Source organism: Bufo gargarizans, unplaced genomic scaffold (genome assembly GCF_014858855.1).
Source record: "Bufo gargarizans isolate SCDJY-AF-19 unplaced genomic scaffold, ASM1485885v1 fragScaff_scaffold_320_pilon:::fragment_4:::debris, whole genome shotgun sequence".
NCBI classification, from domain to species: Eukaryota; Metazoa; Chordata; class Amphibia; order Anura; family Bufonidae; genus Bufo; species Bufo gargarizans.
Genome location: NW_025334092.1, coordinates 262,404 through 334,492, shown reverse-complemented (window position 1 = coordinate 334,492; position 72,089 = coordinate 262,404). Strand labels below are relative to the sequence as shown.

Below are 72,089 nucleotides of genomic sequence, written 5' to 3'. Positions count from 1 at the left end.
CGCAAATAGAAGTCCGCAATACACAGGCACCGTCTGTGTGCCTGCCATTTACGGATGCGATCCGCAAGATTCAGTTCTATTTTTTTTGCGGTGCGGAGGCACAGACTGAAATCCCACGGAAGCACTCTGTAGGGCTTTGATGGGTTTCCATACGGCTCTGTATCTTGCAGATTGCAAACCCATTCAAGTCAATGGATCCGCATCGATTATATGTAGCGCACAGGGCCGGTGCCCATATATTGCAGACCCGCTGTTTGCATGGCACGGGACACACACCATTGCGTGTTTTGCTGTCCACAAATTGCAAATCCACAAAACATGGATACCGGCCATGTGCATTCCATATTTTGCGTAACAGAAGGGTCGGCCCCTAATAGAACAGTCCTGTGCTTGTCCATAATGCGGACAATAATAGGACATGTTATATTTTGTTTGAGGAACGGCCATGCAGACATAGAATGAATGGGACCAAGGTCACTTGGCATTTGCCCCCCATAGGAATGGTGCTGTAGTTGCCCCCCCCCCCCCCCCCCCCCCCCGCTTTATTTCTCCATCTTTTCTCCTCAGGTTTCAGTTAGTCGTGACCGGACAAGTGCTTTTCCGTGGCTGGGCAGTGTGCTATTTTTAACCCCTTCTATGGATTGGTCAGCAGGCAGTTCTGGCGGGAATCAGTGAAAGTGCCACCCTCTCTGTCTTTAAGTGGCGGTCTTGTTAAATGTGGGGTTAGTCGCTTAGCTTTGCTGGGTGGAAGCTCAGTTTACAAAGAACTTTAATTTTAGTTAGGCCTCATGCACATGGCTGTTGCTCTGCCATTCCGTGCATTGGGGAACGTAATTTCAAGGTGTGTAGTGAGCACTTTGACGCATCAGACACTTCACAGAATTAGGAAACGCTTGGCTGTGAAAATAAAAAAATGACATTTTTTTTCCAGAAAAAATGTTGCTTTACATTTTCAACTTTCACAAGGGGTAACAGGAAGACATGCACCCCACATTTTGTTCCCCATATCCCACCAAATACGCCAACACCCCATATGTGCTCAAAAAATGATGTATGGCCGCATGGCAGGCTTCAGAGTGGAAGGAGCACCATATGGCGGTTAGGAGAGAGGATTTAGCTGGAATGGTAATTGGGAGCTATGTCGCATATGAAGGCACCCTGAGATGGCCCTAGAGTGGCAACCCCCAAAAAGTGACCCCATTCCGGAAACGACACCTCTCAAAGAATATTTCAAGGTGTGTAGTGAGCGCTTAGACCCATCAGGCGTTTCACAGAATTAGGAAACAAAAAGAGCCTAGGTGCTGATCAGTGAAGTACGGACTGATCAGCACTTGGCGTTCACAGATTAAACACAGAAAAAGTGCAGAGCAAGGGGGAAAAAATTATAAAAGTGACAAAAAAATTCAAAATGTCTTTGCCACCGGCAAAATCAGATAGGAGGGGTGGGGGAGGAGGGAGATGGGGAATAGGGACAGGGATTAGGGATCTGGAACTTCTGCTGCAGAAAAAAAAAAATCACTGCAGCAGATGTTCTTCTTCTTCTTCTATACAGGGGGAATAAAGGCAGTGAAAGCTGTGGTAGAACCACAAACCCCAGCAGATAGAGCACAGAACCTCTCATCATGCAGTCACCAGCTAGAATGGCTGCATGCAAGGAGGTTCTGCCCTTTCCTGTGCAGCTATAGCACTGCCATTGGATGGAGCGTTGTTACAGCCAATCACAGCGCTGGCAGGGGACTCCAAACACTGGTGTCCCCTGCCTCACCTCGGAGGAGACCTGTGCTGACCAGTTCAGCACCGGCCACCTCCCGGACTCATCGCAGCTTACTTGTGCTTCTGGCACTGCGATGTGCCGGTTTTCACCGATTGGCCAATCGCTGCGCACGGAGCTGCAGTGGGGCCAAAATAGCCGATGCTGCCCTTACTCGGCATGGCTGCCTGTCGGTAAGAGCAGCCATCGCACTCCGGTCCCCAGAGCCCGGCGGACCTCTTGCCGTACATGTACGGTGCTGGTCCTTAAGTCACGTCCTGTCCTCTACGGGTTAATTTGTGACTAATTCTAGTAGGGCAGAGCCGGGGCCTGAAGCGCATATCATGCAGGTGAGTTGAGCGCTCTGACGGGCCTGGCATGAAGTACAGTAACAGTTCCGGGCTCCTTACGTTTAAAGGACCGTACAATAAAGCACACGTCTGTTCAGGTCATCTGAGGGAAGTACTCGATCTGTGGGATTTGCCCTGTGAGATCTCGCTTTTTCCCGATGGCAGCCACCTATACCCAACAGCTGGTGCTAGGTGCCTCCCGAAGAGCAAATTCTGCTCCCCTCCGGTCCGATACCGCACTGATCAGATGTTTCATAGTACGGCCAGCACCAGAACTACACAGCTCCATCCATCGTGCATTGGACATAGCATGTAACTGCAGAGCTGCTCCCATTCACTTCAATGGGAGCAACGATGCCGTTACCAGTTCTGGAGCCATTCTGAAACAGATAATTGGTGGGAGTGGACCCCTGCCGATCTGATACTGGTGGCCTATTCTGACAATAGGCATTCAATATGAATATGCTGGAATACCCATTTAAGTGTTTTCAGATCCTTCTCATTGGATACAGGACACTATGTTGCTGTGAATCCAGCACTAGGGTATGGTATAATAAAGCTGGGTTCCCATATATCAGCCGGACACAACGGATGTCATTTCTGTGTACTGCTATAAATGCTGCATGTTTTTTTTTTTAGTTTGTGGCAGGGAGGCATCCTATGTCACAACTGATACACCAAATGCCAGAAAAGAGGCCATAGAAAACAATGGGATCAAGTCTGGCATATCACTACCACAATTCACAGAACTAGGACAGTGTGGTCATCAAAACTGGAGCGTACCTTTTATTCTTTGTGTTTCTAAATTAAAACATAGGAAAGTGTGATCATACCAGGCAAGTCTGAGTAGGTTCCTACCTTTATTTAACTGATGCGGCAAACTGTTCTAGCAGAGACCAGCCTGCCGGAGTTCACTGGATCTGGCGGGTTTTGGCCAGACAAAGCAGCAGATCCCATTATTCAATGGGTTCTGGTGGTGAACATCAATATATGGCTAGGCCGGATCCGGTGAACTCCAGCAGTTGAACGGAGTAAGAACCTACCCTAAGTGCTGTATCCTATACTTGTCAAATTGCCACAGGGTATTGCTGGGACACTATCTCTACAAATGGTCCTTATAAAATGACGTAATAAGTCAGGACTCTGGAAGGAGGTGGTGCTCACATCCCGGGTTGCACGCTTATACATCCAAGTAGAAGTGGACAGCACTCACTTTTTTGTGGTTTGTGGGAGATTGTGTCCAGAAAGCTCCATACTTATACATGATGTCAATTTTAACTCATGCCACACCAAATTCAACTGGATACAAACTTCCTCCGAATGTCTCCTCCCCACACAAAATATATCGCCAATAAATAGACGTCTTAGAATGCAACGTTTCTGAAACAGACAATTGGTATGTACAAATTCCTTCTTGTACCACGCCATGTAATAATTTACATACAGTGGCACAACATTCAAACCTATTGTGGTCCCTGTTAAAAGGTATCCCGGAAAATAAAATGATTTTTACAAAGTACCATAGTTAACAATTAAGAACAAAAAAATAAAGCCATTTCATCTGCATAGTATGTAGCTCTTATTCCCTTTTCATGTGTACATAAAGTGTAGCAGAACATACCCATCATCCACCACCACATCTTTACCAGAGTCTAGAAAATTGTCAAATGTTCAGTAGGAACGACGTTTGCTGTGTCAGGGGGGCAAGAATTTTCTCAAGAAAAATGGCTGGGGATGGAGAGGATGGATGCCACCGAGGACACTATATGTTAGGACTGCATCTTGGATATGTCTCTTTGACTATGTAATGTGTAGCATGGTGAACATAGTGACATGCTTGTTTGAAAAAGGCTGTCTAGCCAAAATGCATCACATCTGCCTTTATTGTTTTCACGGCAATAAAGTTGTTTGTTGTGCTTCTTCTACTCACATTTCATAAGGACCAAAAGATGTAGCACACTGGTAACGTCCAATGTGATGCTTCAGACCTGCCTGGGGTACAGTTAATGTCTCCCCAAAACACTGTGTAGTTTGAGGTTAGTGCATGTCTCACAGATTAGCCTACAATCCAGGAGAAGGTAGACTGCACCCCTTTCTCTTCAATGACCCTAATGCAGTCAGATGAAAGAGAGCCTTGGGCAAATCTAACATTCCCTTCTAGCCCTAATCTTGCCAATAGGATATGGAATACCCCCTATCCTTGTAAAGATTCATTAAGATATGTTTAATATGCAGAATAGCTGTCACGGACGGTGTACAGGAAACAAGACAAAGCAACATGCATATATGAATCACTGGATCCAAAGCTAAGGAACCAAAGGGAGACCCCTGCACAAGACCTGAGACTTTCCCTGGCTGCTCAGCCTATGCAAAGATCCCAGAGGTGGATGGTTGCATATCCACGTACCTCGACTATATAACCCCTGAACACCCTACAATAGTGAGGGGACACGACCACCGGCTCCCTACACCAGACACGGAGGGAGTCAGGGTCACCTGGGATCCAGCAAACAGAAAATAACAGAAAAATGTTCAGCACTTAACTTTGTAGCAGACTGGAAAACAAGATCAGCATGCACACACACTCCAGGAAGTAGTATAAGCCGCCCAGTAATGCATTATGGGGCGGAATTTAAAGGGATGCAATCAGTCTAACTACATGACAGCTGAGAGAGGCTAACGAGATGAGGAACTGAACATCACAACAAAGAAACTCAAGGAGGAGGTTCTGAAAGGCCTCTGTCAGAGCTTCTCAGCTGTCTGGTTGTGACAATAGCATGCACACATGTGGACCAGCAGTGGTTCATGGTATGTGAACCGTCCCAACACCTGTCTGAGAATGAGATTGGTTCTTCATTCAACTCAGTGGGAGTTATTGAACCAGACAGCCAAAATTCATCCTCTCACACTCCTGCCATCTTAAACTACATATCCAAGCATGCTCCATTCACCACTATGGAACAGCCAGTGTGTATGCTGGGAGTTGTAGTTTAATAAGACCTGGAGTGTCAGAGGTTGCTGACCCATACTGTTGATACTTGCATGTTTAGAGGGGGATAAACCCATCAAGTCTCTTCACTAAAAGAAATCCATGTACTTCCATAAGGAACCTTGGTAGCTAGAGATTGTACATACACATCCTTGAGGGACAGGAAGAATAGCATTCACCATAGGACAAGCTGTAGGACAGGGATCAGCAACCTTCGGCACTCCAGCTGCTGTGAAACTACAACTCCCAGTATGTACACTTACTCTGCTGTTCTTGTAACTCCCATATAAGTCAAAAGAGGATTCTGTGAGTTGTAGTCTCAAAACAGCTGGAGAGCAGGAGGTTGCTGATCCCTGCTGTAGGACATACAGTATGCTCTACACCATGGCCTGCTTCTATGAATGCCTCTTCAGAGTATAGTAATGCACCACCTAGTGGTTTCTCCCCAGAATGGTTTATATATTTATTTCACCAGATTTGAAGCTATGACTTTAGACAAAAAAACTCATATGGGACTAAAATTTCTGAGAAAGCAAATACGGACCTCACTAGAATCCTTGACTATTGCTTGCATGTTGCAGTAAGGCTTGTAGAAGGCCTTATTCAAGACCAGCCGAGGCTTATTGCTCCCCTTAGGCTACTTTCACACTAGCGTTCGGCTGTCCGCTCGTGAGCTCCGTTTGAAGGGGCTCACGAGCGGACCCGAACGCTTCCGTCCAGCCCTGATGCAGTCTGAATGGATGCGGATCCGCTCAGACTGCATCAGTCTGGCGGGCGTTTAGCCTCCGCTCCGCTCAGCAGGCGGACACCTGAACGCTGCTTGCAGCGTTCGGGTGTCCGCCTGGCCGTGCGGAGGCGTGCGGATCCGTCCAGACTTACAATGTAAGTCAATGGGGACGGATCCGTTTGAAGATGCCACAATATGGCTCAATCTTCAAGCGGATCCGTCCCCCATTGACTTTCAATGTAAAAGTCTGGACGGATCCGCTCAGGCTAATTTCACACTTAGCTTTTTTTTGCCAATTTAATGCAGACGGATCCGTTCTGAACGGAGCCTCCGTCTGCATTAATATGATCGGATCCGTTCAGAACGGATCCGATCGAACGCTAGTGTGAAAGTAGCCTTAACTGCATCCAGACCCATCTCTCCCTGCAGAAGTGATCACAGACTACTCCTACACAGCAGCCGGTACACAGTGGAGGTCATACTAGCAGGGAGCTGTAGGTATCTTCCTGTATCCGTCTCGATCTATGCAGGAAGCTACATACACACAACTTCAGCAGAGGGAGGAGGTTACTAGCTATTGTGAATGCATACAGGGTGGTAATGGGCTGAGTAGGCATAAAGGGGGTGATTTATTGCAAGGTTATTAGAAGTCGTTTGTTTAAGGAATCTGCGGTTGGCAGTGTCTTTTTTGCACCAAATTTAAAGGTGTTATCCAGGAATTTGATATTAAAGCAAACCTTTCACCTCATTTTCACTTTTTAAACTATCAACAGTACGTTATAGATTACCTTTAGTGTGTTGGTATCCATGTTAGGTGCGCTTTCCTGCGCTCTTTATTCATCCAGAAATCGGCTTATAAAGTTCAAATTTTGTGCTGTAACAGTCAAGCAACAAGTCAAGGGGGTAGCCCTTTCCTCTCCTCTGGCCGTACCGCCCCTGCCCTAACGCCGCCTCTATGCCTTTTAATTGACAGCAGGCTCACTCGCAGGGACGGCGCTTCTGAATCCTGCGCATGCGCCGTCCTCCTCATTCGCCGCTCGCTCCCGTCTTTCTTGCGGACACAAGCTCCGCTCCCGATGATCACTGGCTTGCAATCTGGTTACAAGTCTACAGTGATCACGTGGGGCACTTGGAGCATGAAGATAGTGGAGCGCGCGCACGGGAGGTATTCTCTTACATGGTCGCGCTTGTGTCCGCAAGAAAGACGGGAGCGAGCGGCGAATGAGGAGGACGGCGCATGCGCAGGATTCAGAAGCGCCGTCCCTGCGAGTGAGCCTGCTGTCAATTAAAAGGCATAGAGGCGGCGTTAGGGCAGGGGCGGTACGGCCAGAGGAGAGGAAAGGGCTACCCCCTTGACTTGTTGCTTGACTGTTACAGCACAAAATTTGAACTTTATAAGCCGATTTCTGGATGAATAAAGAGCGCAGGAAAGCGCACCTAACATGGATACCAACACACTAAAGGTAATCTATAACGTACTGTTGATAGTTTAAAAAGTGAAAATGAGGTGAAAGGTTCGCTTTAAAGGGATTCTGTCACCTCTCATAACACAAATTCAGATTTTAAACCAGTCATGCTCCACAGATTACCTTGAATCGGCTTTGCTGTTCTATACTGTAATCCGTCCAGTAGTTTTGCTGAAAAACGACTTTTATAATTATGCAAATTAACCCTGAAGGTGCCCAGAGGGGCGTTATGTTCCACTTTGTGTGCCCAGTAACGCCCCCCTGCAGTGCCCAAAACGTCTTCCTCCTGAATCCCTAACCACCCACAGCTTCTCATCCCTCTCCTTCCCCTCCCTGACAGCCGCAGACGCAGTACCCACTGAGGGCTGCGCCAGTGCGATTTGCTGGAGACTGAGGGCAGGAGCTTCATCGTCGTCACTGGGCATGTGCCGAGCCCAGTGACATCCGATGCTCGCTCTTCCCTCAGTCTCCAGCAAATCGCACTGGCGCAGCCCTCAGTGGGTACTGCGTCTGCGGGAGACTTCGCTCGGCCGTCAGGGAGGGGGAGGAGAGGGATGAGACGCTGTGGGCGGTTAGGGATTCAGGAGGAAGGCGTTTTGGGCACTGCAGGGGGGCGTTACTGGGCACACAAAGTGGAACATAACGCCCCTCTGGGCACCTTCAGGGTTAATTAGCATAATTATACAAGTCGTTTTTCAGCAAAACTACTGGACGGATTACAGTATAGAACAGCAAAGCCGATTCAAGGTAATCTGTGGAGCATGACTGGTTCAAAATCTGAATTTGTGTTATGAGAGGTGACAGAATCCCTTTAATGACCTGCCCTCCGGATAGGTTATCAATATCAGATTCAGCAAGAGTCCAACTCCCATCATTCCCACTGAGCATCTGTTTGAAGAAGACGCAGTGCTCCGTGAGTGCTTAGGCCTCTTCTTAGGTCAGTGATCTCACCGTACATCAAGCAGGTGGCCTAAGAGCAGCTCAGTCCCATTCAAGTAAATGGGGCTGAGCTCCCATACAGAACACAACAATGGGGAGCACTGTGCTAGGTAAGCAGTGAGGAGGCCGCAGCAGCCTCTTCAAGCAGCTGATCAGCAGGGGTGCTGGGAATCAGACCCCTACCAATCTGATATGGATGACAAAAAAAACTTATGTTTTTTTTAAATATATATTAATGGTGGTGTTGAAGTACAGGAGTGGACTTACAATATTTCAAAATATTGCACATGATAAAGTTTGCTTAATGTACCTCCTCCTGCAAAACATCTGAATAATCATTAGTAAAAGTGATGGGAACAGTGCAAAATACAATACAGCTAGAAAAAGGCTGCACTTTTCTGGCACAATTACCCCTATCCTGTTTAAAACACAAAGTATATTTATTCCCCCAAAAATATTTAGTGCAAAATATTTACTTCCCTATTACAAGAACAATGTTTTATTTCCCCATTTCAGCATAGGGCTGTCCAAGCTTCACAAGAAGAGTTGTAGTATCTCATCTGATCTGTGCTCCAGCCTGGTGTTTGACCTTACACAAGGTGTTTCATGGACCACAGTACTGTAGGAAGGACATCTGCTTGTATGGGATTTATCACTATGATTCTGTAGCAATAAGGCCATGCAGAGGCACATAGCATTATAAATCAGTATCATTTCCTGCAAGACGAGCAGTGTCAAGAACGGAGGATCACGCTCACACGCGTAGCGTAATTTCCAGACTGCACACACTCGGCTGAAACAACCCTATTAGATCTGTGGGGGCCCAGTACCCCCTGCGGGCCCCGGAGATGCTTGTGGCTGCTCCATTTATTTCAGGTGAGTGCTGTACTCGGCTATCTCCGGCTCTCTCATAGAAATGAATGGAGCGGCCATGTGCATGTGTGACCAGCCGCTCTGTCTGTTTCAGGAGGGCACGAGGCCCCAGCAGTAGGACCCCCACCAATCTAATAGTTAACCCCTATACTGTGAAAATGGGGTCACTTCTCACATTATTTCACCCTAACTCTCTACAGTTGACAGCATAAGCTGTGTAAAGAACCACATGCGGCCTTAAAATACACATGGTGCTCTTTTACTCCTGAGCCCTCTCATATGTTCAGGCAAAATAATAGGGCCACAAGTAGGGCATTTCTAAAACCAACAAGCACAGCATAAGAGGGCTGACTTCACATTGGCATACAAGCAGACATATCGGCCGCTGAAATGTCATATCTGTGGAAAAATTGCAATTTTCACTTTGCACCATCAGAATTAATTTTAGCAAAATACCTGTGTGGTTTAAAGTCACTACACCCCTTGGTAAATTCTGTAAGGGGTGTAGTTTCTAAAACTGAGTCACTAAATTTTATTTTTTATTTTTTACTTCACCTCAGAGCCTCTACAGTTGTCAGCCAGTGCTGTGTAAATTACCAAAACTAGGCCTCAAATACACACAATGCTCTTCTGTACCCTGCAGTGTGACCAAATAGCAGTTTATGACCACATAGGGAGTAATTTCGTACTTGGTAAAAATTATGTAAATTATGTGATGTTTTTTTTCACCTATTAACGCTAAATGAAAAATCTAGTGCTAAAGAAACATTTTATTGGAAGAAATGAAATTCGATTTTCCAAAAAGTTTCTAATTCTTTGAAATGCCTGTAGGGTCAAAGCACTCACTACACCTATTGATAAATTCTTTGAGGGTGTAGTTTATAAATTGGGGCCACTTTTTTTTTGGGGGGGGGGGGGATGCAGGGGTACCTCCTAAAATTTGACATTGCACCCAAAAACCATTCCTGCAAAATATGCCAAAATAGTGCTGCTTCCCTCCTGAACCCTGCCATGTACTCATACAGCAATCAATTTATGACCACATATGGGGTGTAAACTGCAGAATCATAGTAATGTTGGTGTAATTTGGTGTTGTAGGAAAAGTGGATTAAAATGGATAATCTGCAAAAAATTATAATTACTTACTGGTAATTAGATTTTCCGAAGTCCATGACAGCACCAGGAGAGAGGATCTGCCTCCCAGGACAGGAAACCTACAGGTATAAATTAAAAGGAGCCTCTCCCTCAGTAGTTTCCAGAGACGGGAGACCACCTTCGATCGATTCATTCTGTTTGGGCCAACCCAACCTTCTTTTCTTCCTTGGTTAGCGTTACATTTTCTTTCCCCCCTTTTTTTTTTTTTTTTTTAATGCACACCTTGTGAAAATAGAAACTGAGACCCATAACCAATACTTTAGGAAACAGGAAAAGGAATGCAATATGGGGGAATTAGAAGGGTGCTGTCATGAACGTTGGAAAATCTAATTACTGGTAAGTAATTATCATTTATCCCTACGTCCTATGACAGCACCAGGAGATATCCTGGAGAGTAAAAAATTAGGGGGGGGACCACAGCCTGAAGGACCGTACGCCCGAAAGAAAGATCAGACGCCGCTGAGAGATTCACTCTATAGTGCCTGTAGAACGTTGAAGCAGAAGACCAAGTTGCTGCTTTGCATATGTCCTGTATGGAGGCTTCTGCTTTTTCTGCACATGAGGTAGAAATTGCTCTGGTAGAATGGGCCGACCATCCGAATGAACAGGTTTCTGCATAGAAAGATAAGCTAGACAAATAGCCTGTTTAATCTATCTAGCTAAAGTTCCCTTACTAGCCGATTTCCCTTTGTTCTGACCGGAATACAAAACGAATAAGGAAGATGATTTTCTCCAGTCTTTAGTACCCTCCATATATTCTAAAACACATTTCCTAACATCTAGACAGTGAAACGCCGCCTCCCTCTGATTTTTGAGCTCTGCACAAAAAATTTTTTTTTAGGGTATCAAAAAGGATAATATAGTCTAAAACCTAAATAATTGTAAAAGAAAGTTGACTTATTAGGTATCGCCGCGTCTGTAAGAATCTCCTCTATAAAAATACCCCATGACCCAACCCCCCAGATTAACACAGTAAAAAAAAAAAAAAAAAAATAGGTGCAAAAAAATATTTTTTTTGTCACCTTACATAACAAAAAGTTTAATAGCAAGCGATCAAAAAGTCATATAGCCCCCAAAATAGTGCCAATAAAACCGTCCGCTCATCCCGCAAAAAATGAGCCCCCACATAAGATAATTGGCTAAAAGAAAATAAAAAAAATGACACTTAGACTTTAGAGATACCCAAAAAAAAATGTTGTATCAAAAAAGATAATATAGTCAAAAACCTAAATAATTGTAAAAAAAAAAGTAGACTTATTAGATATTGCCGCGTCCGTAAGAATCTCCTCTATAACAATATCCCATGACCTAACTACCCAGATTAACACGGTTAAAAAAAAAATAAAAAAAACGGCGCCAAAACCGCTATTTTTGGCACTTTTCCATTTCAGTCCGTTTTTTCCGGTAACAAAACAAGGGTTAACAACCAAACAAAAGTTAAAATTTATTACCCTGATACTGCAGTTTACAGAAACGCCACATTTGTGGTCGTAAACTGCTGTATCCGTAAAAGGGAGGCCGCAAAAGGAAAGGACCGACATGGTTTCTGGAAGGCCGATTTTGATGGCCTTTTTATTGACACCATATCCCTTTTGAAGCCCCCCTGATGCCCCCCTAGAGTAAAAACTCCCTAAAATTGACCCCATCTAAGAAACTACACCCCTTAAGGTATTCAAAAATGATTATACAAACTTTATTAACCCTTTAGGTGTTCCTCAACAGTTAATGGCAAATGGAGATGAAATATCAGAATTTCTATTTTTGGTAACCTTGCCTCACAAAAATGTAATATAGAGCAACCAAAAATTATATTTGCCCTAAAAATACTCCCCCAAAAAATGCCACCTTATCCCGTAGTTTCCAAAATGGGGTCACTTTTAGGGAGTTTCGACTCCAGGGGTGCATCAGGGGGGTTGAAACAGGACACGGTGTAAATAAACCGGTCCATAAAAATCAGCCCTCCAAAAACCAAACGGCGCACCTTTCACTCTACGCCCCGCTGTGTGGCCGTACAGTAGTGTACGGCCACATATTGGGTGTTTCTGTAAACGGCAGAGTCAGGGTAATAAAGATACAGTCTTGTTTGGCTGTTAACCCTTGCTTTGTTAGTAGAAAACATGGGTTAAAATGGAAAATAAGGCAAAAAAATGAAAATTTTCAAATTTCATCCCCATTTGCCAATAACTCTTGTGCAACACCTAAAGGGTTAACGACGTATGTAAAACCAGTTTTGAATACCTTGAGGGGTGTAGTTTCTTAGATGGGGTCACTTTTAGGGAGTTTCGACTCCAGGGGTGCATCAGGGGGGTTGAAACAGGACACGGTGTAAATAAACCGGTCCATAAAAATCAGCCCTCCAAAAACCAAACGGCACACCTTTCACTCTACGCCCCGCTGTGTGGCCGTACAGTAGTGTACGGCCACATATTGGGTGTTTCTGTAAACGGCAGAGTCAGGGTAATAAAGATACAGTCTTGTTTGGCTGTTAACCCTTGCTTTGTTAGTGGAAAACATGGGTTAAAATGGAAAATAAGGCAAAAAAATGGAATTTTCAAATTTCATCCCCATTTGCCAATAACTCTTGTGCAACATCTAAAGGGTTAACGACGTATGTAAAACCAGTTTTGAATACCTTGAGGGGTGTAGTTTCTTAGATGGGGTCACTTTTAGGGAGTTTCTACTCCAGGGGTGCATCAGGGGGCTTCAAATGGGACATGGTGTAAATAAACCAGTCCATAAAAATCAGCCCTCCAAAAACCACACGGCGCACCTTTCACTCTACGCCCCGCTGTGTGGCCGTACAGTAGTTTGCGGCCACATATTGGGTGTTTCTGTAAACGGCAGAGTCAGGGCAATAAAGATACAGTCTTGTTTGGCTGTTAACCCTTGATTTGTTAGTGGAAAACATGGGTTAAAATGGAAAATAAGGCAAAAAAAGAAATTTTCTAATTTCATCCCCATTTGCCAATAACTCTTGTGCAACACCTAAAGGGTTAACGACGTATGTAAAACCAGTTTTGAATACCTTGAGGGGTGTAGTTTCTTAGATGGGGTCACTTTTAGGGAGTTTCTACTCCAGGGGTGCATCAGGGGGCTTCAAATGGGACATGGTGTAAATAAACCAGTCCATAAAAATCAGCCCTCCAAAAACCATACGGCGCACCTTTCACTCTACGCCCCACTGTGTGGCCGTACAGTAGTTTGCGGCCACATATTGGGTGTTTCTGTAAACGGCAGAGTCAGGGCAATAAAGATACAGTCTTGTTTGGCTGTTAACCCTTGATTTGTTAGTGGAAAACATGGGTTAAAATGGAAAATAAGGCAAAAAAAGAAATTTTCTAATTTCATCCCCATTTGCCAATAACTCTTGTGCAACACCTAAAGGGTTAACGACGTATGTAAAACCAGTTTTGAATACCTTGAGGGGTGTAGTTTCTTAGATGGGGTCACTTTTAGGGAGTTTCTACTCCAGGGGTGCATCAGGGGGCTTCAAATGGGACATGGTGTAAATAAACCAGTCCATAAAAATCAACCTTCCAAAAACCATACGGCGCACCTTTCACTCTACGCCCCGCTGTGTGGCCGTACAGTAGTTTACGGCCACATATTGGGTGTTTCTGTAAACTGCAGAGTCAGGGCAATAAAGATACAGTCTTGTTTGGCTGTTAACCCTTGCTTTGTTAGTGGAAAAAATGGGTAAAAATGAAATATTAGACAGAAAAATGAAATTCTCAAATTTCATCCCCATTTGCCAATAACTCTTGTGCAACACCTAAAGGGTTAACAACATATGTAAAATCACTTTTGAATACCTTGAGGGGTGTAGTTTCTTAGATGGGGTCATTTTTGGGTGGTTTCTATTATGTAAGCCTCGCAAAGCGACTTCAGACCTGAAATGGTCCCTAAAAATTTAGTTTTTGTAAATTTCAGAAAAATTTCAAGATTTGCTCCTAAACTTCTAAGCCTTATAACATCCCCAAAAAATAAAATATCATTCCCAAAATAATTCACACATGAAGTAGACATATGGGGAATGTAAAGTCATCACAATTTTTGGGGGTATTACTATGTATTACAGAAGTAGAGAAACTGAAACTTTGAAATTTGCTAATTTTTCAAAATTTTTGATAAATTTGGTATTTTTTGGTGCAAAAAAAAATATTTTTTTGACTTAATTTTACTAGTGTCATGAAGTACAATATGTGACGAAAAAACAATGTCAGAACGGCCTGGATAAGTCAAAGCGTTTTAAAGTTATCAGCACTTAAAGTGACACTGGTCAGATTTGCAAAAAATGGCCTGGTCCTAAGGTGTAAAAAGGCTGTGTCCTTAAGGGGTTAAAGAGTCTGTTCAGTGGGTCCTGGAATATAAGGTCATATAGATCAAGTACAGTATGTTGGTTCACTTTTGTGAAATATTGTTATTCTTCAAAAAATGTGCAATATAGTTGAAAAAAGGAGAAAGTCCAGTATATTTCCAATCAAGAAAAAGCGTGGAAAAAATAGTGCTCAATTGAATAAAATAAAATATGTTGTGCACAACAAAAGTTAATATATCGATGTTGTTAAAAAATGGTGAACCTTATATCATGTGAATGGTATTCTTATATTAAAAACAATGCCCCGAGCTATGCCAACATCTTCATGGCCTATTACTCAACACTACACCATTAATAGTTTACACCAAAGCCCCCAATCTAGGACTAAAAATAGCTCCCACAATAAAACAAAAAAATAAAAAATGTGCAAAACAATCTGTGAAGGGCTTTTTTAGATGTGGGCGAAGTAACAATTGCAAAGCGACAAATTTCCCCCAAAAAACTTTGCAAGTCTGTTCTACACAGAATTCATTCAAATTACAAATAGAAGAATGTATAACATGCAATACAACAGACGTCATTTATTTAGTGGAATGCCCATGCCGCAAACAATACATTGGTAGAACAAAAAGACAACTGAAAAAAAGAATATCGGAACATATAGCAAACATTAAAAAAGGATATGAACACCAAACACTATCCAAACACTACAAAATATACCATAACAGTGACCCATCATCCCTCAAATTCACAGCTTTCAAACCAACAAATCATGGAGAGGAGGAAACCATATAAATAATATGTCACGAAATGAATCTAAGAGAATTTATTAATTCAACACCTTAATACCTGCAGGTCTAAATGCGGAGATAGAAATTTTTGGATTCCTGTGATTCTGGGGAGGTGCCTCTTTGGGAGAGAAAAATAGAGGTCTGGCTGTCTATCAGCACCCCTATCTACTCTCCTACCTAGGCCCCTCTCCCCCACACGTATCCAAACCCTCCCACTTTAATCAACAATCGGATGACAAATTATACAGAAACTGCAAAAGAAATCGCAAACAAACGTGCCCAATGTAATCAAAAAGAATTTCCAGAATTCATTGATACACAACTCAGGAATATACTCCATCCATAACCATTATAAGTAAGCAATCTGTGTTTAAAAATAAGCTATGAAACTAGGGAAAACACCAGTATAAAAATATCCCAATGATAAATATCAACAGAAAGCAAAACAATCATTTACAGAAAGTCACCTAGTTAGACTCAAGATAAGAAAGAAAAAGAAACCTTAATTCCAAAACAAATTTGGATATCATAAAAAACCTATATTTTGAAAAAACACACACAAACCGCACCACAAACGCAGGGACTGTATGAATACCAACAATGGAGCCGCACTCTTTTAAGACACAGATATATATATACAGTTGAAATAATTAGATCAACATAAAATAAATCAGGAAGAACACCAAACATCTACCTGGTCATACCTGGAGTGAAATATTATAAAAAAGAGAGACCACCATAAACACCACTCAGATGACGTCTAAATAATAAACTGACAGTAAAATATGATACACATAATTTGCATCACAATCGCACTCGAAAATATAAACCCAAAAAAAACAACCTCCTGGGAAGAAAAGGGAATAGAATATAACGCACTGAAACTGTGCAATAAAACCGCTAGTAATGTACAGCATGTCATAGCGAAAGAAAAACCAATATGAATCCAGGGATGAGATCTAAAATACACAAATATATTTTTCACATTCGCAATACAAAACATTCTTAATGAGAAATAGATCACAACACAGACAGTGTGAACATACACTTATTTATTTATCTAGCTATCTAGCCGCTGACTAAATCCAGTTCAGGATTTACAAACAACCCAAACAACAGCACTTAAACCCTCACTTGCTCCGGACATACCACAACTTGACCACTGAGGAAGGGACCAAAAGTGTCCCGAAACGCGTCTGGTCTGAGGAACTAGTGAGGACTAAAAGGAAAACCACTACTTGGAACTGAAAATTATCGGATGATAATATATCTGCCACGGCGATATTCTTTTAAATTTCCCACAGCTAAAAGGATTGGCCAATCAGAAACCAGACACCGTGTGACGTCAAACCGCATCACCATCACGTGCATCATCACATGGTAAGGCGAGCGATCACGTGGGACGCCACGCAGGTCCTTGCACAAAGGAAAGGAATCGCAACAGATGAAGAGGGGTAAAGTAAACTCTCCATTATTCCTCCACATTTTAGCATATATATTTTGCCAACAGTAACGGCTATACGAAAGAACAATACTGGGAAAACATATAACAGACTTTAAGTATACTTATAATTACTAGGAGAATCGCTCTCTCTTTAACCGCCTCACGCACGGATGCGTCCTGGAGGCGGTCGATTCATTCCTCCTGGACGCATCCGTGCGTCATCTCGCGAGAGGCGAGATTTCCTGTGAACGCGCGCACACAGGCGCGCGCGTTCACAGGAATGGAAGGTAAGCGAGTGGATCTCCAACCTGCCAGCGGCGATCGTTCGCTGGCAGGCTGGAGATGCGATTTTTTTAACCCCTAACAGGTATATTAGACGCTGTTTTGATAACAGCGTCTAATATACCTGTTACCTGGTCCTCTGGTGGTCCCTTTTGCTTGGATCGACCACCAGAGGACACAGGCAGCTCAGTAATAAGTAGCAAACACCACTACACTACACCCCCCCCCCCTGTCACTTATTAACCCCTGATTCCCCCTATATAGACTCCCTGATCACCCCCCCGTCATTGATCACCCCCCCCCGTCATTGATTACCCCCCTGTCATTGATCACCCCCCTGTAAAGCTCTATTCAGACGTCCGTATGATTTTTACGGATCCACGGATACATGGATCGGATCCGCAAAACACATACGGACGTCTGAATGGAGCCTTACAGGGGGGTGATCAATGACAGGGGGGTGATCACCCATATAGACTCCCTGATCCCCCCCCCTGTCAGGCTCCATTCAGACGTCCATATGATTTTTACGGATCCACGGATACATGGATCGGATCCGCAAAACACATACGGACGTCTGAATGGAGCCTTACAGGGGGGTGATCAATGACAGGGGGGTGATCACCCATATAGACTCCCTGATCACCCCCCTGTCAGGCTCCATTCAGACATGTGACCCCATTTCGGAAAGAAGACACCCTAAGGTATTCCGTGAGGGGCATATTGAGTCCATAAAAGATTGAAATTTTTGTCCCAAGTTAGCGGAAAGGGAGACTTTGTGAAAAAAAAAATAATAATAATTTCTGCTAACTTGTGCCCAAAAAAAAAAGTTCTATGAACTCGCCATGCCCCTCATTGAATACCTTGGGGTGTCTTCATTCCAAAATGGGGTCACATGTGGGGTATTTATACTGCCCTGGCATTTTAGGGGCCCGAAAGCGTGAGAAGGAGTCTGGGATCCAAATGTCTAAAAATGCCCCCCTAAAAGGAATTTGGGCCGCTTTGCGCATCTAGGCTGCAAAAAAGTGTCACACATGTGGTATCGCCGTACTCAGGAGAAGTTGAGGAATGTGTTTTGGGGTGTCATTTTACATATACCCATGCTGGGTGAGATAAATGTCTTGGTCAAATGCCAACTTTGTATAAAAAAATGGGAAAGTTGACTTTTGCTGAGATATTTCTCTCACCCAGCATGAGTATATGTAAAATGACACCCCAAAACACATTCCCCAACTTCTCCTGAGTACGGCGATACCACATGTGTGACACTTTTTTGCAGCCTAGGTGGGCAAAGGGGCCCACATTCCAATAAGCACCTTTCTGATTTCACAGGCCATTCTTTACAGATTATGATTTCAAACTACTTCTCACGCATCTGGGCCCCTAAAATGCCAGGGCAGTATAACTACCCCACAAGTGACCCCATTTTGGAAAGAAGACACCCCAAGGTATTCCGTGAGGGGCATGGCAAGTTCCTAGAATTTTTTGGGCAATGTGTTTTGGGGTGTCATTTTACATATACCCATGCTGGGTGAGATGAATATCTTGGTCAAATGCCAACTTTGTATAAAAAAATGGGAAAAGTTGTCTTTTGCCAAGATATTTCTCTCATCCAGCATGGGTATATGTAAAATGAAACCCCAAAACACATTCCCCAACTTCTCCTGAGTACGGCGATACCAGATGGCAAAGGGGCACACATTCCAAAGAGCACCTTTCGGATTTCACCGATCATTTTTTACAGATTTTGATTTCAAACTACTTTGCACGCATTTGGGCCCCTAAAATGCCAGGGCAGTATAACTACCCCACAAGTGACCCCATTTTGGAAAGAAGACACCCCAAGGTATTTCATGATGGGCATAGTGAGTTCATGGAAGTTTTTATTTTTTGTCACAAGTTAGTGGAATATGAGACTTTGTAAGAAAAAAAAAAAAGAAATCATCAGTTTCCGCTAACTTGTGACAAAAAATAAAAATTTCTATGAACTCACTATGCCCATCAGTGAATACCTTAGGGTGTCTACTTTCCGAAATGGGGTCATTTGTGGGGTGTTTGTACTGTCTGGGCATTGTAGAACCTCAGGAAACATTACAGGTGCTCAGAAATTCAGAGCTGCTTCAAAAAGCGGAAATTCACATTTTTGTACCATAGTTTGTAAACGCTATAACTTTTACCCAAACCATTTTTTTTACCCATTTAAAAATGTCAGCAGCAATGAAATACCACCAAATGAAAGCTCTATTAGTAAGAAGAAAAGGAAGTAAAATTAATTTGGGTGGTAAGTTGCATGACCGAGCAATGAACGGTGAAAGTAGTGTAGCGCAGAAGTGTAAAAAGTGGCCTGGTCATTAAGGGTGTTTCAGCTAGGGGGGTTGAAGTGGTTAAAGGACGGATGTTCTAATACCGGGAAACCCGGTGAATATAAGAATAACTACTGCAGTATTCACACCAGCAAGTATCTGGCATTGTTTTTAATATAAGAATACCATTCACATGATATAAGGTTCACCATTTTTTAACAACATCGATATATTAACTTTTGTTGTGTACAACATATTTTATTCAATTGAGCACTATTTTTTCACACTTTCTTGATTGGAAATATACTGGACTTTCTCCTTTTTTCAACTATATTGCACATTTTTTGAAGAATAACAATATTTCACAAAAGTAAACCAACATACTGTACTTGATCTATATGACCTTATATTCCAGGACCCACTGAACAGACTCTTTAAATACCCTGAACACCAGATATAGCTCCATTTTATTTTAATTTTTTATTTTTAATGCATTTATATACTTTTTTACATATATAATTATATATAACGCAAATCAAATATTTAACTAAAAATATTAAATACTTTTAATTAAACCAAATGTGAGTGTGCCATCGCAATTCTCTTTTCCAATATAACACACCCTCACGGTTTTTAGGTGTACCGGTGATTGAGCACCTCTATCCATATTGACCGACTGGTGAGCCTCAGGGACACTTCCATAGGCAGTATCTAGTTTTCTTTTACGGAGGCCACATTCTTTATGGCGCGTTTTAGCGGCCGCTTTTTTTTAGGTTTATCCTAGAAAAAAAACACAAGGCCAGGATAAAGTAACAATCCAAAAAGTCCATTACATTGAAAATAGAACTATACCCTCATTCATACCACAGGTGCATGGGTAACTGGGTCTCTTGGGGCTTCACCAGAGCTCTCCTCTTGCGGCCTTGGATCTGGAAGAACCCTGCAAAGATCATAAGGTAGGCTTGAACTAGGCTGAAGACATTTCTGAATCAAGCATGGGACGCCAGGATCACATTCGCGCCCCTCTTATAAACTGGGCGCTTTTGAGCTCGTCACTACCGCTATGCTGTTTGAAAAAGAGCGCTCCTTCAAGCTCCACACCTCTTACTTGCATGTCAGCTAGGGAGGCCAGATGCCGAACGCCACAAGGTGAAGCAGAGATCGCTCTACCGCATCTCTGTGCCTGCTGCGCCTCCAGTGAGTACTGCCGCATCCTCTACTTGCGTCCCCGATCAGCCATCCTACCTTGTATTTCTGCCCGCCAGCGCTTTCCTTCACATCTTGCTGCCCCCATCAGATGCAGTGTCCCGTCTTCACGGTGTGCGTAGCGGGGAACTCACCCGGTGCACAACTCTGCCCAGCCAACCTTAAATCCAGGGATAAACTACTCCCCATGTAGCTTCACAAAATAAAAAACCTGCAGTCTGTCCTTCCAGGACAGGAAACTACTGAATGAGGTAGAGGCTTCTTTTAATTTATACCTGTGGGTTTCCTATCCTGGGAGGCGGATCCTCTCTCCTGGTGCTGTCATAGGACGTAGGGCTAATTCTGACATTTCACCTTCATTTTGCTTTAATTCCAGTGGAGCACCTAAAGGATTAACAGTTTCTAAAGGCGACTTTCACATTAACGTTTTCAATTCCGCTATCGGGATCAGTCATAGGATCTCAATAGCGGAAGAAAACGCTACTGTTTTGTCGCCATGCATTGACAATAGGGACAAAACTGAACGAAACGGAATGTACCAAAGAGCGTTCGGTTGTATCCCCATCGCGGACAGAAAAACTCTGCAAGCAGCATTTTTCTGTCCGTGATGTGGTGCGGAGCAAGACGGATCAGTCATGGCTATAGAAGACATAATACAACTGGATCCATTCATGACGAATGCATGTGGTTGTATTATTGTAACGGAAGCGTTTTTTTGCAGATCCATGACGGCTCCACAAAAAACGCTAATGTGAAAGTAGACTAAAGCTAGTTTCACACTAGGTTTACTGATGGATATTCATAAATTTGCAGTCTCACAAATATTGTCTCCCTGGTTAGCTCTGATTTAAAAAAGGAAAACAAAAAATCTTTATTGGACTCGCCATAAGTAAAAAGAAAAAGGCTTTGTGTTACTACATACAGTGGAAACTGTGTCCTAATTAGACAGCAGCATCTGTGATCTGCTCTGGTGCCGCTATCCAGAAGGGCGCAAAGGTTCGATAATGGTGTGCTAAATAGATATATCGGATATTGCCAACTTAGGTATGGTAAAGTCTAGCAGTTTGGCCAGTCTTATTGTATGGCAATTAAAAAGTATTTATTCCTACCGTTAATTCGGTTTCCACTAATCCTTCATGACAGCACCAAAATGGAGGTTGCTGCCCTTGTCGCTCTAGGGAGAGGGTTAAAAGGGCCCCTCCCCTTACACACCCCAGTGCTTTTTCAAATTACTACTAGGATGTGAGATGATCAACCCAACACCAAAATTATAGGATGGGAGTTAGGGTGGTGCCATCATGAAGGATTAGTGTTAACCGAATTAACGGTAGGAATAATTCCTTTTTCAAATGCATCAAAATGGAGCCATATTATATAAGTAGCTCTAGGGAGGGACCACGGCCTTAACGACCTAGCGTCTAAAGGAACAGTATATGTTGGCCAACACGTCCAGTCTGTAATGACGGGTGAATGTGTGAAGGCTTGACCATGTAGCCGCCCTGCAGATTCGATCTGGAGATGCGTCTGCTGTCTCGGCCCAGGAAGAAGAGACTGCTCTTGTGGAGTGTGCCTTTACTGCAAGAGAACAATTCTTCCCTTCTGCCTTGTAAGGCTACTTTCACACTAGTGTTCGGGGCTCCGCTTGCGAGTTCTGTTTGAACGCATCCGTCCAGCCCTAATGCATTCTGAGTGGATGCGGATCCGCTCAGAATGCATCAGTCTGGCAGCGTTTGGCCTCCGCTCAGCAGGCGGACACCTGAACGCTGCTTGCAGCGTTCGGGTGTCCGCCTGGCCGTGCAGAGGCAAACGGATCCGTCCAGACTTACAATGTAAGTCAAAGGGGACGGATCCGTTTGAAGTTGACACAATATGGCTCAATTTTCAAACGGATCCGTCCCCCATTGACTTTCAATGTAAAGTCTGGACGGATCCATCTGAGCAACTTTCACACTTAGAATTTTTTCTAAACTATAATGCAGACGGATTTGTTCTGAACGGATCCCATCGCCTGCATTATAGGAGCGGATCCGTCTGTGCAGACACCAGACGGATCCGCTCTGAACTCAAGTGTGAAAGTAGCCTTAGCCTGTATGATGGCTGACTTGATCCACCTACCGTGTCCTTTGAGGCCCTCTTGCCTCTATTCTTACACCCATACTGAACAAAAAGGTTCTCATCTAACCTCCACTCAGACATAGCTTCTAGGTACCGGAGAACTGTTCTCAAGAGTGTGAAACAATTGTTCTCATTTTTGGGTTCTGACAAAAAAAAAAAAGTTAAATATCTTGGGGAGAAAATCTGGATGGTGTCTGAGAAAAACACCCCAAGGAAGCCTGACAGAGCTGACACCTGTACCTTGATGGTGTTATAACTAAGGCCCTTCTGCAGACCTTCCTGCATGAAGTCCAAGATTAGGGGGATACTAGTGTTGTCTATGTCAAAGGGTCTATCCAGCAGCCAGGAATTAAACCTATGTCAGGTCCTAGAATATACAGAAATTGTAGGTGGTCTACTCCCTGATTGGATAGTGGAGATGACTGGGTCTGACAGACCTCTGCTTTAGGATCCATGCTGTAAGATGGAGTCTCCCTACCTCAGGAAACCAAAGGGGACCCTGCTGGAGCAGATCTGGTCTGGATGGAAGCGAAACAGGGGGAGCTATCGTTAGGGACTCTAGCAGAGGGTACCAGTTCCTCTTTGACCAAGCTGGAGCTACCAGAATCACTTTCCCTTATCTTCTTGAGAACTGCTGGGATAAGGGGAAATGGTGGAAAGGCATAAGCCAAGGTCCAATGCCAGGCCTGCCCTAGGGCATCCAGACCTGTGGCGAAATATCCCATGTTCAGGGAAAAGAACAAGGGGACCTTTCTGTTTCTCCTGGTAGCGAACAGGTCCACCTGAGGATAACCCCAGTTCTGGGCTATTATCTCGAATGCAGCCTTGTGGATATCCCACTCCCCTGTGTCTACTCTCCTCCTGCTCAAGAAATCTGCCTGGACATTGTCCACTCCTCTCATGTGTATAGCTGTGATGGAAAGGACTGTCTTTTCTGCCCAGGAAAATCTCTCCTTAGATAGATTCTGAAGATGAGGGTGACACGTCACACCTTGATGCCTTATTAAGGAGACTGCTGTTGTATTGTCAGAGTAAATCCTGAGATGTTTCCCGACTAGCTGACCCTGAAGGGACCTTAGTGCTTCCCAAACAGTCCTGAGTTCCTTGTAATTGGAGGACCTCCAACCCATCTCTGATTTCCAGACGCCCTCAACTGAGCCCCATTGGGACACTGCTCCCCAACCTGTCCCGCTTGCATCTGTAGTTACTGTCACTACAGGAGAATGGGACCAGAAGATTCCTACAGAGATTCCTCTTGTCCTGCCACCAATTCAGGGATATTTTAGTGATTGAGGAAATTGGAATCTTTTTGTCTAGGGACGATTGACTTAGGTCCCAGTGGGAGAGAAGATTAGACTGGAGTGGGCCTGACCAAGCTACTGCTTGTATGCAGGGGGTCATGAGGCCCAGAGCCCTCATTATATCCTGAATAGAAGCCCAAGATGTTCTCTGTAGGGATGACAAGATTTTCTTTTTTGGTGTCTGGAAGAAAGGACATCTGGGCTTCTGAATCTAACAATGTCCCCAGGAAAATATTGCGAGTGGAGGGAACTAGGCTGTATTTCTCCCAATTTACCTTTCACCCCAGGAAGTAAAAAAGATCCAGAGATTTGGATAGGTGTGACTGGATTTCCTCTTGATTTTGCTACAATCAAAAAATCATCCAGTTAAGGAAATATCTGGACGTCCTGCTGTCTCAGGTGGGCCACCATCTCCACAAGTTTGGGAAAAACTCAGGTAACAGGAGATTCCGAATGGGAGACACAAACTGTCACTGACAAATTTCTCCCCTCAGGGACACAGCAAACTGAAGGAACTGCTGGTACCAGGGGTGGATAGGGAGATGATAATATGAGTCCTTTAAATCCACTGAACACATCAAGGCATTTTGATAAATCAGCGGCACCATGGTGCTCAATTACTCCATCTTGAAGAGTCTGTAGCATATCCACCGATTGAGGCGTTTTAGATTTTTGATAGTCCGGTATGACCGATTCAGCATTTTCACAAGAAAAAGTCTGGAGAAATGCCCCCGACCCTCCTGGTCTAAGGGTACAGGGATGATGGCTCCCAGAGACAACAAGTCTAAGATCCCAGAGACAACAAGTCTAGGGGGGGGGGGGGGGGGGGGGGGGCTTAAGCCAGAGTGCACGGCAGAGAGAGTAAGACAAGGATCAGGAAACCTCACAGATTCTGCGGAGTCAGACAGAAAACCTGTGGCCATTTTAAGGCGGGGAAAGGACTCCAAGATCTTATCCCTAGGAGTACCCTTCCTAAGATGGTGCTCAACTCTGTTAAGCCAAACATTGACCATGCAATAAAAGTGGCTGCCACATTAGTTTTAATGGAAATGGCCCCGTTCTCCCATAGTTTAAGTAACCCTTCCAACCTACAGTCCATGGGGTCCTTAAGTTGGGAGGCATCCTCAAAGGGATGTACGTATGCCTACTTTAGCAACCTGTACATCTATTTTAGTGATTTCATCCCAGATTTTTGCATCTTCAGGACTGAATGGAAGTCTACTCCTGAATTCTCTAGGGACCAAGAACCTTCTATTAAAGTCCACCCACACATCGAGTTCCTTCAGATTTGGGTTTACAGGGAAAAACTTTACGCTCCCTGGATCTCAAACCCCAAAACATTTGGTCTTGAATTGAGGTTGTACCTCCTCTTCAATGTCCATGGTATTGCAGACAAATTGGAGTCTATATTAACAGAATCAAAATAGTATTTCACTACTGATTCTAAGTCCTCCCTTTCCCCTTCCTCACATACTATGTCTGAGAAACCACCGACAGCGATAAGGGTGTAATCAGCATCTGAGTCTTCAGCGGAGATTCTAGGGCAGCTAAAGGGAGCACGGTTCAGCAAGGGAATGTTTTTCGGCCATAGAAGAGTAAATATCTTCCCTAATCATGGACCTAATGTCCTGCATCATAGCTGTCCGTTGCTCCCTAGCTACAGTCCCTATACAGGTGTTACAGATCAGGTGCCTATGAGTTAGGTAAGGGGTAAGTGAATACAGCACATAGGAGGTAGCCCAGGTTTTGTTCTCTCCTTCCTCCACCCCTGACGTCTTCCGGGCTTCTGCAGAGTTGGCACAATCCGCTTGCATGTAACCTGAGCAAGAGTGGAGAGGCGTTCCACATGTGGAAAGGGATCCCTCTATCACAGCACTGCTCTCCGCTGTAATTGCACCCACATGCCTGGCAATTAGATTCATTCAGGCTGGCTGATGCAGCAGGCCACAAACAGCACCCCAAGCCCTGCTGGCAACGGGACACTGCTGCATAAGCAAATAGCCCACAGCCTGCTCAGAGCCCGCCGAGCAGCCAAACTGGTTCGGGGATGTCAGACCCAGGACAGGGGACTCTTAAACAGTGAGTACTGGCCTGGGGGTAGGGAGTGTTTAGTGCCAGGATGTCCCGATCAACCTGCCCCCTTGATCTGTGCATCCTCTTGTCCTGTAGGGACAGGAAAACACTGGTGTGTGTAAGGGGAGGGGCCCTTTTAACAGTTTCCTGTCCCAAGAGCAACAAGGGGCGCAACCTCCATTTTGGTGCAGTCATTAAGGGGATGCCGTGGAAATGGCTATTACAAATGTATCCATACATGAACCAAACTCGTGTCAATAAATATATCAGGGCTTGATTTAGCAAGGTGCACTGAATACAAAGTACATGCCCCCCTTGATTGTGATGTGCCTCATTCAGTATGCACAGCCCAATGCATGTGATTTTGGGAGGGGGGGGGGGGGGGGGGGGGGGGAAGCGGGGTTGACAATTGAGGGCTTGTGCTAGAATTTTATTATCTTGTTTTAAGGTAGAATTTAAATAGATCTTCTTGACTAACCTTACATTGGACCAACAGAACATGGGGGACTTTTTACTCAGTTTGTGTTTTTTTTTTTAACACTGCTATGACAACTTTTGCAGAGAGTGGGCACAGTTAGCCATGTTAATTAAGGGCTCGCCAGATTTAATAGAATCTGATTTTAACCAGTTGCATTATAGGCACAATCTTAACTACCTCAGGACCGCCGTACGCAGGATTGCGTCCTGCCGGCGGCCCTGCTCTTCTGGGTGGACGCATATACGCGTCCTCCCGCGAGAGCCGAGATTTCCTGTGAACGCGCGCACACACAGGCTCACAGGAACGGAAGGTAAGCGAGTGGATCTCCAGCCTGCCAGCGGCGATCGCTCGCTGGCAGGCTGGAGATGTGATTTTTTTTTAACCCCTAACAGGTATATTAGACGCTGTTTTGATAACAGCGTCTAATATACCTGCTACCTGGTCCTCTGGTGGTCCCTTTTGTTTGGATCGACCACCAGAGGACTCAGGGAGCTCACTAAAGTAGCACCAACCACCACTACACTACACCCCCCCCCCCCCCATCACTTATTAACCCTTTATGAACCATTGATCACCACCCCCCCTGGTCATTGATCACCCTCCCCGCGCGCCGCCCCCCCCCCCCCCGTCAGGTTCCATTCAGACGTCCGTATGATTTTTACGGATCCATGGATCGGATCCGCAAAACACATGCGGACGTCTGTATGGAGCCTTACAGGGGGGTGATCAATGACAGGGGGGTGATCACCCATATACACTCCCGGATCACCTCCCTGTAAGGCTCCATTCAGACGTCCGCATGTGTTTTGCAGATCCGATCCATGTATCCGTAAAAATCATACGGACGTCTGAATGGAGCCTTACCAGGAAGGTGATCAATGACAGGGGGGTGATCAGGGAGTCTATATGGGTGATCACCCCCCCTGTAAGGCTCCATTCAGACATTTTTTTGGCCCAAGTTAGCGGAAATATATATATATATTTTTTTGTTAGTTTTTTTTCTTACAAAGTCTCATATTCCACTAACTTGTGTCAAAAAATAAAATCTCACATGAACTCACCATACCCCTCACGGAATCCAAATGCGTAAAATCGTTTAGACATTTATATTCCAGACTTCTCACGCTTTAGGGCCCCTAAAATGCCAGGGCAGTATAAATACCCCACATGTGACCCCATTTCGGAAAGAAGACACCCCAAGGTATTCGCTGAGGGGCATATTGAGTCCATGAAAGATTGAAATTTTTGTCCCAAGTTAGCGGAAAGGGAGACTGAGCAAAAAACAAAAAAACAATTTCCGCTAACTTAGGCAAAAAAATTCTATGAACTCGCCAGGCTCCTCATTGAATACCTTGGGGTGTCTTTCCAAAGTGGGGTCACATGTGGGGTATTTATACTGCCCTGGCTTTTTAGGGGCCCGAAAGTGTGAGAAGTCTGGGATCCAAATGTCTAAAAATGCCCTCCTAAAAGGAATTTGGGCACCTTTGCGCATCTAGGCTGCAAAAAAGTGTCACACATCTGGTATCGCCGTACTCAGGAGAAGTTGGGCAATGTGCTTTGGGGTGTCATTTTACATATACCCATGCTGGGTGAGAAAAATATCTTGGTCAAATGCCAACTTTGTATAAAAAAAAAAAAAAAAAAAAAAAAAGGGAAAAGTTGTCTTTTGCCAAGATATTTCTCACCCAGCATGGGTATATGTAAAATGACACCCCAAAACACATTCCCCAACTTCTCCCGAGTATGGCGATACCAGATGTGACTTTTTGCAGCCAAGGTGGGCAAAGGGGCACATATTCCAAAGTGCACCTTTCGGATTTCGCAGGCCATTTTTTACACATTTTGATTGCAAAGTACTTCACACATTTGGCCCGCTAAATTGCCAGGGCAGTATAACTACCCCACAAGTGACCCCATTTTGAAAAAGACACCAAGGTATTTTGTGAGGGGCATGGAGAGTTCCTAGAATTTTTTGTCGCAAGTTAGTGGAATATGAGACTTTGTAAGAAAAAATAAAAATCATCATTTTCCGCTAACTTGTGACAAAAAATAAAAAGTTCTATGAACTCACTATGCCCATCAGCGAATACCTTAGGGTGTCTACTTTCTGAAATGGGGTCATTTGTGGGGGTTTTCTACTGTCTGGGCATTGTAGAACCTCAGGAAACATGACAGGTGCTCAGAAAGTCAGAGCTGCTTCAAAAAGCGGAAATTCACATTTTTGTACCATAGTTTGTAAACTTTATAACTTTTACCCAAACCATTTTTTTTTTGCCCAAACATTTTATTTATTTTTTAATCAAAGACATGTAGAATAAATTTAGCGAAAAATTTATATATGGATGTCGTTTTTGCAAAATTTTACAGCTGAAAGTGAAACGTCATTTTTTGCAAAAAAATCGTTAAATTTCGATTAATAAAAAAAGTTAAATGTCAGCAGCAATGAAATACCACCAAATGAAAGCTCTATTAGTGAGCAGAAAAGGAGGTAAAATTCATTTGGGTGGTAAGTTGTATGACCGAGCAATAAACGGTGAAAGTAGTGTAGTGCAGAAGTGTAAAAAGTGGCCTGGTCATTAAGGGGGTTTTAGCTAGCGGGGTTGAAGTAGTTAAAGGGGTTGTGTCACCACATACAAAAAGGGGCATATCGCTAGGATATGCCCTTATTGTCCGATATGTGCAAGTCCCACCTCTGGGACCCACACCAACGAGAACGGAGCAGGGAAATTAATGGAGGGCACACACTGCATTTCAATGGGGCCACCGAAAATGGCTGAGATGGCTCGGCTAAGTCAGTCTGCCACATAGAAATGAAGGGGAGCAGGGGCTGTGTGCACGCTCCCATTCACTTGTATGGGAGCAGCACTAGGAGGTTGATGGACTCTGGGATCCACCAACCACAGTTCTCTCTACTCAGTTTTCCTTGTAGGTGGGACCCGCATCTATCAGGCATTTTTCTCAGATACTAAAATGGCCCCTTTTAATTGTATGCAGGGCAGTGAAAATAGATGAAATAGGACATCTGTTATTCACTGGGCATCCAAAAATTAGCCATGTGAATAATCCCATAGGCTACTACTATTCTTAAAATGGCAACCCCTTTCATTGTGATTCATGTAAATATAGCCTTACTCCCAGGGGTAAAAAAAATAAAAATACATACAAAACAAAAACACCCTTGGAGTATCAGCTCTGGATAAAATGCAAAAAAAATAATATATTACCAGACATGGTGGGGGAGCGTTATCAAACTGAAGTAAAGTTGAACTGGCTTAGTTGCCTATAGCAACCAGTGTTTAACTTGAGCAACTAAGCCAGTTCTACTTTACTCCAGTTTGACAAATCTCCCCAGATGTTTCATGAATTTGGCCCAGTTTACTAGTAATGAGCGGCAGGCGCCATATTAGATTGACGAAATTTTAAATTGAATATTAGTCATTCTAGTTATCGCGATTAATATGCGATTTAAATAATCGCGTATTGCGATTTTAACTTAAGGCTACTCTGCTATTGTAATAGCAATGCGATTAATTCAAGTTATAATAATCTTTCGATTTCAACTTAGCACTTCTATATTCCATATTTGTTAATTCTAGCCTAATATGGAATATAGCATTACCAAGTTGAAATCGCCATGCGATTCTTTTGAGTTATATTAATCGCATGGCGATTTCAACTTGGACCTGGTTTACTATATAGTTGGCTTCAATGGCTTGGTAGAATTAGCGAATATGACGAATATATTCGTTATATATTACACAAAACTAAGATAACGAAGTATTCTGCATCTTCGTTTTAGCTACCTATTCATCAACTTCGCTAATTCTAGCAATCATATAGGAAAGTTTACTATAGAGACAGCTAAGTTTAATTCACTATGCAATTATATGACTATTCTATTTATTTTTTAAAAAAAAGCAGTCATATAATCGCATAGCGAATTAAACTTAGCTATCTATAGTAAACTTTCCTATATGGTTGCTAGAATTAGCGAAGTTGACGAATAGGTAGCTAAAACGAAGATGCAGAATACTTCGTTATCTTCATTTTGTGGAATATGACGAACACATTCGCCATATTCGTTTTGTGGAATATAACGAATATATTAGTCAATTCTACCAAGCCAACCATAGTAAACCAGGTCCAAATTGAAATCGCAATGCGATTAATATAACTCAAAGTAAATCGCATGGCGATTTCAACTTTGTAATGCTATATTCTATATTAGGCTAGAATTAACGAATATGGAATATAGCAGTGCCAAGTTGAAATCGCAATTCGATTATTATAACTTGAAATAATCGAATTGCGATTTCAACGTAATTCTCAAATCCGACAGTACATTCTAGTATATGGAGTAGTTCCCATGGTGAAATATTTGTTATATTCCACAAAACGAAGATAACAAAGTATTCTGCATCTTTGTTTTAGCTACCTATTTGTCAACTTTGCTAATTCTAGCAATGATATAGGAAAGTTGACTATAGAGACAGCCAAGTTTAATTCGCTATGCGATTATATTACTTAGCTTTTTTTAAAAATGGAATTATAATACCTGATTATTCTATTTATAAAAAAAAAATGTAATATAATCGCATAGCGAATTAAACTTAGCTGTCTCTATAGTAAACTTTCCTATATCATTGCTAGAATTAGCGAAGTTGATGAATAGGTAGCTAAAAGACGCAGAATACTTTGTTATCTTCGTTTTGTGGAATATGACGAATATATTCGTCATATTCGCTAATTCTACCAAGCCATTAAAGCCAACCATATAGTAAACCAGGTCCAAGTTGAAATCGCCATGCGATTATTATAACTCGAAGTAATCGCATGGCAATTTCAACTTAGTAATGCTATATTCCATGCTCATGGAGCGTCCCCATCACCATATACTAGAATGTACTGTCGGATTTGAGAATTACGTTGAAATTGCAATTCGATTATTTCAAGTTATAATAATCGAATTGCGATTTCAGCTTAGCACTGCTATATTCCATATTAAGATAGAATTAACAAATATGGAATATAGCAGTGTTAAGTTGAAATCGCAATTCGATTATTATAACTTGAAATAATCGAATTGCGATTTCAACCTTATTCTCAAATCCGACAGTACATTCTAGTATATGGAGACGTTCCCATGGTGATGGGGACGCTCCATGAGCACGGAAGTCGGCAGAAGCGTCAATGGGCACTGACTGGAGCAGCCAGGAATCCAAAGGACAGGTAAAAACAACTTTAGGGAAGTGGGAAAGGAAAAAAATATAACAAAAAAACCCTGAATATTCGAAATATCGAATTTATAGCACTATATTCGCGAATTAGCGAAGTGCCAATATTCGCTAAAAAAAAAAAATTGATATTTGAATATTCGTGCTCAACACTACAGGTTACAGCAATGCAGTCTGAATCTGACTTCATTAATAAACAACCCCCTCTCCCTCAAAATAAAAGCTGGAGTCACGGGTGAGAATATAAAACTATTTATTGAACACTGCTCACCAGTATTTACATTGAAGTAAACAATATACAGTCAGGTAACATTCCACTTACTACAAAGGTCTCCACAGCACATCCACTGAAGCAGTGCCTGGAGCTAATAACCTATGATAAAGACTGGGCTAAAGCATGAACATGCACGACAACTGAAGGCTACAAAACACTTGCAAGTCTGTATTATAGATGCTCGGACTTCAGCAGAATGAAAAAAAAATATATATTAAAAAAAAAAAAAAAAAAAAAAGGCCGGACAGGGCAAATACATGTATCAAAGGCGCTACAGGCCAAGTACATTTTGTGGGGCCACATTTTTTGCCAAATTACTGGTGCGGTTTATTCAGAAAAAACTAAAATTAATAACCTCATCATTAAGGTGGCCAAAAGGAGGGGAAAAAAAAAAAGTTCAATAAAAAAAAGTCTACTCGTAAATAGCAATGACTTTACTGCGCTTCATCTTCTGGACAAGAGTGCCATGTTAGTCTCTCTTCATAAAATGCAATAACAACTTGAGGACACTTCATATTTGCTTCTTTAGCTGGGACCAAGTCGGCCTCGTCTGAATCTTTCCTGTAACAATATAGAATAGGTTTACCACGTGACCAGGCTTCCTTATACCATGGGCAATAAAGAGGAATGCAACTTACAGCTATATAGTGAAAGTCAGTTGGGGGGTCATTCATTAAGACCAGTATTTTAGACGCCCATCTTAATAACCCTGCCCCTTTATGTCACCAAAGTATGTAGAGGCACCGTCCTCTCAATACCTTAGGTGCATCCACCACCAGTGTACAACAGCCTTAAATCTGTAGCAGATCCCTTGCTGGCCTAGACTTAGATCCTTTTCTACGGCATAAACCGACGTAGAAAACGATAAGCGAGATGGGCCCGCCTTTGTCAGTTTTTTTTTTTTTTTTAAGTGGCATACGTGGTGTGGAAGTAGTCACAAATCAACTCTGCAACATAACCGGTGCCAAGTAGTGGTGTATATTTGGTCACAACCTCCAGTATCTGAACAGCCCACAACAGATACATCCGTGGCAGCAAACCTATAGCACAGGTGCCAGAGGCAGCACTCCGAGCCCCCTCTGTGGGCACCCAAACTCTGGAAAAAGTCTAGGCTGTACCAATATACCTTAGACTTTCTGCCATTCTTCAACGCATGGTTTTTCATGAACAGAGCAGGCAGCGCACTGATTGTAGGCAGGCTATTATAGCTAAATGATAAAATACATGGAAGACTATATTGGAATTCAGGTTAAATTGCTGTGTTGGCACTTGCCAATAATGGGTTTCGAGTTGCAGTTTGGGCACTCTGTCTCTAAAAAGTTCATTACCGAGATACTGTAATGCCTATTGCAGGTCCTGACCGAGACCCTAAAATCAGTGTTCTTCAACTGCAGCCCTCAGGGCCCACCTACCGGTCATGTTTTCAGGTGGTAAAGTTAGTGTCCCTGCATCTGGACTTACCACAGGTATTCATTCTGTGGATATTGTCAAATCATGACCTGTAGGTCGGCCCTGAGGACCACTGCCCTGCATAGCAACTAGTTTCTCCTGGGGTTGCATTGCCCAAGGAATAACCAGATTCGCCCAGTCCATTCAAAGCAGGTCTCCAACATACGCTGCCCCATTTAAGAGGGCATCCTCATTAAAGATCACTACACATCTACGACCACTTAAAGAAGAACTCCCATAAAAATGTATTCTGATGTGTCAAAAGGTAAATTATGTAAACTGTAGTGAAGGAAATTCTTAATAGTATCTGTATTTGTGAGTTATACAGTAACTCCCCCTTTTCTGATCCTCAGCTGTGTCATGGTGACCAACACTGACTTATTTGAATAAAACTTGTCACCATGTGTTCCTATGGGAGCCTCAAAGTCAGTCTCAAAGGAAAGAATGAAGTAACTGACTTTGCCGTCCAATGTCAGTTGGAGATCAGTGTGTTGGTCACATGACACAGCTGAGGATCATAAGGGAGGTTATAACTCACAAATACAGTCACTAATATGACGATTACCATCACTACAGTTTACATCATGCACATTTCTAACAGGTAAGAATAAAAAAAATTAGTAGTGATTCTCCAACTTTTTGGGCAAAAAAAATAAATCCTTACCCATGCACTGTACAAATGATTCTACTGTGTGCAACGTAGTTCCACTACACCTCTACTATTCATGATGCTAGGGCTACACTATAGGCCTGCCAAAAAGTCCAGAGTGCAACACTTGGCTGTTTTAGGCAGTTCCATGGAGAGTGAACAGGTCAACCCACTGTTTCATTAATACAGGGAAACAGGACTGCTCAGCGGGGTTCCCACCAGACGCTTGTCACCGATCCTCTGGATGCAGGATAAATTTATATTGTGGGAAAACCCCTTTAAATCCAGTGATACTGCTAGACTTAAAAGGGAACCTGTAACCAGTTTTATGGTGTCCTAACTAAGGGCAACATAAGTGACTGATTCTCTTAGCAAAATGCTGGGTCACTTTCTTTAACTGACCCAGTCAACCTGCCAACATCTTGTATTGAAAAGCTCCAGCTGATGAGTCCTGAATATTCATGAGCTCCTGACTCTCCCTGCCCACCTGCTGCCGAATGACAGTTTTTTTTCCATATAAAGCAGCAGCAGGTGGGCAGGGGAGTGGCTATAGCTCTGAATTAAATATACGCTGGACTCAATGGGACAGATTTATCATGACTGACAGCTCACTCCACTTTCACATATGGCCAAGTCAGTTTTAGCCAAGTCAGATTTATGATCGGCCCTTTAAGACCGTAATAAATGTGGTTTGACGGTAGCAGTTTATCCGTCAGTAAGCAGCTTTACAAAAGTCGCACATCTTTACGAAAAAGTCGCACGTTTTTATGAAAGTCGCATGTTCTATTAAAAAGTCTCATAAGATAAGCATGGTCCTCACTGGAGTGAAATTGCGACTTTAAATAGTCCCAATAGTAAATCTGTCTAGAGATTAATTTAGATAAGAAAACACGCCCACGTTCAGAAAACTGGCGAGCATAGCGCAGAGCAGAAAAAAAGTCAAATTTGTGCGCAGTTTTAGCGTTTGGGACTCTTACTCCATTATTCTGACCTAATGATAAATTTGGCCCAATGACATCACGCTGGACTCAAATCAGTTCATTAGCATGCGGCATCTTTGTGCGTTTATGAGGTAACCATCTGTCACACCAGTAAGTGAATACACCTAAGGTACTTTTTAGTAGTTAATGATTGTATACAATTAGATTACAAGCAAATATCCACATGACAGGTTCCCTTTAATTGGAGCCACTAAAATATAAAAACATGTGACCCATAGAGTAAAGCCAACATATAGTTAGACTTTATGAAGTTACCTACTTCACCTCAACATAGACTTCACTCACCATTTCATAAGGAACATCAGTTCCCCGCTGCTGTCTGTAGCTCCAATTATCCTCTCTGGTTCTAAAGCTCTAGAAAAACCTCTTGGTTTGTCAACCTGTAAAAGAAAAACAATACATCTGTGCACAAAAATAAAGGCAAGTGGGGCAAACTGGTTCAGCACAAGTGGAGGGGTGGTATGTCTTTACCAGACTGGAAACTATATTATGAAGCAGTCCACTTCTCCAGAGTAGTATACTGGCTACATAAAGACACCAACAAACTATGGATTCCACTAGAGGAACACGTAGCAAAATACCCATTGAACTCCCTTTTATGGGAAAAAATAAAAATACATCTTAAATCTCCTACCTACCTCACACAAAATGCTATCACTCAAACCACACTGAAGATTTGGTGCACATATGCAGAAAATATTAGCCCAAACCGCTCCTCTAATGTCGATAGCTGATATTCCAGAACTATACCAGAAGAAATCACCAGAGCCTACCATTAATATCCAAAATCCATTTTACTATACTCATTTTTGAGCACCGACATATCGGTTGACCCCATGACAAATTCCACCTTCCATTTTTACAAAAGCTACACACACATTAATATTACCTTACTTATCTCAATGTATTGCACCTAGGGATCTCACAACTTTTGAAAAATTGATAGCTTCAAAGAAAATCCCTAAACATATACTCAAAAGTCTACGGAATTTTACAAATCATTAAATCACCAGTAGACAGGGGATATGTTTCAGAATGGGGTAAGGATTTTGGAACTACTTGGACCCCACTAGAGGTTAAACAAATCTCACGGTATATCCCGATGCACCCGTCTCCAAGAAAATTCATTTAAATTAATTTCCAGATGGTATCACACTCCAATGAGGCCAAAACAGAAACTGTCTCAGCTCTGAATTATGCTGGAAGTGTCAGTCACAAGGCTCTTATTTTCACATGTGGTGGTCCTGTCCCGTACTAACACCCTTTTGGTCTGAAGTGATAAAATTAACCAAGAAAATGTGCTCTTTAGATAAAGATCCCTCCCCTATCGCTATTTTACTAAACATTAGATTAGAAGACATACCGCACACAAAACGGATATTATTCCAACATCTCACGGCAGCTGCAAAATCTGTAATCCCGCTGCATTGGAATCAGCAGTGTCCTCCCAGTACATCTCAATGGCTACAAAAGGTCAACTACCTATTCCTCATGGAGGAACTATCAGCTTAGGAGTTAAGATCACACACACACAGTTCCAATCTATATGGAAAGATCGGATAACTTTCCGCTCTACTTCATATGCTCTCCTACAATTAACTGAGGAACCCCAAGATACAACAGACTAACTAGCTTTAGATATCTGTATACTTCTTTCCTCCCCCTTCCCTGTTCCCCTCCTAAACTATCCTTATACCACCGTTCCATCCATAATACCTTCTTAACCTATTAACATGTAACATTTTGTTACATGCCAAAAATTAAAAAATAAAATATATATATATATATATATATATATATATATATATATATATATATACACACACACATACATATATACATACACACAGTGTCAATACATCTGGATATATGGTTTTATTATTCATGACAAATGTATTTTCTAATCAATAATGTACCATTTGTTCAATTTTCTGCTTTAAGAGGAAAAAATCTATAAAAAAAATAAAAAAAGAATAGAAAAGTGGGGTAAAAAGAATAGATTTCAAGTAGTAAATATCACTAGAAGTATGAAAATTAAATAATGAGCAGCAGTGCAATAAGTGAAGCAATCACCTATCAAAGTCACTGCAGAAAAACCACCTAAGCAATGTAGGGATCACGCTCAAACACTTGGGGGATTACAAGCGGCTGAGTACCAACTAGAAGTCTTCTGTACCTAACACTGGTAGGAGGAAAAACAATCACACAACTCCATAGGGAAAGTCTGCAAAAGTAGCTGGCAAGAGGCCTTCACATTTGAAAGATCACAAATAGGGCTGAAACAATTCAGATTTAAATCAATGTAATAGAGCCAATAAAATCCTCAATGTAGTTTCCCTGCATTAAGGATTCGTTTAAATCACATGACCACAGAGCGCGAGTGAAGCCTCTCACTCACCACAGCAATGAACAGCAAGTCCTATAACTACTGGTACTTCAGAGGCTGCTGAGGTAAACCAAAATGGCTGCTGCCGTCCCACCAAACCTGACTGAACAGCAGACCATGAGAGGAGCCAGCGCATCACATCACCCTTACAAGTAGCCATGGAGCCCGGCTCACACACTTCCGGCAGTTCCTATAGCAACCAGTAACACTTCTGGTTTTCGGTCCAGTGTATTTCTCCTGGAACCAGAGCTGGGTGGAGATGCGAGTGACAGTTTCATCCTGTGAGACCAGCACTCAGCATGGCCACTGTGTGCTAGGCACCACATGTACTTCTGTCCCAGCGTACTCTGCTGCCTACCCATCCTCCATCACTTATTGTATGGGCTCCATATGGTGGTCTGACCCAAAACCCCACCCATCTCTAGCTCTCCAGTCTAATGGGGTCTCCCTCTCCGACACCCATATATTTTTATGGACAGAGGCTGATCGAAGAGGAGGACCACTTTAATAGGGAATAACTTCTACCAGAATACCCCATCTACAGGACAGGGCATTACTATGAGATCAGAGTGGGTCTTAATGTTGGGGACCCCACTGATCACAAGAATGGGGGCCCCCCATACACTGGAGTGAATGGAGGGCTGGTCAATCATGAAGTTGTGCCATTTGTTTTCTTTGGGACTGTTAGAGATTATAGGGTACCACGCCCAGCTATATCCATGAATGGAGCTGCAGTGTGCATGCTTGACCAGAGCTATATTTTCGGGGGTATAGACCCCCCATTCTTGTGATCAGAGGAGCTGAAGGGGCTGCAACACTGATTCATGCTGCACCCAGTGTTTGCCTGCAGTGGTGCCCCAGCTTTTCAGGGAACTGCAGCACATCTGCATTCAAGTGAACAGCGTAGGCTGCAATACGTGGCAGTGCTGCTGGGCAGGGAAACACTGCGGGTACGTGCACATGGGATTAATGCTTACCTGCAGTCTTACACGCTGCCTCCATTTTCTGGCACTGCACTGTTTACATCAGGCTATGCATGGACTTGGTAACATGCAGTGACTCATTTCAGTGGTGATGTGGTCAAAAGCAGCACATCAGCACTGAAGCTACTCATTGGCAGGAGAGGCGCATAAGACCAGCCTCTCTCACACAACCAGATTTAAGACAGTTAAGTATGACTTCTGTTTCAGTAGGTGGACTGCAAGAACTTACTAGAAAAGTTGTAAACAGTGGTGCAGCAGGGAGTAGTCAGTTCCCTGCCATTGGTAGTTGAGCACCGGTAGGTGAGATACAATGACATAATCAGGCCTGCTTTGTTTGAGCCCAGACTAGAGCAGATGTGCTCTGCTCATTGGGTGGGTGAGTATTCAAATTGGAGGCAGTAAGGGGCATCAAGCCAGTAAACTCCATAACCTTAGATACACATTCTGGCAGAAGAAACAGCCTGCTGGAGTATACAGTATAGGGTATAGCTGGATACAATCAGCTATATGCTCTCATTGACTATAATGTGGTCCAAAACCATCTTCTGGCATACATGTTGGGTATCGTCCAAAGCTTTTTTTGCTCACCCAAAACTCAGCTTGAATGCGGTAACAAGGCCTGACTGTAATACTGTAATGGGGTCCATCAGTCTGCTGCAGATCTAGTGAACCAGGCTGCGTGAGTGTAGTAGCTTTACAGGGGTCTTAAAGGTAACCTGTCACTGGGATTTTGTGTATAGAGCTGAGGAGATGGGTTGCTAGATGGCCACTAGCACATCCACAATACCCAGTCCCCATAGCTCTGTGTGCTTTTATTGTGGCAAAATAACGATTTGATACATATGCAAATTAACCTGAGATGAGTCCTGTCCCTGACACATCTCATCTACAGGACTCATCTTAGGTTAATTTGCATATGTATCAAATAGGTTTTTTTTACACAATAAAAGCACACAGAGCTATGGGGACTGGGTATTGCAGATGTGCTAGCGGCGATCTAGCAACCCACGACCTCAGCTCTATACACACAATCCCGGTGACTGGTTCCCTTTAAGGAAAGATTTAGCAAAACTGGAGTAAAGGAGTTCTTTAAAATGAGGTGGAATCTGATTGGTTTCTATGGCCTTTTACACTAGTTTTGCGAAATCTTCCCCATAGTTTTAAAAAAGTAGAGAGGATAGCAATATGGCTAGTAATTCTTGGCATGATGGGAGACATTTCCACAACTACAGTGCTGCATGTGTACAAACCCAGTAGTGTCCAAATGCCAGGCGACATCACAGGAAGTTGGTAAAGTGGCCTGGACTGGCCAAAATGCCTCCTACTCTCTCCTTTAGGCCCCATGCACACGGCCGTGGAACCGCGGCCTGGATCCCTCCTGAGAGCAGGAGCGCACGGCGTCACTGGTTGCTATGACGCCATGCGCTCCCTGCTGCCCGCACAGTACAGTAATACACTGGTATAGATCATACCAGTGCATTACTGTATTGCGGCGGCAGCAGGGAGCGCACGGTGTCATAGCAACCAGTGACGCCATGCGCTCCTGTTCTCAGGAGGGATCCAGGCCGCGGTTCCACGGCCCGCACACGGCCGTGTGCATGGGGCCTTATCAAGAAAAACCAAGGAAGCTGAAGCAAATTTAGCCAGTGCAGCCTTCCTTACGTCAAGTGAAATTTGGACATTACCATGTTTGTGCACATGGAGCACGCTGCCGCACAGACATTCTCCTACAGCAATGTACTATTCTATGCCTCCATGCTTAAACACAGACCACCAGTAAGCTATTGCCATAGAAGTTTATGCAGCCAGGTTCAGTGAGTCTCCAACAGGCTTCACCTCAGATCCGTGTGAGTTTTGTTTTCCCTAGCATTTTGGGCTTGCAACAAGAGTTTCAGTTCAGTCTACTATGTGAAGGCCTCTCGCCAGCTACTTCCACAGACGTGCCTTACAGTTCCTCACGGAGTGGTGTGCGTTTCTTCCAGCAGTGTCAGGGGAGAACACTTACTACTCAATTGATTTTAATTCCCAGCCGTTGGGAGTGCGATCACTACATTTAGGAAATACATTTCTAGTACACTGCAACATGGATTCAAGACCTCTACAAAAAAAGGCTTCTGATAACCACTGGTTCAATGCAAATACCAAGAGCTCCAAGGTTCTTTTTTTTATTCCACTCAATTAGGAAAAAAAAATAAGAAATTATAATATATATATATATATATATATATATATATATATATATATATATATATATATATCTCTTCAGTAAAACTGAAAGGTGTTCAGGGAAATCTGCTGAGCAGTTTGTATTTGCCGGCTCTCTTTAAAATGAATCCTGTCAAACAGCAGCTCTGAATCCAGGACATGTAGCGTTGCTCACACTCACTTAAGCCAAATTCGTTATAAAAAAAATAAATAAAAATCCTCTCTTTATACTTGTTTCTTCAGTGGCCTTCTTGCCGCACTGGTCTGGTACACCAGATGCTGTTTGTGTTCAAACAGCTGCGGTGAAATGCCTGAAACCGCACATAACCAATGCAGCTGGGAGGGCAGTAGCATAGAACGGGCAACACAGTTTAAATCAAAGTGATTGTTCACTAAAATGTTTCACTCACTACTTTTCAACCTGAGAAGAAATTGACCACATTTTAAGTTTTTGTACCAGACAAAAGATCTTTCACCCACTGCGTTTCAACTATGGACTAAATGTGCATGTCTGTGAAAGGACTGTTCAGATGAGTTTTCAACTACTGTTTGATCAAGTACTTTCTAATGTTAATGGCCACCCTTAGGGGCTGAACATTCAAGCCCTAAAAGCCTGATATAGTAGCAAGCTATCTGTAATACTTAGATTATCCTTTGGTAAGCGATGTTTGAATAAAGCTTGAAGGCCAGCTTTGATTGAAACTAGAGAAACACTAGTACAACTTTTTATTTTTGAGTTGGAGGACAGGACTCGACACTGACAAGTAGGGCAGATGAGATAGCATTAGAACATAGCCTTACCGATTCTCGTTTCTTTTTGGACTTGCTTTCTTCAGATTCACTGTCAGACACAGATTTTCGCTTGGCACCTTCTGGTTTTTCTTTGCCAGCCTTCTGAGAGTTGAGAAAAGCTTCAATTAACTCTGGACAATCCAGGTTCTCTTCTGGTTCCCAAGTATTGTCAGCACTGTCAAGTTTAGAACAAACAAATGTCATACAGAAAGTTAAGGGCAAAAATACTGAAGAAGTCTGGAAAGTGCTGCTTAGGTATACAACTAAATATAGAAACCATATGCACAAAAGGTCTCCTTCCTTATCAGGGTATCTTTACATGACCGTATTTACAGGTCAGCATGTATTCAGCAATTTTGCAGAATGGATGCAGACCCCTTCATGTCAATGGGGCTGCAAAAGATGTGGACAGCACACTGTGGTGTCCGCATCCATACTTCCGTTCTGTGACACTGCAAAAAAGACCTATCATTTCTATCACAGTGCTAGCCATGTGTGTTCTGCAAAATGCCAGTATCCTTGTTCAGACTCCATAATACTCAGCTGGTCTCCATGTGACAGATCAGTCTTTGGCTTGCTGATCTGAAAATGATGGGTCATCAATATTAAAAGCCTGTAGAACCCCTTTAAAGAGGACCTTTCATCGGTCTAAACATTGTAAGATAATTATCAGGCTACATAGAGCGGCGCCCAGGGACCTCACTGCACTTACTATCCCTGGACGCCGCTCGGTCCTCCGGTATCTTCACTGAATTGGTTCTACTTGGCGGAGTCTGCCCTGTTTCACCCTGGGTGTTCCTTCTCCCCCAATCGCAGCACAGAGCTCACAGCCTGGGAGAAGGAACACCCAGGGTGAAACAGGGCAAACTCTGCCTAGTAGAACCAATTCAGTGAAGATACCGGAGGACACAGCGGGCAAACGGAGCAGCACCCAGGGATAAGTGCAGTGAGATCCCTGGGCGCCGCTCTATGTAGCCTGATGATTATCTTACAATGTTTGGACCAATTAAAGAACCTCTTTAATGTTTATTTGACAAAAAACAGAACGTTAAATGCCACACAAAATATATGTGAAAGAAGCCTGGTTACCCCACCCCCCAGTTGACGTCTGACATCATGTGCCGGTTACATAGGAAATATGTGCCCTCTGTATTTTAGTGTCACAGCGTCAGCGATGCACATATCAGTTAGGCCCCTTTCACACGGGCGACTTTTCCGTGCGGGTGCGATCCGTGCGGCGAACGTATGGCACCCGCACTAAATCCTGACCCATTCATTTCTATGGGGCTGTGCACATGAGCGATGTTTTTAACGCATCACTTGTACGTTCAGTGCAAATCGCAGCATGCTCTATAATGTCCGATTTTGACGTGACGCAGGCCCCATAGAAGTGAATGGGGTGCGTGCAAATCGGATGGCATCCGCAAGCAAGTACGGATGCCGTGCGATTTGCACGCATGGTTGCTAGGAGACCATCGGGATGGAGACCCGATCATTATTGTTTTCCCTTATAACATGGTTATAAGGGAAAATAATAGCATTCTGAATACAGAATGCATAGTAAACCAGCGCTAGAGGGGTTAAAATAAAATAAAAAATAATTTAACTCACCTTAGTCCACTTGTTCGCGAAGCCGGCATCTCCTTGTGTCTCCGCTGCTGATGAACAGGACCTGGGATGAGCTGCTCCATTAAATACCGGTTAAGGACCTTCGATGACGTCACTCCGGTCATCACATGGTACGTCACATGATCTTTTACCATGGTGATTCACCATGGTAAAAGATCATGTGATGACCGGAGTGACGTCATCGAAGGTCCTTAAGCTCTATTTAATGGAGCAGCTCATCCCAGGTCCTGTTCATCAGCAGCGGAGTCACAAGGAGATGCCGGCTTCGCGAACAAGTGGACTAAGGTGAGTTAAATTATTTTTTATTTTATTTTAACCCCTCTAGCGCTGGTTTACTATGCATTCTGTATTCAGAATGCTATTATTTTCCCTTAAAACCATGTTATAAGGGAAAATAATACAGTCTTCAGAACATCAATCCCAAGCCCGAACTTCTATGAAGAAGTTCGGGTTTGGGTACCAAACATGCGCGATTTTTCTCACGCGAGTGCAACGCATGACAATGTTTTGCACTTGCGCAGAAAAAAATCGCGCATTTTCCCGCAACGCACCCGGCTCTTAGCCGGGCCAAAAAAATGACGCCCGTGTGAAAGAGGCCTAAGTGTCTAGCATTTGTTCTTATGCACATCCTGCACTTGAATTACCAGATGTCGCTCTGCCATAGACTATCGTGACATAGTTCCTGTTGGACTTAGATTGAAGGGCTTGCGAATATATAAGGAGCAGAGATTGAGTATTAGAACAAATTCTATTCACAGCAGCAATATCCGAATTTTTATAGTGACCAAACAAGTCAGCGTGGGTTCTATTTCTCTTCTAGTTATGTCTGACTACCTACATTAACCATTAAAAACAGAAAAATGTTGAGTTATAATACAAGCGGTAACTCAGAACCCTGTACTTACAAAATTACTGAATGTTAGAATATTAGAATAGCTGTCCACCATCCCTGAGGTGCTCAGTCCCAGAAAACGGATAATTTGTGCCAGCAGGAGAGCTGTTATTTAGGAGCCAAAGCTTAAAGCATTACTTTATAAGAAAGCACCCTAGTGTGGCGTAGACAATGGGGGGAGATTAGTCAAAGTGGTTGTAAAGTAGAACTAGCATAGTTACCCACAGCAGCCAATCAGATTCCACCTTTCATTTTGCAAAGAAGCTCAGAAAAACAAAAGATGGACTTCTGAATGGTTGCCATGGACAACTAAGCCAGTTCTACTTTACAGCAGTTTTGATAAATCTATCTTAATAGGTTAAAATAATCCCAATACTGCAGGGCAGCCCACTCAAGTTTTAAAGGGGTCGTGTCAAGTTTTTAAAGAAGACCTTCCACCAGTTTACTTTACAAAACCAATACCTCATACTGTATTTAATGCTCAGGAGATGCCATCTCCCTAATTTTCTTCATGGTCCTCTCCTCTGTTTCGCCACTGACCCATTTGGTTTGAGCGCATGATATGCTAATAGCGTCAGTATATGGTGGAGACATCAGCATTTCTCAGTGGGTGTCCTCTCCTTGGCTGGAACGTGGTCCAATCACTGCTCCACAGCCAGAGAGGAGGAGAGTTGTTCTTATGAAATGTGGCAAATTGGTTAAGCCAGCATAGTACTAGCTGTACTCTAATTACATAGCCTGTTTTTGTGTGGTTTACCAAGTCTCACAAGAACAACTCTTTGGTGGCTGTGGAGCGGTCCACGTTGATTGGCACCCACTGAGAAGCTGATGTCTTCTCCTCCCTGAACTAATGCTATTAATTAGCTTATAAGGCGCCAAAACCAAACATGGTGCACATCAGCGCAAGAGAGAAGCACGACTACAGATGAGGTATAAAAACTGGTGAACGGTCCTCTAACATACTAGATCCACAAAATAAGTACCTGGTTGGTGGGGGTCTAACGACTTGAGACCCATTGCCTTGTTTGTCTGAACAGAGTGGAGGGTCATGCTTCATGTTGCTGCTCCATTCATTTTGCGCTGTTATTTCTGGCGAGCCCAAAGTGAATGAATGGAGCAGCAGTGTGCAAGCTTGGCACAACCTCTGAGATTGCTGCCGGAGAAGTTTTGAGCATCATATAACTCCTCAGAGGGAGTCTTACAGGGAGTACGTGGGACGATTTACTGATTTTGCATATTCAACTAAATCTGGCTTAAGGGCTACTGGAAACTCAGACACCCACCATGTAGTGCTTGACCTCATACCCTAGCTATACACCTATGTCTAGAGCAAGAACAACGCATCATGCATCTGGGAAAAAAAACAAGACCCACTTGGAGGTAAAATATATTTTCATTTCGGCAAATGAGGACTCTACTCACTCTGTGAAGCCTTTCCATTTCAGATAATATTCGACCTTTCCATTTACAACGCGCCTGTCCAGAACCTTTTCTACTACAAACTCCTCGGGTTCTGCCTCTTCGACTTTCTTGCCCTTTCCATTCTGCTTCTTCCCCATTTCCTATTGACAAGACAAAAAGAAAAAAAAAAAAAAAAAGTGTTTGACAGGCCAAATCTTCCCAAACCAGCCATAGTCATGTATTGTATACAGTGGTGTGAAGTCACATTTATCATGCAGTTAAATACATAGCACATGATGTAACAGCTTCATCCCTGCAGTGCTCCAACACTGCTAAATGGTCTGTTACATAGCAAGGCATAAAGTTCCTAAAGCATCCTCCACCTCCACCCAAATCTTACAAACCTACAGAATGGTCACGCAGAAACCAAGACCCAGAAGTCTGGGTCTGTGCCACCATATGTGCGCGAGTGCACCCAGCGCTTTATGAGTGAAACCAACACAGGATGCTTCCGGTTGTAACAATTCCCCGTCCACAGGATAGGGGGATCACTTATGTGGAGGTTTGACCACTGGGGCCCCCAACAATCATGAAAACCTGATTACTGCAGGGATCCCCAAAATTAATGCAGCAACCGGTTAGGCATGGGCACTGCTGCTCTATTCATTTCTATGGGACTGGAGATCACCAGCACTATCAATTACAGCAGTCCCATAGATTTGAAGGGAGCAGCTCCGCACATGCCCGACCTGCCGCTCCATTTTTGGGGGTCTCAGCAACTGGACCCTGAACAGTCTTATCCCCTTCCTATGGGCAGGGGGATAAAGGGGTATTCAGTCTGTAACAAGTTAAGTATAAGCTACTGCATAAAGGGGTTCTCCAAAATTGCTATATTGGTGACATATCCTCGGGACAAGTCATCTACAGGGTTGAGCGAATCGTGTTCGGATCCGAAACAGATTAAAAAAAAAAAAAAAAAAAAACCTTAAGACTCAGCTCCATCCCATTATAAAATGTAGGTCCTCCGTGGTGGTCTTTCGAAAGTGTCAGCAAATATCGGGAGACTAACTTCCTTTTGAAGTCTGCTTCGTGCCCCATTAATGAAGCAGAGCGCAGCTTCTTATCTTGATATAGTAATTTATGCAAATAAACTAAATGACACATGATACAAGACAGTCTCGTGATATTTGCCTAAACTCCAGAAAGACCTCCGTAGAGGACATACATTTTACAGTGGGTGTCCATATTCTTAATGAGGTTTTTAAAAGAAACTGCTTCGGATACAACAATTTGAACCAAATTCGCTCAACCCTAGTCACCAATATCAGATCGGTAGGGGCCCGACCGCCGATCAGCGGTTTGAAGTGAATGCTGTGGTCTCTTGCCCGTGTACCTTCTCTGCATCGCTGTGCGATTACAGCTCCTCACCCCAATGGGACAGAGCTCTGTAGTATTCACTTGATTGGAGTGAATGGCGGAGCTGTAATGACATCTGCTCACTGATGCAACAACGAGAAGAGATCAGAAAACCTCTCATATGACCTCTTCTCATGGTAGGTCACCAATAGCAGATCAATGGGGTCAATCACCCCCCCCCCCCCCACTATCAGCTGTTTTCAGCAGCCTCCTTTGAATGGGAACTGATCAGCAGTGCGCCAGCAGAACTAATACATGGCAAAAAGCCCCCTCTGCTTCTGGCTCAATCCATTGCCCCCCCGATCTGATACCGAGGACCTATCCCGAGGATCATCATTAACATCAAGAAGCCAAAGATCCCCTTTACATAGAAAATATGAAATTTAAAAAAGGGGTTGTCTCACTTCAGCAAACTGAATTAATCAAGTAGAGAAAGTTAACATGTGGATTCATTTTTTCAATCACATTATACACTGCTCGTATCCAGGCGTTACAACCACCTTGGAATCCAGAAGCGGTGGTCGTGCTTCTACACTCTAGGCAAGGACATTGGTCTCTCTGGTTCTAAGGTTCTTATAGTGTGCAAGCAAAACTATGGCTGCTGGATTGCAGGGTGACCGTAACCATGGATACAAGCAGTGTATGTGATGGAAAAATGACTCCAACCAGCGAAGGAGGCAATATGGACAATCACAATACATCAGTAAGTGGCTTGCATTAGCTTCCTCTACATCATTGATGCTCATCCTGCAGCCCTCCAGTCATTGCACAACTACAACTCCCAGCATGCCCTAGTAGCTGTAGGCTGTCCAAACATGTTGGAAAAGATGACTCTCCAGCTGTAGCAAAACTACAACTCCCAGCATGCATGGGCAGCCCACAGCTATCAGGGCACGCTGGGAGTCGTAGTTTTGAAACAAGTGGAGGGCTGCAGGTTGTGAATCTGAGGTCTACATGATAAATGCCTTTTGCAGAAATGACCCCCCCCCCCCCCCCCCCCCATATGACCTCCTGCAAATGCTTTGCTTCCATAGAGGACAGCGAATGACTCGCATTCCCTTCAATGGGGACATCACATTTTTCAGAGCCAACAGCAAGTGTAGATAAATGCTAAATATGAATGGTGCCTTCTATGGTCTGGTATCACAACTCCCATCATGCCCTCTGGGGTGGAGGACTGCACATATATAACAGATAGAAGTCGTCCATAAGGGTGGAGCCGGCTGGAGATCACACATTGTATGAAGAGACACAGGCATCCTCTAACGGCTGCGGTAACGCTACAGTCGGCACGCAGGTCACCCCCGCCCGCTTACCGGTCACAGCCGCGCGCAGCAGACGACACCACACAAAGTTGCTTTTATCCTCGACCACCCTAGGCCTGATGTAGGCGCGGCCCCGCCCGGCGCATGCGCAGTACCGCCCGCTCCAAAGCACACCAGGACTGTGTAAGCCGCCACCATAGTGAGCAGGCACGGCCGGGACCGATCGCCCGCGCCCCCCTCCCCCATATACATCACAAGTGCAAGACAATATAATCAGAGTTACTACCTGCTTCTCCAGTCTGGCCTGCATTTAATATCTATTATCTGGTCACCTTATCGCTGTGCAGCACTATGAATCCTGTGTGCGAAATACATATAGAGCTTTTAGTACATCAGGCAGGTCTCTAGCGGACACACAGACAGACGGCGCGGGCGAGCCGGGGCGCAGCGAATGACCAACCCCCCCACCACGAGCAGCTGCCCCCCACTATAGGTGCGACTTACCTGCTCCATGGGAAGGCGCTGCAGCTATGCTATGGGACAAGCGCTGGCTCCAGTATTCCCACTGGGCAGGGAAAGGCTAGCCCCGCCCACAGGGCATCTTAATGTGTAACCGATTGCCATCTACCTGCTAGGATGCCCGTCTACAGTACATTACAAAGAAGAGACCCTCCCGCCTTGCAGATCACAAGGACTGTGTGCACTTAAAGATGCGGTAACCCTAAAGCCCCCAGTACTGCTGGAAGTACAAGCTGCTGCCATTGTAGACACATCGGGGTTTACGATCCCTTTAAATCGCTCTCATCCGCAGCTATGGATATTACTAGCACCTCCCACATAACTTGAAGATGGTTTTATTACCGCACTAGTCCCGCAACCCATTGCGCAAAAATAAAACCAAAAACAACAACTGCAGTCTAGTGAGGCAGCAGAGATTGCTGCACATGGAGGGAGAAAGCGCTATAGAGCAGCCATTGCATGCCAGCGCCGCACATGCTCAGGATTTCCCGCCATCACCGCACACAGCTACAATGGCGGGGAAAAGGGGCAAAAAATAACTACGGAAGCCCGCACAGCACCGGCACACACGCGTCTGCGCCATCTTGCCCGCTCCCGCAATTCTTGCACATTCGGTACAACCGAGCCCAACATCCCCTCACTCAGCTTCCATCTACAGAACAATAGCCCCGGGGTCCAGGGACTGCCCCCAGGCACGGACTACTCTCCCCAGCGTGCTGCATAGCCATACATAGAGCCAGCCATTACCTGCCTCTGCTCCGCTTCTCGCACTTGTTTCGCACGGTACTGCTCCTCCGTCAGTTCTCACCGACAACCGCCTTCTACTGCCGCGCGCACGACGTCACTGCGCACGCGGGTGGGCGGGGCTTCACGGTGTGACGTGAGAGAACAATGGGCTCTCCGAACATTCTGGCGGGTATTTTACTGGCGCGAAGGTTAACCCCTTCCCCGCCGTGGAAGTCCATACCTCTAGCGTGAACAGCGTCGTCTGAGGAGGCCTCGTTCACGATGGGGTTAACCCTCCATCTGCACAGTCTCGCCAGGGTGCCGGTCGCGAGTCTCTAGCAGTACAGGCTCCTATTTACATGTGCAGGTTTTGGGATGGACTTTTTGCAGCCAAAATCAGGAGTGAATAATACAAAAAAAAACGAGAGTAGTGAGAGAGATATCTTTTTATGAACCCTGAATGGGTGAATATGCTAGAATTGGCACATGGTTGCAGTCAGGGCTGCACCCTGCTCCTTTCTGCTGCCAGAGGCAAAAAAATGAAACGTCGCGCCTCCGTCCCGCACTGCACCGCATCTCCCGGATTGCTGACTTATTCAAGTGAATGGGTCACATCCCTGGTGCGGGGTGTACACGGCTGGTGCCCGTGTATTGCCTCCAGCTGGTGTAGGTGGCCAGCGTAATAATCTCCTGTTACACTATAACCCTGCGGTAGGTAGTCTACCAACAGAATACCGTCTTTTTCACAGAAAACGTCCGCCATGACTTTTTTGGCCGCTTTCTGGATACGGAACTTCTTCGGTGGCGGGGAGCCACTGGGAAGCCATTCCTTTGATTGTTCTTTGGTTTCAGGATCATACGTGTGCAGCCAGGTTTCATCCTCTATCCAAAAAGTCTTTTGTAGCATCAAAATGGGCCAAAACAGCTCTGGATGCCTCAACCAGTGCCTCCTTCTGTGCACTGTTCAAACATCGCTGAAAGCTTGCGCATGTATAGGATATTGGTCGTAATGAACCCACATGCTCACTGGAGATGTGCAGTATCTGGGTTATCTTTTTGGCAGATATTCGCTGGTCCTTAAGAATCAGGTTGTGGAAATCGCTTGTTGTCGGGTCTGCTGAGGTCGCGGGGCGCCCGCTGCAGGGTTCATCTTCCAAGGGAAATGTCCAGTCTTGAAACGAGAAACCTAAGTTTTGGCAGTGCCGTATGAAGGACGCTTCTCCCCTAGTGTTTGTGGCATCTCAGTGTGAATGTCCTTTGCAGACTTTTCCTGGAGAAACAAAAACTTCATGACGGGCCGTAACTCCACAGACGTGAAACTTCCTTGTGCCTCTGCATACAGCGAGTCCGCAATACACGGGCTCTGGCCGCGTGCACCCCGCATCACGGATGTGGACCCATTCACTTGAATGGGTCCACAATCCAGGAGATAGGGTGCAGAACGGAGACAGGGATCAGAAGCACTACAAAGTGTTTCTGTGGGTTTTCTGTCCGTGCCTCTGCACAGCAAAAATGTAGTGCAGGCTCTACTTTTTTTCGGTGCAGACCATCAGATGCGGATCGCGGACCCCATTCAAGTGCCCGTGCGTTGCGGACCGAAATTTAGAGCCTGCAGCACAGGCCGGCCGACCCACGGTTGTATGCGTGAGCCCTAAATGTGTAGTTTCAAAACTCTGACTCCATTATTTCTGTGCAAAGCCATGAACTTCTCAGCATCTCGTATGTTAAAGGTTTAAATAATATTCAGAAGGTAAGTGTTCTCCATAAGAAGCTAAACTCAAGAACAAGAAGACGCAATCTGAAATTATCTGGTGGAAAGATCTGGAGAAATTTGTTTACTGGAAGAGCGGTTCAGGGTTTGGAACAAACTTCCAGCAGATGTCGTTGGGAAATCTACAGTAAGTGAATTTTACCATTCCTGGGATAAACATGTCTATCCTAAGAAAAAAAAAATATAAGGGCAGACTAGATGGGCCAGGTGGTCTTTTTCTGCCATTACTCTTCAAAATGATGTAGGGTTCACAAACTTTCAAGGATCGCTGTATTTAGACCCAAGAGCATTGCTTGCACTGTATACAACTCTATGTACCTCACAGCTGAGAGTGAGGTTAGGTCTGTGGCAGGGTTGCCAACCATCCCCAAATGTCTGTGTCCGTGAAAAAAATTTGCTGTGTCTGCCATTTTTTGGAGGCTGCAGGTACTTGACTAGATTATTTTGGTGGTAATTATCATCATTCTAGAGCTCGCAATAAATGCTGGTAATGAGTTTCTATCAGTATATTGAGCTATAGACATGTATCACTTATCATCTTTATCATTCATTATGGTTTTCCAGTTTGTCCGTAAAAAATGTTGGCTGTCTGTGATTTTGGGAGAAGTATTCCAGATAAAAGAAAAATTCTGGTTGGAAACCCTGGTCTGTGGGTTGCAGCTTCTGTGTTTGATAGAAAACAAATACCTTGAAAATGATGAGGAATTGAAATACCAAGAACATAAGAAAGCAGTAGAACTACACAGTCGAGTCACATTATTATGACCACCATCTAATATCCAGAGTGACTGCCATGTGCAGCACGGACAGTATCTAGACAGGCTGAAGGGACTCAATAAGGTCCTGGTGGGTTGTCACAGGTATCTGGAGCCATGCTGACTGCAGTGCATCCCACAGATGCTGGGGGGGTGCATGGGGCAGGATCCATAGAGCCAACATGACAGTCGAGGTCGTTCCACAGATGCTCAACTGGATTCAATTCTGGGAAATTCTGGGGCCAGGGTAGTATTTAGAAAGGAAATCTTGCACATGCTCTTCAAACCAATGTTGGACATTTCTAGCTGTGTGACATGTCACATTGTCTTTCTAGAAGATCCCACCCATCCAGGGAAAGATAATAGGCATGTATGGGTGTACATGATCTGCAAAAATGGAGTCGTCCCAAAATTGGTTGCAGTTTTTTTTCCCTAATGCTTTTCATCTGACAGGCCAACGTTAAGCAGAAAACGCGACTCATGGGAGAAGGTATCCTTTTGTCAGCGGAGGTCCAATTCTCAAATTGCCATGAAAATTAAAGCCTTTTCTGCCGATGCAACTTCGTTAGCAGAGGTGCAGTGACCATCCGTCTGCTTCGGAGCCCCAGCAGTAGAGTTCGCTCAACTGGTAGACCCTGACTAATTTTGGTGGTGAGCTGCCACTGTGGTATGCCGGTCCACCCGTGCACACCTTCATAGCCAACGTTCACCTCTCATATCACTGGCACGTGGCACTCTGCAGTTCCTATGTTGTTTATTTGTTGTGCCATTTGACCACTCACGATATACAGTTCACAAATGGCACACTTTCAGAGATACTGACACCCTTGACCCGTAATCTAATGATTATCCCTTTTTGCAACTCTGATAAATCGCCCCTTTTACCCATGACAGCGACGAGAGATATATGTGTACAGACAGCCTATCACACACCTTATATACCCACTGAGCCTGCACACCACACATCACTTCCTTCATGAGCTACGGGCTGCCGACGTCGAAAGTAGGAAGTGGTCATAATATGACTCTACTACGTATCTGCGCTGCAGCGATAGCCATAACCCCTGGAAATGAGCCGTGTATAATGTGATGGAAAAATGAATCCAGCCAGCAAAGGAAGCAATATGGACAATCACAATACAATAGTAAGTGGCTTGTATTCACTTTCTCTATATGATAAATGCCATTTGGTGAAGTGACACGACACCTTTAAGCTTTAGTTCCATAGCACTGGAAAACCCCTTCAAGGGTACTTTCTCGCAGTTTTTTTTGTGGGGTTTTGCAGTGTTTTGTACAGTAGAAACACCAGCTACAGATGTTAGCTGAAGGTCTATAAGAAATATGAAACACAGGACACACAAATAGTGTTTTTGTTAATTAGATGGTGTTTTTTGTCTTTCTTTCTTCATTTAAAAAACATAGCAGGCTTTGACTCGCCTTTTTTTTTTAAGTCATTTTGACAACAACTTAATTTCTATTATAGGGGGAAAACACAATGAAAATAACATAGGGGTAAGACACACTCTGTACAAAAAAACACAGCAAAAAAAATGTAGATGCAAAAAAAGAAATCGTGCTTATTCTGGAGTTTTTTATACGTAAAAATTGTTTATTTCTGAATTTTGCATAGCAAAATCTATGTGATATTAAATACTTTTGTGTCAAACAGTATTATAGCAGTATTATAGCAGTGATACCTCTAGTGGCTAACTAGCCAAGTTTTAGGGCACCAACTTTTTCATCAGATAGGTACTGTGACACAGTGAGAGGTTTCATCTGGGAAAACAGGTATTTTCCTCATAGCATGTGCTGCTGAGCTGATTTACAGCCAGGTGAGGTCAAATACCAGACCGGATTTTAAATGCAGGTCCGGGTTTTGGCAGCACCTGGCTGTCCTTAACCACTTTGCATCTGGGCCATTTGCCCCCTTCCTGACCAGGTCTAATTTTGCAAATCTGACAAATCTCACTTTATGTGGTAATAACTTTGGAACACCTTTACTTATCCAGGTCATTCAGAGATTGTTTTCTCGTGACACATTGGATTTCAAGATAGTCATAAATTTGAGTCAATATATTTCACCTTTTTTTATGAAAAATCCCCAAATGTACCAAAATTTTTGAAAAATTAGCAATTTTCTAAATTTCGATGTCTCTGCTTTTAAAACAGAAAGTGATACCTCATTAAATATTTATTACTTAAGATTCCCCATATGTCTATTTTACGTTGGCATCATTTTGGAAAAGTCATTTTATTTTTTTAAGGAAGTTCTTGGGAAAACTTGGGAAGTTCTTACCTAGATCTAATTGTTTAGTCACATAGCGATTCCATCTATAAGCCACTTCTTCAGGTACCTTAGTTAGCATCCTGTTGTTTTCTAGATAGTCGTTCAGTACCTCCAGTCCTTGATCATGTGGGATGGCATTGCTGCATGCTTGCAGGAAGTCACCATACTTTTGGAGTCTGAAGTGTTCTTTAGGACCTATTTTAGGCCAGTTATTCAGTTTCTCTCTAAAGGCCCTTTGTACTAAGAAAGGATGGCCATATCTTGCATTCAATTTTTCCCAAGCTTGCTTGTAGGCTTCTTCGTCTTTTCTATAGAAGTTACCTTCAAGAACTTCCTTGGTTTCTCCACCATATATCTGAAGGTAGAATAACTTGTCAACTGGACTGAAGCAATGATGCTCAATGATCATTTTAAAACTTGCCTTCCGCTTTATGAACTTCAGTACGCCCCCTGAAAATACAGTAGGTTCCGGAACGGGAAGTCTAGTTAAGACTGTTCTCTGTGGTCTTGCTGGGACAATGGTTGTAACATTCTCCTGAGCATTGCCGTGGCATCTAGGAATAGAATCATCCGGTTCTATTTTTTCACTTAGTTCTGAATCATCTTTTCGGATAGAGATAGAGGGTAAATTCACACACCTTCTTCCTAACAGTGGACTAGGCCTCTCTTTGTTTTTATGAGCAGGGATGGAAGGATAATAACTTATTTCTTGACTACATGCTGGAGATTTCCTTCCATTCTCCTGTGCATATGAAGGAACGTAGGAGTCTTTCTTCACTTAGTACAGATTTGAACCTATGACTACTCTGACTCATATCCTCCTCATGTACTCTGAGTCTGGCTTCTATGATCTTAACTTGTTTCTGCCTTTCCAGACATTTCAATTCAGCTTCCATTTGATGGTGCTGTGCCTCCATTTCAGCTTCTATTTGATGGCGCTGTGCCTCCATTTCAGCTTCTATCTGATGGCATTGTGCATCCATTTCAGCTGGCTTTTTAGCCATCAGTTGACGCTGCACCCCGATGGGAGCTTTAATCTCAATTTCTGCTTTCTTGACAGCAAGATGTTCAGCTAATTCCTTTTTTTTGGCGAAAGTATTTGAGAACTCTGATATGTGGGTGGCACTTCTGCTAGCAAAGGAAGTCACACTTGAGATTGTTGTTCCCCCTAAGGACCTAGCATAGTCTCTCAAAAAGCTCGTTCATTCTAGTTCTTGCTTTAACTTCATCATAGTTTACTGCAGATGATAGTTCTCTCATAAGCTTTACTAAATCTTTAGTGACCGCAGTACATGTGTCCATGTTCCTTACAATATCCTAGGAAGGTGTCATAAACGACCGCCGGTTGACATATTCTGCCATGTGCTCTGATTCAGATTCTTCTACCGTCTCTACCATATCACTCAAGTTCCCTTTTATACTTTTTTGCTTTAGCTTTCTATGAATGTCTTTAATGTATGATTTCCACCTATCATACATCCGGGCAAACTTTTTCTCCTTTAATGCTGCTTGTTGCTCCAAATTTTCCAGCATCTTTGGGGGTCAGTTTTCTGGCACATGACGAACGTCTTAGTTCATTTGTTTGGGCTATATTTGTTTGAGGCAAGACTAATGCTATATCAGACTCTTCTAACTCAGACAGGTTCCTTTGCTCTTCCCCGGCTACTCTATCATTGTATCCTCTAACAGTGGCATGGTAATACTAGGCTCAGACATTTTACTTTTAATGCAATACTAACAATCAATACGAATATTAAGAGTCCTTTCACTTTAAATGCAATACTGACAAATGCAGAAATAAATTACAAACCGGATTCCAAAAAAGTTGGGACACTAAACAAATTGTGAATAAAAACTGAATGCAATGATGTGGAGATGGCAAATGTCAATATTTTATTTGTAATAGAACGTAGATGACAGATCAAACGTTTAATCCGAGTAAATGTATCATTTTAAAGGAAAAATACGTTGATTCAAATTTTCACAGTGTCAACAAATCCCAAAAAAGTTGGGACAAGTAGCAATAAGAGGCTGGAAAAAGTAAATTTGAGCATAACGAAGAGCTGGAAGACCAATTAACACTAATTAGGTCAATTGGCAACATGATTGGGTATAAAAAGAGCTTCTCAGAGTGGCAGTGTCTCTCAGAAGCCAAGATGGGTAGAGGATCACCAATTCCCACAATGTTGCGCAGAAAGATAGTGGAGCAATATCAGAAAGGTGTTACCCAGCGAAAAATTGCAAAGACTTTGCATCTATCATCAACAACTGTGCATAACATCATCCGAAGATTCAGAGAATCTGGAACAATCTCTGTGCGTAAGGGTCAAGGCCGTAAAACCATACTGGATGCCCGGGCCCTTAAACGACACTGCACCACAAACAGGAATGCTACTGTAAAGGAAATCACAGAATGGAATACTTCCAGAAACCATTGTCAGTGAACACAATCCACCGTGCCATCCGCCGTTGCCAGCTGAAACTCTACAGTGCAAAGAAGAAGCCATTTCTAAGCAAGATCCACAAGCTCAGGCGTTTTCACTGGGCCAGGGATCATTTAAAATGGAGTGTGGCAAAATGGAAGATTGTTCTGTGGTCAGACGAGTCACGATTCAAAGTTCTTTTTGGAAATCTGGGACGCCATGTCATCCGGACCAAAGAGGACAAGGACAACCCAAGTTGTTATCAACGCTCAGTTCAGAAAAAGCCTGCATCTCTGATGGTATGGGGTTGTATGAGTGCGTGTGGCATGGGCAGCTTGCATGTCTGGAAAGGCACCATCAATGCAGAAAAATATATTCAGGTTCTAGAACAACATATGCTCCCATCCAGACGTCATCTCTTTCAGGGAAGACCCTGCAATTTTTCAACAAGATAATGCCAGACCACATTCTGCATCAGTCACAACATCATGGCTGCGTAGGAGAAGGATCCAGGTACTGTAATGGCCAGTCTGCAGTCCAGATCTTTCACCTATAGAGAACATTTGGTGCATCATAAAGAGGAAGGTGCAACAAAGAAGGCCCAAGACGATTGAACAGTTAGAAGCCTGTATTAGACAAGAATGGGAGAGCATTCCTATTTCTAAACTTGAGAAACTGGTCTCCTCGGTCCCCAGACGTCTGCTGAGTGTTGTAAGAAGAAGGGGAGATGCCACACAGTGGTGAAAATGGCCTTGTCCCAACTTTTTGGGGATTTGTTAACACCATGAAATTCTGATTCAACATATTTTTCCCTTAAAATGGTACATTTTCTCAGTTTAAAGGGCTTCTGTCACCCCACTAAAGTCATATTTTTTTTTGGGCTAGTTACATTCCTTATAGTGCGATATATGAAAATATAATGGTGTTACTTACTTTCATTCAGCCGTTTCTTATAAAAACGAAGTTTGATAATATGTAAATCAGGTCTCTACCAGCAAGTAGGGCGTCTACTTGCTGGTAGCCGCCGCAAAAAACCGCCCCCTCGTCGTGTTGATTGACAGGGCCAGCCGTGATCTCCTCCTCCGGCCGGCCCTGTCAGCATTTTAAAAATCGCGCGCCTCTGTTCATTTGGCGCAGGCGCTCTGAGATGAGGAGGCTCGTCTCCTCAGAACTCCCTCAGTGCGCCTGCGCCGATGACATCACCGAAAGAGAAGACGTCATCGACGCAGGCGCACTGAGGGAGTTCTGAGGAGACGAGCCTCCTCATCTCAGAGCCGAATGAATAGAGGCGCGCGATTTTTAAAATGCTGACAGGGCCGGCCGGAGGAGGAGATCGCGGCTGGCCCTGTCAATCAACACGACGAGGTCGCGTTTTTTTGCGGCGGCTACCAGCAAGTAGACGCCCTACTTGCTGGTAGAGACCTGATTTACATATTATAAAACTTTGTTTTTAGAAGAAACGGCTGAATGAAAGTAAGTTACACCATTATATTTTCATATATCGCACTATAAGGAATGTAACTTGCCCCCAAAAAAAATATGACTTTAGTGGGGTGACAGAAGCCCTTTAAACTTTTGTTCCGTGATTTATGTTCTATTCTGAATAAAATATTAGAAGTTGGCACCTCCACATCATTGCATTCAGTTTTTATTCACGATTTGTATAGTGTCCCAACTTTTTTGGAATCCGGTTTGTACTTTCACTTTAAATGCAGTCCGTGTAATACAAACTGTCCTTTGTTTTACTTTAAAGTAGGTATCTTAACACAAAAATGTCTCTTTATGCCAAAGCCAATATGCAATGATAAGTAATAAAAGGAAAGCTCTGACCTTATTCTGAAGAGCAGGATACTGTGATCTGAAGGTTGCTGGAACAAATGTCTGTCTTAAAGGAGACTTGTCTTTTCTTGATGTGATGCGATGCTCTGCGCTGAGTTGCGATGCTCTGTGCAGACTTGCAATGCTTTGTGATGATTTGCGATGATCTGTGATGACTTGTTATGATCTGTGATGACTTGCAATGCGCTGGCTTGAATACGCTGCTGCAGGCTTTGGGCCTAGTGGCGGGAAACTAGCTGACTGCAGTATGTGGTCTCTCCGTGGATAGCGGTGCAGGCACTCTAGCTCTGGACTTTGGCCTCTGTCTAGGGATCGCAGGAGGGTTGGCGCTCTTTCTCTGACTATCTTGCCTTTGCCGTTCTGCCACTTTAAGTGTCGGCTGCAGTTTGACTAATGCACATGTTCGGTGCTCTCTATGGTAGCTCCGCTGAGGTGTCTTTGCTTGCTCACTGAGGGAACAGTTGCTGCGCAGCGGTATATGCTGGCGCTCTGCTGCTCTAATGCGCTCTTTACTGTGCAAGTTCAGGAGCGCTATCACTTTGCCCTCTGAGGGAAATAGTTCCACTGTGGTAGGCAGCACTATGAAGTGCGCTGTGACATTAGTAGAATTTTGATATCTCTGACTTTTAGTCTAACCAGACTGTCTATTACTCTGTTATTCCTTCTATAGAAGCAGTAGGTTTAAAGAGCACGCCAAATGCTTCAAAAAAACTTATTTATTAACGTTTCTTCATATATAACACTGCCACCTCCGCAGCAGATAGTCCATGTACAAAACACGTCTTGAAAACATATCACAAAATGGCGGTATGCATAAGATGGTGGTTGAACTGTTCAATCTTGTTATTTAACATAAAATGGTGGATATATTTCTCTCTTGAGTATCTGTACTCTCACTTAAAGTTATTTAAGCACTTTATGATCTCTCTGAGAGATATATCTAAGATTTGACCGATAGTTCTACTGATCTGTATGGAATTTGTATGGATTGCTATTTGTATGCTATTTGTAATTTGCAATTGTAGCTTGCAATTTGTATTTGGTATATGGTTGCAATTGGTGGAACTATTTTGGCCTCTTGTTCCCATAAAACTAAGCTCTCAGTGGAGTGAATGTCTCTTCAGCTCCTGTCTCTGGTGAATAATGATTCTAGCAGCTCCTGCTAGGGGAGGCTGGCTGTGATTGGTGAAAACTCTTGCTCTGTGAGAAACTGGCTGTGATTGGTCTGGACTTCTGCCTAGCAACAGATTAACACTATGCTTTCTGTTGTTTCTGCTTTGTCACTGAGCTTCCCCAAAAATGAATCTTAAAGGCATATTATCTTTTCCTGCTTCTGTGAACACAAAATATAACAGTAATATGACATCCAAAACATGATGTCACAGTAAATAACTCTGTTTTTGTCTTTAACACATAAACATAGGAACTGTATTAAGGCTATTGGCAGGTCTAGCTGTATACACATATAAGCTATACAGGCACCCTAGGACAGTTCCTAGCTGGCCAGCCACACCAAGCCAGATGGGACGTTGCGGTTTTGTAACGACTTTCGAAAACTTAACAAGGTTTCCAAATTCGATGCGCATCCCATGCCCCAGGTGGGTGAGCTCATCGAGAGGTTAGGACAAGCTCAGTATTTTTCTGTTTCGGACCTCACGAAAGGGTACTGGCAGGTGCCTTTAATGGAGGCTGCCAAAGAGAAAACTGCCTTCATCACGCCTGAGGGGCTATATCAATATAAGGTCTTACCCTTCTGGGGTCTGCATGGCGCCTTTTCAACGACTAATGGACATATGACTAATTAACATTGTGCTTCGTCCACATCGTCGGTATGCTTCAGCTTACCTGGACGAATATATTGTCATCCACAGTACCGACTGGAAAAGTCACCTACCCAAAGTACAGCCTGTAGTGGACTCCCTTCGGAAAACTGGCCTTACGGCTAACCCAAAAAAATGTGCAATAGGGTTAGAAGAGACTAAGTACCTGGGGTATGTCATTGGGCGCGGAGTCATCAAACCCCAAGTGAACAAAATAGAGGCAATACGGAATTGGCCCAAACTTGTCACCACTAGGCAAATAAAGTCATTCTTGGGAATGGTTATTACATTAACCACTTAAGGACCACAGGTTTATACCCCCCTAGTGACCAGGCCCTTTTTTACAAATCGGCACTTCACAACTTTAGCGGTTTATTGCTCGGTCATGCAACTTACCACCCAAATGAATTTTACCTCCTTTTCTTCTCACTAATAGAGCTTTCATTTGGTGGTATTTCATTGTTGCTGACATTTTTACTTTTTTTGTTATTAATCGAAATTTACCGATTTTTTTTTTGCAAAAAAATGACATTTTTCACTTTCAGTTGTAAATTTTTTTTTTTAAAACGACATCCATATATAAATTTTTCTCAAAATGTATTGTTCTACATGTCTTTGATAAAAAAAAATGTTTGGGTAAAAAAAAAAAAAAATGGTTTGGGTAAAAGCTATAGCGTTTACAATCTATGGTACAAAAATGTGAATTTCCGCTTTTTGAAGCAGCTCTGACTTTCTGAGCACCTGTCATGTTTCCTGAGGTTCTACAATGCCCAGACAGTAAAAAGAAAAACACAAATGACCCCATTTTGGAAAGTAGACACCCTAAGGTATTCGCTGATGGGCAAAGTGAGTTCATAGAACTTTTTATTTTTTGTCACAAGTTAGCGGAAAATTATGATTTTTTATTTTTTTTTCCTTACAAAGTCTCATATTCCACTAAATTGTGACAAAAAATAAAAACTTCCATGAACTCACTATGCCCATCACAAAATACCTTGGGGGGGTCTTCTTTCCAAAATGGGGTCAATTGTGGGGTAGGTATACTGCCCTGCCATTTTAGGGGCCCAGATGCGTGAGAAGTAGTTTGAAATCAAAATCTGTAAAAAATGACCTGTGAAATCCTAAAGGTGCTCTTTGAAATGTGGGCCCCTTTGCCCACCTAGGCTGCAAAAAAGTGTCACACATCTGGTATCGCCGTACTCAGGAGAAGTTGGGCAATGTGTTTTGGGGTGTCATTTTACATATACCCATGCTGGGTGAGATAAATATCTCGGTCAAATGCCAACTTTGTATAAAAAAATGGGAAAAGCTGTCTTTTGACGAGATATTTATCTCACCCAGCATGGGTATATGTAAAATGACACCCGAAAACACATTGCCCAACTTCTCCTGAGTACGGCGATACCAGATGTGTGACACTTTTTTGCAGCCTAGGTGGGCAAATGGGCCCACATTCCAAAGAGCACCTTTAGGATTTCACCGGCCATTTTTTACAGATTTTGATTTCAAACTACTTACCACACATTTGGGCCCCTAGAATGCCAGGGCAGTATAACTACCCCACAAGTGACCCCATTTTGGAAAGAAGACACCCTAAGGTATTTCGTGAGGGGTATGGTGAGTTTATGGAATTTTTTATTTTTTGTCACAAGTTAGTGGAATATAAGACTTTGTAAGAAAAAAATAAATAAAAAATCATCAGTTTCCGCTAACTTGGGACAAAAAAAAAAAATTCTAGGAACTCACCATACCCCTCACGGAATACCTTGGGGTGTCTTCTTTCCAAAATGGGGTCACTTGTGGGGTAGTTATACTGCCCTGGAATTCTAGGGGCCCAAATGTGTGGTAAGTAGTTTGAAATCAAAATCTGTAAAAAATTACCTGTGAAATCCTAAAGGTGCTCTTTGGAATGTGTGCCCCTTTGCCCACCTAGGCTGCAAAAAAGTGTCACACATGTGGTATCGCCGTACTCAGGAGAAGTTGGGGAATGTGTTTTGGGGTGTCATTTTACATATACCCATGCTGGGTGAGAGAAATATCTCTGCAAAAGACAACTTTTCCAATTTTTTTATACAAAGTTGGCATTTGACAAAAATATTTATCTCACCCAGCATGGGTATATGTAAAATGACACCCCAAAACACATTGCCCAACTTCTCCTGAGTACAGCGATACCACATGTGTGACACTTTTTTGCAGCCTAGATGCGCAAAGGGGCCAAAATTCCTTTTAGGAGGGCATTTTTTGACATTTGGATCCCAGACTTCTTCTCACGCTTTAGGGCCCCTAAAATGCCAGGGCAGTATAAATACCCCACATGTGACCCAATTTCGGAAAGAAGACACCCCAAGGTATTCCGTGAGGGGCATATTGAGTCCATGAAAGATTGACATTTTTGTCCCAAGTTAGCGGAAAGGGAGACTTTGCGAGAAAAAAAAAAAAAAAATTTCCGCTAACTTGTGCCAAAAAAAAAATTCGATGAACTCGCCATGCCCCTCATTGAATACCTTGGGGTGTCTTCTTTCCAAAATGGGGTCACATTTGGGGTATTTATACTGCCCTGGCATTTTAGGGGCCCTAAAGCGTGAGAAGAAGTCTGGAATATAAATGTCTAAAAAATGTTACGCATTTGGATTCCGTGAGGGGTATGGTGAGTTCATGTGAGATTTAATTTTTGGTACACAAGTTAGTGGAATATGAGACTTTGTAAGAAAAAAAAAAAAAAACAATTTCCGCTAACTTGGGCCCAAAAAATGTCTGAATTGAGCCTTACAGGGGGGGTGATCAGGGAGTGTATATGGGGTGATCACCCCCCCTGTCACTGATCACCCCTCTGTCATTGATCACCCCCCTGAAAGGCTCCATTCAGACATCCATATGTTTTTTACGGATCCACGGATACATGGATCGGATCCGCAAAACACATACGGACGTCTGAATGGAGCCTTACAGGGGGGTGATCAATGACAGGGGGGTGATCAATGACAGGGGGTGATCAGGGAGTGTATATGGGGTGATCACCCCCCTGTCGCTGATCACCCCCTGTAAGGCTCCATTCAGACGTCCGTATGTGTTTTGCGGATCCGATCCATAGATGCGTGGATCCGTAAAACACATACGGGCGTCTAAATGGAGCCTTACAGGGGGGTGATCAATGACAGGGAAGTGATCAGGGAGTCTATATGGGCTGATAACCCCCCTGTCACTGATCCCCCCCCCCCCCCTGTAAGGCTCCATTCAGAAGTCCGTATGTGTTTTGCGGATCCGATCCATAGATGCGTGGATCTGTAAAACACATACGGACGTCTGAATGGAGCCTTATAGGGGGGTGATCATCCCATATAGACTCCCTGATCACCCCCCTGTAAGGCTCCATTCAGACGTCCGTATGTGTTTTGCGGATCCGATCCATGGATGCGTGGATCCGTATAACACATATGGCGTCTGAATGGAGCCTTACAGGGGGGTGATAAATGACAGGGGGGTGATCAATGACAGGGGGTGATCAGGGAGTGTATATGGGGTGATCACCCCCCTGTCATTGATCACCCCCCTGTAAGGCTCCATTCAGACGTCCGTATGTGTTTTGCGGATCCGATTCATGGATGTGTGGATCCGTAAAACACATACAGACATCTGAATGGAGCCTTACAGGGGGTGATCAATGACAAGGGGGTGATCAGGGGTTCATAAGGGGTTAATAAGTGACGGGGGGGGTGTAGTGTAGTGGTGTTTTGTGGTACTTTACACAGCTACCTGTGTCCTCTGGTGGTCGATCCAAACAAAAGGGACCACCAGAGGACCAGGTAGCAGGTATATTAGATGCTGTTATCAAAACAGCATCTAATATACCTGTTAGGGGTTAAAAAAATCGCATCTCCAGCCTGCCAGCGAACGATCGCCGCTGGCAGGCTGGAGATCCACTCGCTTACCTTCTGTTCCTGTGAACGCGCGCGCGCGTTTACAGGAAATCTCGGCTCACGCGGGGTGACGCCAATGGGCGTTAGTGTGACTTGGGAGAGCCGCCGCAATGACGCCTTTCGGCGTTAGGTGGTTAAGTTTGCTCCCCACTTTGCTACTCTAACCACGCCTTTGACAGGTCTCTTGAAGGGACACAAGTCACTAATGGTTTGCTGGGATGATTGGGGCGGAAGAGGCTTTCTCCTCTTTGAAGTCGGCCCTGTGCGGGTCCCCAGTTTTGGTGATGCCAGACTTCAAAAGGGTGTTTATAGTACAGACCGATGCCTCCGAAGTAGGCCTCTGTGTTGTACTGTCTCAGGAAGTCAGTGGGGAGGAGCTTCCCGTTGTCTTCCTCAGCCATAAGCTCACCCCAACCGAGACCTGGTATAGTATAGTGGAGAGAGAGTGCCTAGCTCTCAAGTGGGCACTAAAATCTCTCTGCTATTATTTATTGGGGAGAAAATTCCACCTTGTAACTGACCACTCCCCTCTCAAGTGGATGAGCCAGGCCAAGGAGAGAAATGCCCGGGTCACCTGATGGTTTCTCTCCCTACAAAACTTTAAGTTTTCGGTGGAGCACAGGGCAGGCCGGTTACAGGGAAATGCGGATGCCCTGTCCTGGGTACACTGGTTGGCGTGTATTCACCCCCTCAGGGTTGAACAAATGGGGGCGGTATGTGACACAGTGAGAGGTTTCGTCTGGGAAAACAGGTATTTTCCTCCCAGCATGTGTTGCTGGGCTGATTTACAGCCAGGTGAGGTAAAATACCAGACCGGATTTTAAATGCCGGTCCAGGTTTTGGCAGCACCTGGCTGTCCTTAAATAGGCGGCTGGGCTCAGAAGCCATGTCTCTGTGTTGAGATCTGGGAGCATTGTGTCTGGATAAAGGCTTGCTACCTGTTTGGCATGAAAATAGGTTGGTGCTGCTATCAGCAATAATGTTTGGAGTCAGAATTGCCGCATGGTGTGAATTACCACCAACACCGCAAGGTGACTTTTTGTTTGATCATGACTGCTTGTTTTGTCACTTGCTTAAAGTGTGAATAAAACACTGAACTGTTTGATCCAAAGAACTTGTTGCCTCTATACTGCGTCTGCTAATCCTGTCTACCAGACAGAGTCCCCACAGTACCTTGTGAGACAAAGGAGCCTCTGTGCTCTGAAAGCTTGCAAACCTAATGTTTCTGGTTTAATAAAGCTATCACTGCTATAAGACCTCTTTCAGACATGCAAAATGGAACTCGTCCGACTTCTGTCAGTGGAAAAACTGATGATTGTCCCTCAGTTTTGCTTCAGTTTGCCGAGTTCTCTTAGAAATTTGTTCAGTTTTTTCGTATTTTTTTTTCCGTGCAGATATCATTAGTTTTCATGCGGTTTTCACTAAGCTTCTCCTAGCAACCAAAGGGCAGTCCTTCTGTGTTCTTCAGTTTTTTTTCACTGACCCATTGACTTGCATTGAAAACCGATGAAGACAGAACATGCTGCATATTTTTCCTGAACTGATAGGCGGTCAGTGAGAAACAATGTTCATGTGCATATACCTCGCTCAGTCTGGATGCCATCCATTGTAAAAACGGACAGCAACCAGATGGAAATGTGAAATAAGCCAAATACTTTTGTCCTTTATAACATAAAAATATTGGACATCACACAGATCTCCGCACTTGAAAAGCCATAACTTTTTTCTTTTTTATGTTGCTCATCGTGCAATATACAGTACAATGACATTATAGCTGCATTCTGCAGGTCAGTACAGTTACCAAACAGTTTTTTTTTTATGGTTCACTGTTTTTTTTTTTTATAATTTATTTTTGTGTCACCGCATTCAAAGACCCATAACATTTTTACTTTTCGATTGCGATATGTAGGGGCTTGTTTTTTTGGCAAGACTAGATAGACCCAACTATACACTTCATCCCCTGACATCACCCCTGCTTTACTTCAAAACACCAGTAATTGTCTGGCAGCTGTCTCTAATATCATGTCCTCTCTGTATCTAAAACTGAACCTCTCAAAAACGGAACTTCTTGTCTTTTCCCATCTACTAACTCACCTAAACTTGATATTTCAATTTCGGTCTGCAGCACTATCAAAACTCCTGTGCAACATGCCTGCTGTTTTGGGGCCACATTTGACTCTGATCTTTCCTTTGTTCCCCATATTTATTCACTTACACGCTCTTGTCTGCACCTCAAGAATATCGCCAGAATCCGCCCTTTTCTACGGTGGAAACCTCTAAAACTCTTGTTGTTGCCTTGATTTATTCACGTCTTGACTACTGCAACGCATTACTAATCGGTCTCCCTCTCACTAAACTCTCCCCCCTTTAGTCTGTTCTAAATGCTGCAGCCAGGCTCATCTATCCATCCAACCGCTGCACTGATGCTACTAGTCTGTGCCAGTCACTTCCCTGTATGCCCATCCACCACAGAATACAGTTCAAACTTCTCACCCTCACCCACAAAGCTCTCCACAGTGCTGCACCTCCATACATCTCCTCCCTCATCTCCATCTACCACCCTACTCGTGCTCTCCGTTCTCTTAGTGACCTAAGATTAATAACCTCCATAATTCGTACCTCTCACTCCCATCTTCAAGACTTTTCTCGAGCTGCACCTACTCTCTGGAATACTCTGCCCCGGAATATTAGGTCAATTCACAACTTCTCCACCTTCAAACATGCCTTAAAAACACATCTTTTCAGGCAGGCTTATCAAGTTACCTAAATGACTTTTTTCCCTGACTAAACCTCTCCCTCACCAACTCCTCTGGCCTGAACTCGATCCTCTAGTAGTCCCAAACCCGAAGCAGATCGTCCAGCACCACTCCTGTCAATTCAATAATGGCTCAAATCCTACTTATCACAATCAACTACTTTATGTGTCACCCCCAATTCCTCATAGATTGTAAGCTCTTGCGAGCAGGGCCCTGACTCCTAGTGTTTCAATTGCATATTAGCCAGTTACGTTGGTTTTGTACATGAACCCTATGAATTTGTAAAGCGCTGCGGAATATGGTGGCGCTATATAAATACATTTTATTACTATTATTATTGGTGCCATTTTGGGGGTACAAACAACTTTTTATGGACTTTTTTTACACTGTTCACCATACAGAATAAATTTGTTCATTTTTTAACTGCTTTTGTGAAAATAAAGGCAGTTGTAATAAAAAAAAGGCAATTTTTGTTTTTCTTTCATTCTTCCAAACACTTTTATTTTTACTTTTGAAATATATATTCCCCCCCCCCCCCCCCCCGGCTGCCATATCAACCGCTCATTACTCTGTGAGATGATGATGGGGTGAGAGAGGGAGCATTGACCACATCATCTAAGGATTTATACACCACAGTACCTGCAAGTGATGACACTGGCATAGGTCCTGAGCCCAGGCCATCCCTGCAATAAGGCACAGAGCTGAAAGGGGGCTAAGGTTAAGACCCATCTTCACAGTTTTACTATTGCTGCCATATGAAGACATCAGTTTCATTTATCTGTAGTAGAGGATACTCGGACAGAATTATCATTTCATGACGCCAGTTTTCTGGCGTGAAAAAGTCACAAACTCTGTGATTTTTGTACTTTTTCAATGAGAGGTCGCACTACGTATTTTCCATAAGAGTAAAAATACTTCTCTGAACATTTTTGAGGAGTATTTTTACCCGTGGAGGTGTACGAGAGTAACGAGGTAATTCAAATGCATAATACGTATGCGTACACTTGCTCACATCTGCGTTGGAGGCTGCAGATTCTGTCAATAGACCAGACAAAAAAAAGCCTTGCATGCAGGACTTTTTTCTCTGGTATAAAGACAGACCCCGAATGGAAACTGAACGGACTCCATCATAGTCAGTGGGTCTGTTCGGCTTCTTCACTCTCAGTTAGGCTGGGCTCACGTTTTTGTCATACATTTAGAGGTCTTTCACATGAACGGATGCCGTGTGTGGAATCCGCTGCGTGAAACAATGCTCTGGACAGCAGAGACACGGAGCAGTAACATGATTGATAATGCTCTTTGCCTCTCTGTGATCTTTTTACTACAAAATCACAGAGACAACTTTATCTCACTGTGATTTCGTAGTAAAAGATCACAGAGAGGCAAAGAGCATTATCAATCATGTTAATGCTCCGTCTCTCTACTGTCCGGAGCGGGGCTTGGCTCTCATTCACGCTGCTGATGACATGCACAGCATCCACTCGTGTGAAACAGCCCTTAATGTACACAGAAAAGTGTATAAATGTTAGCAGACGCCTCAGACAGATGCCATACTGCGTTTTTTGTCTGGGGGCCTCCCGGCATGTTTGCCGTGCTGCATCTGGAACTCCAGCCTGTCCCCCATTATAGTGAATCGGGCCGGGCGGACTTCCGGCAGCACGCGCGTCCTTGGGCAGCGCGCCCCATTCTCCTTACCATAGACAGAGCCGGCCCCTCCTACTTCAAGCTCCCGCCGGCTTCCCCTGCTGCAGGGCTCTGTATCACTCTGGTGCTCTCCGCCCAAACCAACCAATAACAAACCTTGCTGTGAGAAGCTTTGTTATTGGTTATTGCAGCCACAGGCAGCATCGCTGCGCTGCCCGTGCCGTTCACAGCGCTCACTGCGTATATCTGCTGTCCACAGGCACGCCTGAGCCTGAACAAGCGTCTATAATTCTTGTACAGGCGTTATTGTGACAACAAATTTTTCCAGAACTGCTGTCTCCACAGAGGGGGAAAGCAGAGTCGGGTCCCCGCCAAATTTATCACCTCCTACGCCAGTTTTCTGGAGCACAGACTGCTGGATGTTGTGCCTACTTTATGACAAGGTGTACACCATCATAAATCAGGCGCAGCATCCGGTAGCATGCCTGGTTATCATAGCCCAGCATACGCCACCGTAAATCTAGCCCAATGTGTTCTGTTGTGATGGCATGGATCTATTATTGTAGTGTATCTCATTCCGGATCCTGGGCCTAAGACCTCATTCACACTTTTGTATTTTGGTCAGTATTTTGTATCTGTATTAATAGTCCAAAACCAGGAGTAGATCCAAAACACAAAGAGGTACCAATCTTTCTGCTTTCATTTTTATTTTTATTTACTGCTCGTTTTGGGTTACAAATACTAATTCAAAATGCCGACCAAAATACAAAAGCATGAAAGTGACCCTAAGCTGTGGCCCATCAAGGACTTATGTAATACAGTGTGAGCAGGCAGGTGATCGCCCTGGGACTGCTACATTGCAATCTTTACAAAATGGGTTTTACATGCAAAAGAGCCTTCTTGTCAAGTGAAAATAACTGAATATTGCATTGAGTTATTACTTAAATTCACAATTGTAATGTTAATCTACGCTTTTGGAGACACTTGCATGTGTTCAGGGATAATTACGACAAATGTAACCTTGATGAATTTTTTTGCAGTACCAAATTATGACCACATAGGGAGATATTAGGAGCGATATTGAAGTGTGATAATAGCTGAGTTTAGGGTCCATGGAGTCCTCTTGTAAATTAGTTTTTCCTTACGGTGTATTGCTTTTAGCTCATATACAGTCCATACTCTGTGCTGAGAGCTGCAGACATATGAAACATAATACCTGCTCCTTCCCTGTGCCGCGTAGATTGTAAGCCCTTGAGGGCTCCCCCCCCCCCCCCCCTCTGTATGTAAACCCTTTTCATATGTACAGAGCCCTGGACTTTATGGCGCTTTAAAATAATGAATATTCTGCAGAATTACCTTGTATTGAAAATCTTAGTTTAATACGCTTTACTGATATACATTGGCCCAACAGATACTAAAACAGGGGCGGTCTAAGAACTCTATCCTTGAAAAAACTAAAAGTGGTCCTATGTTGTAGGTGGGTCCAAATTGTCAGAGGGATGACCAACACAAGCACAATGTACCGCCCCAGCAGAACCAAATATCACAGTGCCGCACAATATACTGCCCCAGTAGAAGCTAATTCCATAGTGCAACACAATATACCGCCCCAGCAGGACCAGATACCACAGTGCAGCACAATATACTGCCCCAGCAGGACCAGATACCACAGTGCAGCACAATATACTGCCCCATCAGAAGCAAATACCACAGTGCAACACAATATACTGCCCCAGCAGAACCAGATACCACAGTGCAGCACAATATACTGCCCCAGCAGGACCAGATACAACAGTGCAGCACAATATACTGCCCCAGCAGAACCAGATACCACAGTGCAGAGCAATATATTGCCCCAGCAGAACCAGATAGCACAGTGCAGCACAATATACTTCCCCAGCAGAACCAAATTCCACAGTGCAGTGCAATATACTGCCCTAGCAGAACCAAATACCATAGTGCAGCACAACATACTGCCCCAGCAGAACCAGATACCACAGTGCAGCACAATATACTGCCCCAGCAGAACCAAATACCACAGTGCAGCGCAATATACTGCCCCAGCAGAACCAGATACCACAGTGCAGCGCAATATACTGCCCCAGCAGAACCAGATACCACGGTGCAACACAATATACTGCCCCAGCAGAACCAAATACCACAGTGCAGTGCAATATACTGCCCTTGCAGAACCAAATACCATAGTGCAGCACAATATACTGCCCCAACAGAACCAAATACCATAGTGCAGCAAAATATACTGCTCCAGAAGAACCAGATACCACAGTGCAGCACAATATACTGCCCCATCAGAACCAAATTCCACAGTGCAGCGCAATATACTGCCCTAGCAGAACCAAATACCACAGTGCAGCACAATATACTGCTGCAGCAGTCGCAGGCCTCATGCACATGACCGTTGTTTTGGTCCGCATCCGAGCCGCAGTTTTTGCGGCTCGGATGCGGACCTATTCACTTTAATGGGGCTGCAAAAGATGCAGACAGCACTCCATGTGCTGTCCACATCCGTTGCTCCGTTCCGTAGCCCCGCCAAAAAAATATAACATGTCCTATTCTTGTCTGGTTTGAGGACAAGAATAGGCATTTCTACAATGGGCCGCCCGTTTCGTTCCGCAAATTGCAGAAGGCACACGGGCGGCTTCCGTTTTTTGGTGGAGCCGCGGTTTGCGGACTGCAAAAACGGAACGGTCGTGTGCATGAGGCCTCATTCACATGTCAGTGTTTTGGTCAGTGATTTACATCAGTGATTTTAAGCCAAAACCAGGTGCAGCTCTAAACACAGAACAAAAAAAATTGGTTGCAGTGCTCACCTGGTCTGTTGCATTCGAGGGAGGCACGGATGTCAGCAGAAACCACGCGCTTAGGCAAAACACAATAAATAAAAAAAATCCAGCTTCCCAAAGAAAGTGTTAAACTTTAATCAAAAAGTGCCATAAAAATCCGACATAGAGTCCATGTCTACGTGTTTCGGATCATTAAATGTAGATCCTTAATCATGAGTAAGGATCTACATTTAATGATCCGAAACGTGTAGACATGGACTGTATGTCAGATTTTTAGGGCACTTTTTGATTAAAATTAAACACAGAACAGGTACAGATCTTTCCCTTATACCGAATGTCTGTGGAGGCTCCAATCATGGTTTTAGCTCATATTCACTGATGGAAATCACTGACCGAAACACTGATGTGTGAATGAGGTTTTATCCTGTTGTTACCCTCAATAGTGTACCTGATGTGCTCCCAAATGCCCCAAACACTATACTGTAGACAAAATAGTGCTTTAAATCTTAATAATGCCTCCTTTAGTGCCCTCCGAGTAATAATAATGCCCCTGTAGTGCCCCAAATAATAATGATGTTCCCATAGAGCCCCATAGTTAATATTGTGCCCCCAGTTGTCCCGTAATGCCACCAGTAATACCCCCTTTAGTGCTCCCAGTAATGCTCTCTGTAGTGCTCTGTACACTATCC

The 72,089-nt window shown here is 43.7% G+C and overlaps 1 protein-coding gene across 4 annotated transcripts; it reads right to left on the bottom strand.

The window, feature by feature from the left end:
• Positions 1-32,030: 32,030 nt before the first annotated feature.
• CBX3 (chromobox 3) lies at positions 32,031-49,521 on the bottom strand. 4 transcript variants are annotated; one of them, XM_044272986.1, is made up of 6 exons: positions 49,403-49,486; positions 48,423-48,494; positions 45,477-45,616; positions 41,543-41,708; positions 35,453-35,547; positions 32,031-32,629 (listed from the first exon to the last, which is right to left on the bottom strand). In XM_044272986.1, the coding sequence occupies exons 2-6, from the start codon at positions 48,444-48,446 to the stop codon at positions 32,503-32,505; spliced, it is 552 nt and encodes a 183-aa protein (XP_044128921.1). In that variant the 5' UTR covers positions 48,447-48,494; positions 49,403-49,486; the 3' UTR covers positions 32,031-32,502. The 4 variants fall into 4 exon arrangements, with proteins under 4 accessions (XP_044128921.1, XP_044128922.1, XP_044128923.1 ...); XM_044272987.1 differs by having other exon boundaries at positions 49,407-49,430; XM_044272988.1 differs by lacking the exon at positions 48,423-48,494 and having other exon boundaries at positions 49,403-49,521.
• Positions 49,522-72,089: the final 22,568 nt, after the last annotated feature.

Coding starts and splice junctions, on each gene's coding strand:
- CBX3 (XM_044272986.1), bottom strand. CDS start 48,446: ATGCAGGCCAGACTGGAGAAGCAG. Junction 35,548..41,542: donor CCAAAAAGAAACGAGAATCG/GTAAGGCTATGT, acceptor TTTCTTTTACAG/GTTGACAAACCAAGAGGTTT. Junction 32,630..35,452: donor CTGATGTTCCTTATGAAATG/GTGAGTGAAGTC, acceptor ATATTGTTACAG/GAAAGATTCAGACGAGGCCG.